Source organism: Triticum aestivum, chromosome 6A, assembly GCF_018294505.1.
Source record: "Triticum aestivum cultivar Chinese Spring chromosome 6A, IWGSC CS RefSeq v2.1, whole genome shotgun sequence".
Classification (NCBI taxonomy): Eukaryota; Viridiplantae; Streptophyta; class Magnoliopsida; order Poales; family Poaceae; genus Triticum; species Triticum aestivum.
The window spans coordinates 55,936,722-56,008,500 of NC_057809.1; the positions used below are offsets into that span (position 1 = coordinate 55,936,722).

At 45.6% G+C, this 71,779-nt stretch overlaps 4 protein-coding genes across 4 annotated transcripts; all 4 read left to right on the forward strand.

Moving 5' to 3' along the window:
* Positions 1–22,471: 22,471 nt before the first annotated feature.
* On the forward strand, positions 22,472–26,148 carry LOC123131979 (BOI-related E3 ubiquitin-protein ligase 1). The gene is made up of 4 exons (XM_044551717.1): positions 22,472–22,828; positions 22,922–23,087; positions 24,174–24,517; positions 25,300–26,148. The coding sequence occupies exons 2-4, from the start codon at positions 22,937–22,939 to the stop codon at positions 25,858–25,860; spliced, it is 1,056 nt and encodes a 351-aa protein (XP_044407652.1). The 5' UTR covers positions 22,472–22,828; positions 22,922–22,936; the 3' UTR covers positions 25,861–26,148.
* A 1,799-nt stretch (positions 26,149–27,947) lies between these two features.
* LOC123131980 (probable polygalacturonase At1g80170) lies at positions 27,948–32,744 on the forward strand. The gene is made up of 2 exons (XM_044551718.1): positions 27,948–28,607; positions 31,362–32,744. Exons 1-2 carry the CDS (start codon positions 28,182–28,184, stop codon positions 32,511–32,513), a joined length of 1,578 nt encoding a protein of 525 aa, XP_044407653.1. The 5' UTR covers positions 27,948–28,181; the 3' UTR covers positions 32,514–32,744.
* A 29,999-nt stretch (positions 32,745–62,743) lies between these two features.
* Positions 62,744–65,245, forward strand: LOC123131982 (probable pyridoxal 5'-phosphate synthase subunit PDX2). The gene is made up of 7 exons (XM_044551720.1): positions 62,744–63,022; positions 63,129–63,256; positions 63,962–64,049; positions 64,151–64,224; positions 64,359–64,550; positions 64,735–64,832; positions 64,936–65,245. Exons 1-7 carry the CDS (start codon positions 62,965–62,967, stop codon positions 65,066–65,068), a joined length of 771 nt encoding a protein of 256 aa, XP_044407655.1. The 5' UTR covers positions 62,744–62,964; the 3' UTR covers positions 65,069–65,245.
* A 903-nt stretch (positions 65,246–66,148) lies between these two features.
* On the forward strand, positions 66,149–68,638 carry LOC123131983 (upstream activation factor subunit spp27). Its single transcript, XM_044551721.1, has 2 exons — positions 66,149–66,603; positions 68,133–68,638. The coding sequence occupies exons 1-2, from the start codon at positions 66,289–66,291 to the stop codon at positions 68,256–68,258; spliced, it is 441 nt and encodes a 146-aa protein (XP_044407656.1). The 5' UTR covers positions 66,149–66,288; the 3' UTR covers positions 68,259–68,638.
* Positions 68,639–71,779: the final 3,141 nt, after the last annotated feature.

The window sequence follows — 71,779 nt, forward strand, 5'->3', positions numbered from 1 at the left end:
GCGGCGCCCCGCGTCTGACCCCGCCGCCAGCGCCTCGTCTCCGCCGCCCGCCGCCACTGCCCCGGCCGCCGCGCGCCATTGCCTCCACCTACTCCGGCGACCCGCGTCACCACCAACCGCCCGGCCACCTCGCCGTTTCGGCGGCTCCGCCGCGCCGGAGTCCGCGCCCCCGCCGGCGACCCGCGTCGCCCCGGCCAGATCCGGCGACCCCCGCCTCGCCGGCCACCACTCCTCCAACTCTGGCGAGCTCCGGCGACTTCGGCTACAAACCTTGATCCGCGTGCAGATCTCAGATCCAAATCGCCTCGGTTGACTTTTTCTCCCGAAACCCTAGTTCATATTGCCCTGTTCATCGTGTCGTAACTTTGCATCCGTAGCTCCATTTTGGGCATATAGCATATCAAAATGTTCATCTCAGAGAGCACATCATTTCATCTCATTGCATCATTTTCATTTGAATTCATCTTGATGCCCGAAATGCTATTAGAAGAGTGCTACTCGAGCTAATTGTCAGATCTGCTGCTCCATTTAGATATTTGTCATTTTGCCATGTTTATTGTGTGCATGATATGCCCATGAGCTCTACATATGTTTTGTGAAGGGTTTTGCCATCTTTCCAGAGGTGCAACCCATGCATTTTTGTGATATGTGTGGTGACTAGCACAAGCTTGCAAAGTGAGGCACTTGGTAATGCTGATTTCCGGGACTTAGCATTTCCACTAAGTCATTGACCTGTTTATCTCATATGGCCATATGTTCATATTGTTTCCTAGTAATCCGTGCCTCTTTTGAGGATGATCAGTAGGGATGTTTTGTTAATCTTGTAGTGCTCTATCCATCCATATCTTTGTTTGTAATTATGGAGCACCCTAGCTTGAGTCAATCGAGCTCTACTTTTGCTATTTCGTGAATCTGGGCAGATTGTCTACTTGTTAGCGATTTTGCCGAGGATGTTGTAGTTGATCCGTGCATGCTATGTTATTGTTCTTGCCATGTCTAGCTTGCATTTTGTGTATTCTTGATGGATGTATGCTTAGTTTTTCATGACTTACTCCATAGTGAGTGCATCGAGCTCGTAAACATGCCTACTTGATATCTGTTTCAGCATGTTCAAGTTTTCACTAAGTCTGAGAACTAATTATGTTTTTGCCATGTTCACACGCTTGCAATTGTGTTTTCTGATCCCTTTGGGCTCAAGGTCACTAAGGGACTTTTGTTAAGCTCTTTGAGTAGCTCCATGGCATGCTTTACTTTGCCATGTTCAGGTCCTGTAGCATGTAGTTTTCATGCTCCCAAGAGTGCTATCTGATCTGAAATTCTAGACAAGTGTTAATTTCACTAAGTCTGAGATCTGTTTGTCATATGCATTTTTTGCCATGCTTGTTTGAACCTGTTAATGGATGAATTGGCCGTAGCTTAGTGCTAGACTTTTGTTAAGCATCATGAATGCACCCCTGCCATGTATTTTGTTGTCATGTTTGGGTGCTGTAGCTTGTTCATCTCATTGCATTTAGATGGCCACTTGCTGTAAATCGCAGAACGTGGTCATATCTGAATCGCTTGCCATTTCCAAACCGTAACTCCGATTTCGGAGTTCTTTATATCGTTTCCAAGCGATTTCATCTCATCTTTCCAGTGGCACACTTGGATTCCCAAGTTGAGGCCAGGTTCATGCATTCCTTGTCACATCTTGCATATGCATCCCGCATCGCATCCCGCATAGCATACCATGTTTGCATCATATTGTTTGATCCTTGCACGTGGTTGATTGTGTTCCGTTTGCTTGTTTGTCTTGTTTGGGTAGAGCCGGGAGACGAGTTCTCTAACGAGGAGCCCATTGAGTTTTCTTTCGAGGATCCAGTCAACTCTGACAACTTTGCAGGCAAGATGATCATACCCTCGAAATCACTACTATCTTTGCTTTGCTAGATGCTCGCTCTTTTGCTATGCAAATGCTACGATGCCTACCACTTGCTTTCCAGCCTCCCAACTTGCCATGTCAAACCTCTAACCCACCATGTCCTAGCAAACCGTTGATTGGCTATGTTACCGCTTTGCTCAGCCCCTTTTATAGCGTTGCTAGTTGCAGGTGAAGATTGGAGGCCGTTCCTTGTTGGAACATTATTTACTTGTTGGGATATCATTATATTGCCATGTTATCTTAATGCATCTATATACTTGGTAAAGGGTGGAAGGCTCGGCCTCTCGCCTAGTGTTTTGTTCCACTCTTGCTGCCCTAGTTTCCATCATATCGGTGTTATGTTCCCGGATTTTGCGTTCCTTACGCGGTTGGGTTATAATGGGAACCCCTTGATAGTTCGCCTTGATTAAAGCTTTTCCAGCAATGCCCAACCTTGGTTTTACCATTTGCCACCTAGCCTTTTTTCCCTTGGGTTTCCGGAGCCCGAGGGTCATCTTATTTAAACCCCCCCGGGCCAGTGCTCCTCTGAGTGTTGGTCTAACCTAGAGCCCCTTGCAGCGCCACCTCGGGGAAACTCGAGGGCTGGTTTTAGTTGTATGGATTGCTTATCCGATTATGCCCTGAGAACGAGATATGTGCAGCTCCTATCGGGATTTATCGGTACATTCGGGCGGTGTTGCTGGATTTCTTTTAACCTGTCGAAGTGTCTTGAAGAACCGAGATACCGAGTCTGATCGGTACGTCTCGGGAGGAGGTCTATTCCTTCGTTGACCGTGAGAGCTTGTCATGGGCTAAGTTGGGACTCCCTGCAGGGATTTGAACTTTCGAAAGCCGTGCCCGTGGTTATGGGCAGATGGGAATTTGTTAATGTCTGGTTGTAGAGAACTTGAACCTTAACTTAACTAAAATGAATCAACTGAGTGTGTTACCGTGATGGCCTCTTCTCGGCGGAGTCCGGGAAGTGGACACGGTGTTGGAGTAATGCTTGCGCAGGTTGCTCTCTAGTTTCTCGCTCGTGCTTTGCTTCCTCTTTCTCGCTCTCTTTTGCGAACAGGATAGCCACCATATATGCTAGTCGCTTGCTGCAGCTCCACATATTTTACCTTGCCTTACCTATAAGCTTAAATAGTCTTGATCGCGAGGGTGCGAGATTGCTGAGTCCCTGTGGCTCACAGATTACTATTACACCAGATGCAGGGCCTGATGATTCCGCTCCAGGTGACGCGCTTGAGCTCAAGTGGGAGTTCGACGAGGACTCTCAACGATACTATGTTTCTTTCCCTGATGATCAGTAGTGGTGCCCTGTTGGGGGTGATCGGGACCGTGTCGCATGTTGGGTTATCTTTTATTTTGCCACCGTAGTCGGGCCATGAGTGTTTGAATGATGTAATGTTATTGATGTACTTGATTGACGTGGCGAGTGTAAGCCAAGTATGTTACCCCCCCCCCCTTTTATTATCTATATATTACATGGGATGTTGTGAAGATTGCCCAACTTGTGGCATATGCCTTCAATGCGATTATGCCTCTAAGTCGTGCCTCGACACGTGGGAGATATAGTCGCATCGAGGGTGTTACACCAACCAAGTGCCAATAATGCTTATAGAAGACCGCTGGTAGACCATCCATCCCCGGCGCCTTGAGATCACCGATATCATCAAGGGCAGATTTGACCTCCTGTGGAGTGAACTCCGCTGCCAGAAAGTCGTTCATTTGTGGCGTGACTTTAGGGAAAATGTGATCAAGGATATCATTTGCATCATCACCTACCATGGGGGTAAACAGAGAGGTAAAATAGTTAGTAACAAGGTTTTTTATGCCCTCTTCATCCTCCACAACCAATCCATCCTCCCTCCTAAGCTTAAGAATGGCATTCTTCTTCTTCCTCTCCGATGCATAAGCTTGGAAATACTTTGTGTTTCTATCTCCCTTCGTTATCCAGTTGACATGAGCACGTTGCCTCCACACACGGTCCTCCTGATCTTGAAGCCTCTCAAGCTTGAAACTGATTGTTTGTTCTTTCCTCACTTGGCTCTCTGAGATGGGCTCCCTCCTGACCCTCTCAAGTTCTCCTTTCAACTTCTTAATCCTCCTCCGAAGATCCCCAGGTACCTCTCTACTCCAAGTATTCAGCGCCCTGACCACCACCCCCAACTTTTGTCGCACTCCAGGACCCGGTGCCCCCTCCCATGCCTCCCGGACTATGCTGTCACACCCCTCCTCCAAAAGCCAACTGGCCTCAAAGCGAAGCAAGCACTCCCCCCTAGCATGGCGCTGCACGCGGGGACTCCCATCACATAACAGCACCACAGGGCGATGATCCGAATGGCATGGATCCCTGTTTACTACTTTGTATGCTGGAAACCGGGCACACCACTCAGGGGTAGCAACAACACGATCCAAACGCTCATGAATATAGCCTTGAACACGATAGTTTTTATTCCGCCAAGTGAAAACATCTCCCTCGAAACCGAGGTCAGTCAAATTACAATGGTCGAGAGCATCTTGAAAGTTTTGCATATATTTATGAGCTCGGGGCACACCTCCTTGCTTCTCATGATTAAACAGGACCTTGTTGAAGTCCCCCAAGCATACCCAAGGGAGCTGAATTTGATGATGCAGAGTACGCAATAGGCGCCAAGTTTCCACCTTCCTTTCCATGTGTGATTCTCCGTAGATGCCAGTCAACCTCCATTTAAAACCGTTCTCCTCCTCCACAATTGCATCAATATGCATCCTTCTCATCCACCTAACAGTGACATTTATTCCTCGCCTCCAAAACAGAGCCAAACCTCCACTCTTCCCTACATTATTCTTCACTTCCATATGATACAAACCTAGCTTATCTCTAAATTTATTCATTCTTCCTCCATCCAACCTTGTTTCTGACAAAAAGAAGATATCAGGGTCCTCCTCCTTCTGCAAGTTCAGAAGGCCTCGAACTGCCGGGCCATTCCCCAAACCCCGGCAGTTCCACGCCACAATCTTCATTGGGTTTCACAGGGCTATCCTGGCAGCCCCGCGTCAGCATGTGGTTTGCCATCCTCGGCCTGTCGCTGAACCTCCACGTCCATAACCTTCTGCTTCTTTGCAGCCTCAACATCCTCCATCTCTTGGGCCTCCCCCACTCTTGGTTGGCAAGAGAATCTCTCCACTTCCTCCCGACGCCGACGCATCCCCCCCCCCGATCGCCCTCTCTCTCCCCTTCAGCTTTTTGTAAGTGCCCCCTTCCTGCCATCCATCCTCCCACCACCTTTAGGTAGCTGTACTGAGGCCATAGCAGTTGCATTCGGGCTCAGGCAAACCCCTCCAGCGGTACTTTGCATGTCTTCACGTTGCATGGCCTTGGTTGGCCCGCTCACCCCATGCTATTCTTGCCATCCCTACCAGCTCCTTGCCCCGCCTCCCTTTCTCCCTCTGAAACCTTCTTCTCATCTTCTGCATATGTCAACCTTTTGGCTGCTCCTCCTCTTCCCCCTGTGTCCAACTTTTTGAGTGGGCTGGTAACCTCTTGGACCCTCTCCTCTTCTGCAATCTCCCCCCAACTCTCGTTATTTTTCCTCCAAGAGGGGGCATCACTGCCAGAGTAGGCTCTCCTCTCCCAAGCACCGCTATTCTTGATACCCAGACTCCGCCCACTCGCCCCCGCTCTGCTCTCACCCCATTTGCTTCGAGTATCACCACCAGCCTTACGTGGGAGGAAAGCCCGCAGCCAGGGCCCAAACTGCCGCTGCTCCCCCCTTTTCAGCTTTAGACCACACGATTTATCAGTGTGCCCAATGATTCCGCACACATAACAGAAGCCTGGCAGATATTCATACTCAAACGGGCACCAATTCTTCTCTTCATCTACCTCCCTTGCCGGCTCCACCACCATCGCCTTACCATTGTTATCCTTCGCTTCTTCCTCATCCGGTATAAACCCTCTCATCAAAGGAGCCTTGATATTCATCCGAACCTTTACCCTCAGGAACTTGCCAACCGCCCTGCCATCCGCCTGTGCATCCACTTCCAAGACTTCACCTATCTCTGCCCCAATTGCCTCCCCTGCCTCCCTACACATCATTCCTAGCGGAAGGCGCAAAACCCTAACCCAGATCGGGATGGAGTCAAACGCATAATCCTCCGGACGCTTACTTGCTACGAAATCCTCAAAGACGAGTAAATCATTTCCAAATTCCCAAGGTCCTCCTTCGAGCGCCATCCGTTTCCCCGACTCCTGTCCAAAGGTAAACATATAGATGTTCTCTCCAACCTCCTTGCACTCCAAACCCCTAATCGGGCACCAGATCCGGCCAGGGTTTCGGCCAACGCCTCCGCAAACACCGATTTCTCAGAGAGAAGTTTGGCCAGTGCCTGCGGCTCCACCACACCTGCCTTGCCCGATCCAGCCCAGCCAATCTTGATGCGCTTCTTCTCCTTGTCCGACAGCTTCAGATTCTGTAGCAGGCCTTCTACCTTCTCCATCGCCCCTTACACCAGGCCTACCGACGCGGAAATACCAATCTAGGGGACACAGGTGGTGTACGATCACGAGCCCTAGATCCCGTGAAAGGCTTTTGGTGGATGGGTTGGGCAAGATGAGACGAGAGGGCCACAGGCACCCAGGCGAAGGAAGAGATCTCCCCAAGGACACCCCAGAGTGGGCACCGGCAGCGAGGGAACAAACGGGAGCGGCGACCGAGGGAAAACCCTAGATCACCTTACGAGTCGCCAGACAACGGGAACCAACCGTCACCCAAGGGACGGACCCATGGCGTATATGCGTACTGGAGGGAGGGCCAATTTCTGCTCGTTTTGTTGATTGGCAAGGGTGCGCTGAACGTGGGCCGAGACTGCATGCTGGAGTAGGGAAAGGAGCTGCTGCCATCGTCTTTGGCGGCATGGCCCACATGCTAATCTCCATTCTGTTGCGAATCGCTGCAGAGGTGGAAAACCTGTTACATGCAAGCTGCCGCCGTCGGCTGTGATGGCAGGTGCCACGTGTCGGTTGCCGGACGTGCCACCACAATGTACGTGGTCTTTTTTGTCAATACGATTTGGGTGTGGTCTTTTCTGGCAATATGAATGTATAAGTGGTCTTATCTGGCAAAAAATCTTTTCCCTCATGCATACCTCCTCGCTAGGAAAGGTCTCAAGATACCATATCTCAATTCTCTCTACATCCCTACTACTACTTAACAGGACTTGGTACCGAAAGTACCTTTCTACACATGAGCTCATATGCTCTGGTGTGAACAGTAAAATAAATAAAATAGAAAAACATCTCAAAAAATTATGAAATTTTTTATGGCATACTTTAAGAAATGTCTGTTGTGCATGCACAATTTCATCACAAAATCACAAATTGATGGAAGTCGTAAAAAAACAAAATTAGAGCTCCAAAATGCGTTTGAAAGTAACATTTTCAGAGCATCAATTTTGGTTTTTTACCATGCCTCCCACCAATGTCATTTCGTGATGAAATTTTGCATGCACAACAAACATTTCTTAAAGTATGCCACAAAAAAATTCAGAACCTTTTGAAATGTTTTCTATTTTATTTATTCTACTATTCACAACAGGAGCATATGAGCTCAGGTGTAGAAACTCCACGTCCACTTGGTACATTCTTCTCATCTCATCACCTTTACTCTAAGTTGGCCTTTTCCTCTACATGCGCCCCCTCCTTGGTTTGGGATAGTATAAATTAAATTGGTACTTTCCTTTCCTTATCTTACTGGAAACCATGTTCTGCATTGACTCAATCAAATCCAACCAAAATCATGTTTTGCATTAACTCAATGAAATTAAATCAAATCTTACCAAAACACCAACTAAATCAAAACTTTACTTGCCCTCCCCAACTACCCAAATCATATCATATCATATCAACACCTCAACTAAATTAAAATTTTCCTTGCCTTCCCCTACACGTACTCAAATCAAATCTTAACAAAAATCTAGAATATAGTGGGTGTAAGGTATATGTCCGCCACGATCAGTGTTGAATCATTAGAATATGCATGCCCCCGTTGCAATGCAGGGGCAATTAACTAGTGTATTAGAAATGTTCAATGTGCATTTAAAAAAATGTTCATCGGGTATTCAAAAATATTTCGTGTGCATTTAAAAAATATTGATCAAGAATTTATAAGTATTTGTCATGTTATTCAAAAATGTATGTTGGGTGTTAAAATGTTCATCGGGCATTAAAAAATTTCATCGAGTATTTAAAAAATGTGCATTAAAAATGTCCGTTATATATTAACAAATTTTTCAGTATATATTTTAAAAATCATCATATATTAAAGATATATCCATCATGTATTTTATAAGGATTCCTTGTGTAATTGAAAAATGTTCATGTATGCCAAATGAATGTTCGTGGGTAAAAAATAGTAACCATGTATTTTTTTAAATGTTCAATATGTCAAAAGTAAAGTGAGAAAATAGGAAAAAAGAAAAAGAAAGAAACCAATAAAAAGGAGAAGGAAAATTAAAAGAGGAGAGATGAGAAAACAACGGAAAGGGGAAAATCATCCAAATGTGAAATTTTTATGAAATAACTCCCAGATCTATTATAAAGATTCACACCCTAAATATAACAAAAACTACAATGAGAAATTTGCACCATCGATGACCATTGCCACAACCTGGACAAGCAGCCGACACGCCACTGTCACCGCTCCCATACCAAAGCCAGCTTGACATTGCCGGTTACAGTCGGGAAGTCTTCTTGCACGTGCCCCTAAAGACCAGCGCCCTTGAGCCGCAATCGTTGTCATTAAACCCTTGAAACGATCTGAAGCGGGTGACATCAAATCTTGCTTGTGCGCACACACGGCGAGAATCCTAACCTCATTGTCCCAATGAGATGGCATGTATTTATGCCGGAGCTCCGTCGACTTGATCTCGATGAACAAACTCAAGGATGATCAGAGCCCGGAAGATTGGGTTGAAGATGCAGAGTCGCCATCTGCCCTGAACACCGCCTTGCGAGGAAAAACATCCCTAACCTAAACTACTAGCCGAAGGCAAGGCATCGGGACCCCCCTCCCCGCCACCGGCAGTGAGCCGCAAATAGAGGGGAGGTGGATCCACAGACTTGCCTGACGAAGTTTCAAGGGGATGAGTGCCCTAGCCGCCATAGTCGCGAGAGGGAAAGAGAAACCCTGATTTATATAATGTAACCAATACATTTACTATTTATATAATGTCCAGGGATCGTTGCTTCGTCACCTGAGCAAACAAGTGCAAGCTAACTTAGGCGTTAAAACCAAATAAAAATGAATAAAGAAACCAAAAAAAAGGATGAAAAAAGAAAAATGGAGAAAAAAAACTACAAACCAAAGAAAAGACTGATGCAGAGCCGCTCCTCAACGCGTCCCTTACTGGGACGGCCCACAAAGCAGCGCCGGGCGCAAAAGGTGAGACATATTAGGAATTATTTTGCCTTTGTCTTAAAAAATAATTGGTTTGCCTCAAAAATATATTAGTAATTGGTACGGGCAACATATAGCTCTGACGCTCCATTCTCGAATATAACCTCGGTAATGGCTTGTTCGGTTAATCCCCACCACGAGGGAGGATTGGAGAGGATTGGGAATTAAGGTGGATTTTGACTTGTTGAAGATTTAATCCCTTCCAATCCCGTTCAACCCCCTTGAATTTCCTTGGAACCGAACTAGTCCTAAAGCAGTTTGTATTTTTTTAAGAAACACCTGTAACTTTATCTGTACTCATAACAATTACAGGTACGCTGATTTAGAACTAAGATTCAAGAAAATACAAAGTAATTTCTATGACTAAGAATTACAATAAAATTTCTTGTAAACACCTTCTTCACGATGTCAACCTCTGCTCGAAGAAATACTCCAAAGACTTCGGTAAAGAAGTTGCAATTGGACTGGAACAACGGTGTTGTCACTCTTTCACCCGCACGAACGTTACCAATAAAGTTTTTTAAAAGCGCCTTGAGTCGCCATCCAAAAAGATGAGAAGCCTTGATCGATGAACGTACTTGGACCGGGGATGATCCCCAAATGTAAGCTATCAAATCATTATATCTTCACCATGTTGTTAATAAAAGATTTCACCCCCACAAAAAATCAGATCAACAAAAAAGGCTTGACGCAACAACATAAAATCATCAGATATGTGAGGACAGAAAACTCTCTAACCTCATGACACCGTCAAAAGAACGAGAGTAAATTTATTCTCACAAAACTATGATGATCAGTAGACAACAACAACAACAACAACAACAACAAAGCCTTTAGTCTCAAACAAGTTGGGATAGGCTAGAGGTGAAACTCATAAAATCTCGCAACCAACTCATGGCTCTGGCACATGGATAGCAAACTTCCACGCACCCCTGTCCATAGCTAGCTCTTTGGTGATACTCCAATCCTTCAGGTCTCTCTTAACGGACTCCTCCCATGTCAAATTCGGTCTACCCCGCCCTTTTTTGACATTCTCCGCACGCTTTAGCCGTCCACTATGCACCGGAGCTTCTGGGGGCCTGCGCTGAATATGCCCAAACCATCTCAGACGATGTTGGACAAGCTTCTCTTCAATTGGTGCTGCCCCAACTCTATCTCGTATGTCATCATTCCGGACTCGATCCTTCCTCATGTGGCCACACATCCATCTCAACATACGCATCTCCGCCACACCTAACTGTTGAACATGTCGCCTTTTAGTCGGCCAACACTCAGCGCCATACAACATTGCGGGTCGAACCGTCGTCCTGTAGAACTTGCCTTTTAGCTTTTGTGGCACTCTCTTGACATAGAGAATGCCAGAAGCTTGGCGCCACTTCATCCATCCGGCTTTGATTCGATGATTCACATCTTTATCAATACCCCCATCCTCCTGCAGCATTGACCCCAAATACCGAAAGGTGTCCTTCTGAGGTACCACCTGGCCATCAAGGCTAACCTCCTCCTCACACCTAGTAGTACCAAAACCGCACATCATGTACTCGGTTTTAGTTCTACTAAGCCTAAACCCTTTCGATTCCAAGGTTTGTCTTCATAACTCTAACTTCCTATTTACCCCCGTCCGACTATCGTCAACTAGCACCACATCATCCGCAAAGAGCACACACCATGGGATATCTCCTTGTATATCCCTTGTGACCTCATCCATCACCAATGCAAAAAGATAAGGGATCAAAGCTGACCCTTGATGCAGTCCTATCTTAATCAGGAAGTCATCAGTGTCGACATCACTTGTTCGAACACTTGTCACAATATTATCGTACATGTCCTTGATGAAGGTAATGTACTTTGCTGGGACTTTGTGTTTTTCCAAGGCCCACCACATGATCAGTAGACGATGACTTCTCTTCATCTACCTCCCTTGCCGGCTCCACCACCATCGCCTTACCATTGTTATCCTTCGCTTCTTCCTCATCCGGTATAAACCCTCTCATCAAAGGAGCCTTGATATTCATCCGAACCTTTACCCTCAGGAACTTGCCAACCGCCCTGCCATCCGCCTGTGCATCCACTTCCAAGACTTCACCTATCTCTGCCCCAATTGCCTCCCCTGCCTCCCTACACATCATTCCTAGCGGAAGGCGCAAAACCCTAACCCAGATCGGGATGGAGTCAAACGCATAATCCTCCGGACGCTTACTTGCTACGAAATCCTTAAAGACGAGTAAATCATTTCCAAATTCCCAAGGTCCTCCTTCGAGCGCCATCCGTTTCCCCGACTCCTGTCCAAAGGTAAACATATAGATGTTCTCTCCAACCTCCTTGCACTCCAAACCCCTAATCGGGCACCAGATCCGGCCAGGGTTTCGGCCAACGCCTCCGCAAACACCGATTTCTCAGAGAGAAGTTTGGCCAGTGCCTGCGGCTCCACCACACCTGCCTTGCTCGATCCAGCCCAGCCAATCTTGATGCGCTTCTTCTCCTTGTCCGACAGCTTCAGATTCTGTAGCAGGCCTTCTACCTTCTCCATCGCCCCTTACACCAGGCCTACCGACGCGGAAATACCAATCTAGGGGACACAGGTGGTGTACGATCACGAGCCCTAGATCCCGTGAAAGGCTTTTGGTGGATGGGTTGGGCAAGATGAGACGAGAGGGCCACAGGCACCCAGGCGAAGGAAGAGATCTCCCCAAGGACACCCCAGAGTGGGCACCGGCAGCGAGGGAACAAACGGGAGCGGCGACCGAGGGAAAACCCTAGATCGCCTTACGAGTCGCCAGACAACGGGAACCAACCGTCACCCAAGGGACGGACCCATGGCGTATATGCGTACTGGAGGGAGGGCCAATTTCTGCTCGTTTTGTTGATTGGCAAGGGTGCGCTGAACGTGGGCCGAGACTGCATGTTGGAGTAGGGAAAGGAGCTGCTGCCATCGTCTTTGGCGGCATGGCCCACATGCTAATCTCCATTCTGTTGCGAATCGCTGCAGAGGTGGAAAACCTGTTACATGCAAGCTGCCGCCGTCGGCTGTGATGGCAGGTGCCACGTGTCGGTTGCCGGACGTGCCACCACAATGTACGTGGTCTTTTTTGTCAATACGATTTGGGTGTGGTCTTTTCTGGCAATATGAATGTATAAGTGGTCTTATCTGGCAAAAAATCTTTTCCCTCATGCATACCTCCTCGCTAGGAAAGGTCTCAAGATACCATATCTCAATTCTCTCTACATCCCTACTACTACTTAACAGGACTTGGTACCGAAAGTACCTTTCTACACATGAGCTCATATGCTCTGGTGTGAACAGTAAAATAAATAAAATAGAAAAACATCTCAAAAAATTATGAAATTTTTTATGGCATACTTTAAGAAATGTCTGTTGTGCATGCACAATTTCATCACAAAATCACAAATTGATGGAAGTCGTAAAAAAACAAAATTAGAGCTCCAAAATGCGTTTGAAAGTAACATTTTCAGAGCATCAATTTTGGTTTTTTACCATGCCTCCCACCAATGTCATTTCGTGATGAAATTTTGCATGCACAACAAACATTTCTTAAAGTATGCCACAAAAAAATTCAGAACCTTTTGAAATGTTTTCTATTTTATTTATTCTACTATTCACAACAGGAGCATATGAGCTCAGGTGTAGAAACTCCACGTCCACTTGGTACATTCTTCTCATCTCATCACCTTTACTCTAAGTTGGCCTTTTCCTCTACATGCGCCCCCTCCTTGGTTTGGGATAGTATAAATTAAATTGGTACTTTCCTTTCCTTATCTTACTGGAAACCATGTTCTGCATTGACTCAATCAAATCCAACCAAAATCATGTTTTGCATTAACTCAATGAAATTAAATCAAATCTTACCAAAACACCAACTAAATCAAAACTTTACTTGCCCTCCCCAACTACCCAAATCATATCATATCATATCAACACCTCAACTAAATTAAAATTTTCCTTGCCTTCCCCTACACGTACTCAAATCAAATCTTAACAAAAATCTAGAATATAGTGGGTGTAAGGTATATGTCCGCCACGATCAGTGTTGAATCATTAGAATATGCATGCCCCCGTTGCAATGCAGGGGCAATTAACTAGTGTATTAGAAATGTTCAATGTGCATTTAAAAAAATGTTCATCGGGTATTCAAAAATATTTCGTGTGCATCTAAAAAATATTGATCAAGAATTTATAAGTATTTGTCATGTTATTCAAAAATGTATGTTGGGTGTTAAAATGTTCATCGGGCATTAAAAAATTTCATCGAGTATTTAAAAAATGTGCATTAAAAATGTCCGTTATATATTAACAAATTTTTCAGTATATATTTTAAAAATCATCATATATTAAAGATATATCCATCATGTATTTTATAAGGATTCCTTGTGTAATTGAAAAATGTTCATGTATGCCAAATGAATGTTCGTGGGTAAAAAATAGTAACCATGTATTTTTTTAAATGTTCAATATGTCAAAAGTAAAGTGAGAAAATAGGAAAAAAGAAAAAGAAAGAAACCAATAAAAAGGAGAAGGAAAATTAAAAGAGGAGAGATGAGAAAACAACGGAAAGGGGAAAATCATCCAAATGTGAAATTTTTATGAAATAACTCCCAGATCTATTATAAAGATTCACACCCTAAATATAACAAAAACTACAATGAGAAATTTGCACCATCGATGACCATTGCCACAACCTGGACAAGCAGCCGACACGCCACTGTCACCGCTCCCATACCAAAGCCAGCTTGACATTGCCGGTTACAGTCGGGAAGTCTTCTTGCACGTGCCCCTAAAGACCAGCGCCCTTGAGCCGCAATCGTTGTCATTAAACCCTTGAAACGATCTGAAGCGGGTGACATCAAATCTTGCTTGTGCGCACACACGGCGAGAATCCTAACCTCATTGTCCCAATGAGATGGCATGTATTTATGCCGGAGCTCCGTCGACTTGATCTCGATGAACAAACTCAAGGATGATCAGAGCCCGGAAGATTGGGTTGAAGATGCAGAGTCGCCATCTGCCCTGAACACCGCCTTGCGAGGAAAAACATCCCTAACCTAAACTACTAGCCGAAGGCAAGGCATCGGGACCCCCCTCCCCGCCACCGGCAGTGAGCCGCAAATAGAGGGGAGGTGGATCCACAGACTTGCCTGACGAAGTTTCAAGGGGATGAGTGCCCTAGCCGCCATAGTCGCGAGAGGGAAAGAGAAACCCTGATTTATATAATGTAACCAATACATTTACTATTTATATAATGTCCAGGGATCGTTGCTTCGTCACCTGAGCAAACAAGTGCAAGCTAACTTAGGCGTTAAAACCAAATAAAAATGAATAAAGAAACCAAAAAAAAGGATGAAAAAAGAAAAAATGGAGAAAAAAAACTACAAACCAAAGAAAAGACTGATGCAGAGCCGCTCCTCAACGCGTCCCTTACTGGGACGGCCCACAAAGCAGCGCCGGGCGCAAAAGGTGAGACATATTAGGAATTATTTTGCCTTTGTCTTAAAAAATAATTGGTTGCCTCAAAAATATATTAGTAATTGGTACGGGCAACATATAGCTCTGACGCTCCATTCTCGAATATAACCTCGGTAATGGCTTGTTCGGTTAATCCCCACCACGAGGGAGGATTGGAGAGGATTGGGAATTAAGGTGGATTTTGACTTGTTGAAGATTTAATCCCTTCCAATCCCGTTCAACCCCCTTGAATTTCCTTGGAACCGAACTAGTCCTAAAGCAGTTTGTATTTTTTTAAGAAACACCTGTAACTTTATTTGTACTCATAACAATTACAGGTACGCTGATTTAGAACTAAGATTCAAGAAAATACAAAGTAATTTCTATGACTAAGAATTACAATAAAATTTCTTGTAAACACCTTCTTCACGATGTCAACCTCTGCTCGAAGAAATACTCCAAAGACTTCGGTAAAGAAGTTGCAATTGGACTGGAACAACGGTGTTGTCACTCTTTCACCCGCACGAACGTTACCAATAAAGTTTTTTAAAAGCGCCTTGAGTCGCCATCCAAAAAGATGAGAAGCCTTGATCGATGAACGTACTTGGACCGGGGATGATCCCCAAATGTAAGCTATCAAATCATTATATCTTCACCATGTTGTTAATAAAAGATTTCACCCCCACAAAAAATCAGATCAACAAAAAAGGCTTGACGCAACAACATAAAATCATCAGATATGTGAGGACAGAAAACTCTCTAACCTCATGACACCGTCAAAAGAACGAGAGTAAATTTATTCTCACAAAACTATGATGATCAGTAGACAACAACAACAACAACAACAACAAAGCCTTTAGTCTCAAACAAGTTGGGATAGGCTAGAGGTGAAACTCATAAAATCTCGCAACCAACTCATGGCTCTGGCACATGGATAGCAAACTTCCACGCACCCCTGTCCATAGCTAGCTCTTTGGTGATACTCCAATCCTTCAGGTCTCTCTTAACGGACTCCTCCCATGTCAAATTCGGTCTACCCCGCCCTTTTTTGATATTCTCCGCACGCTTTAGCCGTCCACTATGCACCGGAGCTTCTGGGGGCCTGCGCTGAATATGCCCAAACCATCTCAGACGATGTTGGACAAGCTTCTCTTCAATTGGTGCTGCCCCAACTCTATCTCGTATATCATCATTCCGGACTCGATCCTTCCTCATGTGGCCACACATCCATCTCAACATACGCATCTCCGCCACACCTAACTGTTGAACATGTCGCCTTTTAGTCGGCCAACACTCAGCGCCATACAACATTGCGGGTCGAACCGTCGTCCTGTAGAACTTGCCTTTTAGCTTTTGTGGCACTCTCTTGACATAGAGAATGCCAGAAGCTTGGCGCCACTTCATCCATCCGGCTTTGATTCGATGATTCACATCTTTATCAATACCCCCATCCTCCTGCAGCATTGACCCCAAATACCGAAAGGTGTCCTTCTGAGGTACCACCTGGCCATCAAGGCTAACCTCCTCCTCACACCTAGTAGTACCAAAACCGCACATCATGTACTCGGTTTTAGTTCTACTAAGCCTAAACCCTTTCGATTCCAAGGTTTGTCTTCATAACTCTAACTTCCTATTTACCCCCGTCCGACTATCGTCAACTAGCACCACATCATCCGCAAAGAGCACACACCATGGGATATCTCCTTGTATATCCCTTGTGACCTCATCCATCACCAATGCAAAAAGATAAGGGATCAAAGCTGACCCTTGATGCAGTCCTATCTTAATCAGGAAGTCATCAGTGTCGACATCACTTGTTCGAACACTTGTCACAATATTATCGTACATGTCCTTGATGAAGGTAATGTACTTTGCTGGGACTTTGTGTTTTTCCAAGGCCCACCACATGATCAGTAGACGATGACTTCTCTTCATCTACCTCCCTTGCCGGCTCCACCACCATCGCCTTACCATTGTTATCCTTCGCTTCTTCCTCATCCGGTATAAACCCTCTCATCAAAGGAGCCTTGATATTCATCCGAACCTTTACCCTCAGGAACTTGCCAACCGCCCTGCCATCCGCCTGTGTATCCACTTCCAAGACTTCACCTATCTCTGCCCCAATTGCCTCCCCTGCCTCCCTACACATCATTCCTAGCGGAAGGCGCAAAACCCTAACCCAGATCGGGATGGAGTCAAACGCATAATCCTCCGGACGCTTACTTGCTACGAAATCCTCAAAGACGAGTAAATCATTTCCAAATTCCCAAGGTCCTCCTTCGAGCGCCATCCGTTTCCCCGACTCCTGTCCAAAGGTAAACATATAGATGTTCTCTCCAACCTCCTTGCACTCCAAACCCCTAATCGGGCACCAGATCCGGCCAGGGTTTCGGCCAACGCCTCCGCAAACACCGATTTCTCAGAGAGAAGTTTGGCCAGTGCCTGCGGCTCCACCACACCTGCCTTGCTCGATCCAGCCCAGCCAATCTTGATGCGCTTCTTCTCCTTGTCCGACAGCTTCAGATTCTGTAGCAGGCCTTCTACCTTCTCCATCGCCCCTTACACCAGGCCTACCGACGCGGAAATACCAATCTAGGGGACACAGGTGGTGTACGATCACGAGCCCTAGATCCCGTGAAAGGCTTTTGGTGGATGGGTTGGGCAAGATGAGACGAGAGGGCCACAGGCACCCAGGCGAAGGAAGAGATCTCCCCAAGGACACCCCAGAGTGGGCACCGGCAGCGAGGGAACAAACGGGAGCGGCGACCGAGGGAAAACCCTAGATCGCCTTACGAGTCGCCAGACAACGGGAACCAACCGTCACCCAAGGGACGGACCCATGGCGTATATGCGTACTGGAGGGAGGGCCAATTTCTGCTCGTTTTGTTGATTGGCAAGGGTGCGCTGAACGTGGGCCGAGACTGCATGCTGGAGTAGGGAAAGGAGCTGCTGCCATCGTCTTTGGCGGCATGGCCCACATGCTAATCTCCATTCTGTTGCGAATCGCTGCAGAGGTGGAAAACCTGTTACATGCAAGCTGCCGCCGTCGGCTGTGATGGCAGGTGCCACGTGTCGGTTGCCGGACGTGCCACCACAATGTACGTGGTCTTTTTTGTCAATACGATTTGGGTGTGGTCTTTTCTGGCAATATGAATGTATAAGTGGTCTTATCTGGCAAAAAATCTTTTCCCTCATGCATACCTCCTCGCTAGGAAAGGTCTCAAGATACCATATCTCAATTCTCTCTACATCCCTACTACTACTTAACAGGACTTGGTACCGAAAGTACCTTTCTACACATGAGCTCATATGCTCTGGTGTGAACAGTAAAATAAATAAAATAGAAAAACATCTCAAAAAATTATGAAATTTTTTATGGCATACTTTAAGAAATGTCTGTTGTGCATGCACAATTTCATCACAAAATCACAAATTGATGGAAGTCGTAAAAAAACAAAATTAGAGCTCCAAAATGCGTTTGAAAGTAACATTTTCAGAGCATCAATTTTGGTTTTTTACCATGCCTCCCACCAATGTCATTTCGTGATGAAATTTTGCATGCACAACAAACATTTCTTAAAGTATGCCACAAAAAAATTCAGAACCTTTTGAAATGTTTTCTATTTTATTTATTCTACTATTCACAACAGGAGCATATGAGCTCAGGTGTAGAAACTCCACGTCCACTTGGTACATTCTTCTCATCTCATCACCTTTACTCTAAGTTGGCCTTTTCCTCTACATGCGCCCCCTCCTTGGTTTGGGATAGTATAAATTAAATTGGTACTTTCCTTTCCTTATCTTACTGGAAACCATGTTCTGCATTGACTCAATCAAATCCAACCAAAATCATGTTTTGCATTAACTCAATGAAATTAAATCAAATCTTACCAAAACACCAACTAAATCAAAACTTTACTTGCCCTCCCCAACTACCCAAATCATATCATATCATATCAACACCTCAACTAAATTAAAATTTTCCTTGCCTTCCCCTACACGTACTCAAATCAAATCTTAACAAAAATCTAGAATATAGTGGGTGTAAGGTATATGTCCGCCACGATCAGTGTTGAATCATTAGAATATGCATGCCCCCGTTGCAATGCAGGGGCAATTAACTAGTGTATTAGAAATGTTCAATGTGCATTTAAAAAAATGTTCATCGGGTATTCAAAAATATTTCGTGTGCATCTAAAAAATATTGATCAAGAATTTATAAGTATTTGTCATGTTATTCAAAAATGTATGTTGGGTGTTAAAATGTTCATCGGGCATTAAAAAATTTCATCGAGTATTTAAAAAATGTGCATTAAAAATGTCCGTTATATATTAACAATTTTTTCAGTATATATTTTAAAAATCATCATATATTAAAGATATATCCATCATGTATTTTATAAGGATTCCTTGTGTAATTGAAAAATGTTCATGTATGCCAAATGAATGTTCGTGGGTAAAAAATAGTAACCATGTATTTTTTTAAATGTTCAATATGTCAAAAGTAAAGTGAGAAAATAGGAAAAAAGAAAAAGAAAGAAACCAATAAAAAGGAGAAGGAAAATTAAAAGAGGAGAGATGAGAAAACAACGGAAAGGGGAAAATCATCCAAATGTGAAATTTTTATGAAATAACTCCCAGATCTATTATAAAGATTCACACCCTAAATATAACAAAAACTACAATGAGAAATTTGCACCATCGATGACCATTGCCACAACCTGGACAAGCAGCCGACACGCCACTGTCACCGCTCCCATACCAAAGCCAGCTTGACATTGCCGGTTACAGTCGGGAAGTCTTCTTGCACGTGCCCCTAAAGACCAGCGCCCTTGAGCCGCAATCGTTGTCATTAAACCCTTGAAACGATCTGAAGCGGGTGACATCAAATCTTGCTTGTGCGCACACACGGCGAGAATCCTAACCTCATTGTCCCAATGAGATGGCATGTATTTATGCCGGAGCTCCGTCGACTTGATCTCGATGAACAAACTCAAGGATGATCAGAGCCCGGAAGATTGGGTTGAAGATGCAGAGTCGCCATCTGCCCTGAACACCGCCTTGCGAGGAAAAACATCCCTAACCTAAACTACTAGCCGAAGGCAAGGCATCGGGACCCCCCTCCCCGCCACCGGCAGTGAGCCGCAAATAGAGGGGAGGTGGATCCACAGACTTGCCTGACGAAGTTTCAAGGGGATGAGTGCCCTAGCCGCCATAGTCGCGAGAGGGAAAGAGAAACCCTGATTTATATAATGTAACCAATACATTTACTATTTATATAATGTCCAGGGATCGTTGCTTCGTCACCTGAGCAAACAAGTGCAAGCTAACTTAGGCGTTAAAACCAAATAAAAATGAATAAAGAAACCAAAAAAAAGGATGAAAAAAGAAAAAATGGAGAAAAAAAACTACAAACCAAAGAAAAGACTGATGCAGAGCCGCTCCTCAACGCGTCCCTTACTGGGACGGCCCACAAAGCAGCGCCGGGCGCAAAAGGTGAGACATATTAGGAATTATTTTGCCTTTGTCTTAAAAAATAATTGGTTTGCCTCAAAAATATATTAGTAATTGGTACGGGCAACATATAGCTCTGACGCTCCATTCTCGAATATAACCTCGGTAATGGCTTGTTCGGTTAATCCCCACCACGAGGGAGGATTGGAGAGGATTGGGAATTAAGGTGGATTTTGACTTGTTGAAGATTTAATCCCTTCCAATCCCGTTCAACCCCCTTGAATTTCCTTGGAACCGAACTAGTCCTAAAGCAGTTTGTATTTTTTTAAGAAACACCTGTAACTTTATTTGTACTCATAACAATTACAGGTACGCTGATTTAGAACTAAGATTCAAGAAAATACAAAGTAATTTCTATGACTAAGAATTACAATAAAATTTCTTGTAAACACCTTCTTCACGATGTCAACCTCTGCTCGAAGAAATACTCCAAAGACTTCGGTAAAGAAGTTGCAATTGGACTGGAACAACGGTGTTGTCACTCTTTCACCCGCACGAACGTTACCAATAAAGTTTTTTAAAAGCGCCTTGAGTCGCCATCCAAAAAGATGAGAAGCCTTGATCGATGAACGTACTTGGACCGGGGATGATCCCCAAATGTAAGCTATCAAATCATTATATCTTCACCATGTTGTTAATAAAAGATTTCACCCCCACAAAAAATCAGATCAACAAAAAAGGCTTGACGCAACAACATAAAATCATCAGATATGTGAGGATAGAAAACTCTCTAACCTCATGACACCGTCAAAAGAACGAGAGTAAATTTATTCTCACAAAACTATGATGATCAGTAGACAACAACAACAACAACAACAACAAAGCCTTTAGTCTCAAACAAGTTGGGATAGGCTAGAGGTGAAACTCATAAAATCTCGCAACCAACTCATGGCTCTGGCACATGGATAGCAAACTTCCACGCACCCCTGTCCATAGCTAGCTCTTTGGTGATACTCCAATCCTTCAGGTCTCTCTTAACGGACTCCTCCCATGTCAAATTCGGTCTACCCCGCCCTTTTTTGACATTCTCCGCACGCTTTAGCCGTCCACTATGCACCGGAGCTTCTGGGGGCCTGCGCTGAATATGCCCAAACCATCTCAGACGATGTTGGACAAGCTTCTCTTCAATTGGTGCTGCCCCAACTCTATCTCGTATATCATCATTCCGGACTCGATCCTTCCTCATGTGGCCACACATCCATCTCAACATACGCATCTCCGCCACACCTAACTGTTGAACATGTCGCCTTTTAGTCGGCCAACACTCAGCGCCATACAACATTGCGGGTCGAACCGTCGTCCTGTAGAACTTGCCTTTTAGCTTTTGTGGCACTCTCTTGACATAGAGAATGCCAGAAGCTTGGCGCCACTTCATCCACCCGGCTTTGATTCGATGATTCACATCTTTATCAATACCCCCATCCTCCTGCAGCATTGACCCCAAATACCGAAAGGTGTCCTTCTGAGGTACCACCTGGCCATCAAGGCTAACCTCCTCCTCACACCTAGTAGTACCAAAACCGCACATCATGTACTCGGTTTTAGTTCTACTAAGCCTAAACCCTTTCGATTCCAAGGTTTGTCTTCATAACTCTAACTTCCTATTTACCCCCGTCCGACTATCGTCAACTAGCACCACATCATCCGCAAAGAGCACACACCATGGGATATCTCCTTGTATATCCCTTGTGACCTCATCCATCACCAATGCAAAAAGATAAGGGATCAAAGCTGACCCTTGATGCAGTCCTATCTTAATCAGGAAGTCATCAGTGTCGACATCACTTGTTCGAACACTTGTCACAATATTATCGTACATGTCCTTGATGAAGGTAATGTACTTTGCTGGGACTTTGTGTTTTTCCAAGGCCCACCACATGATCAGTAGACGATGACAAAAAATATAAAGGTCTTGAAGATCCGAGATTGCTCCACGTCTCAGCGCCAAAATCACAGCCGAAGGCGAGAGTACCTAAATTTCTCAGATGGCAGCAGCAGCGGGCCGTATATTGAACTAAATATTTGACAGAAGGGCCTGCGTAATCCCACCGGGCCACGCCAGGCCCAATAACAGGCAGTGAGGTGGGCTGTCCACCACACCCCTTCTCTTCTTCTTCCTCCCCTTCCCATTTTCGCCCCTTAATAAACCGATAAAAAATAAAACAGAATCCACCAAATAAATCGCGGAGTTCCCAACGCTCTCCGCCCTCTCTCGCCCGCATTCCCCAATCCAATCCGCGGCGGCATCGGCGGCGACGCCACCACCACCGGGAAGCTCCGCCCCTTCTCCGTCTCCGCTCCCGTCCCCTCCCCTCCCCTCCACACGCGCCCGAATCGCGCCGCAGATTTCGCCGCCCCCCGCGCCTCCCCCGATTTCGGCGGAACAGCCGCTAGGGTTTCGATTCGCCTCGGGATCGGGTTCGGGCCCTGATCGGAGGCCGCCTTCGTCGTCCGGGGGTACAATCCGCCGCCCCCCCCTGCTTCCTGGCACGGCAGGAACCATTTCCGGTAATGTTTCCGTTTGAATCCCTTCTCGTTTCCGTTCCGATTTCTCGATCGTGGTGAGAACCGTATCTCTCAGACTCGCTGCGGTATTTGCAGGGGAAGGATACGGCGATGGAGGGGCACGTGTTCGGAGGCGGCAACTGGGGCTCGTCGCCCTACCCTGGCCCCAACGCCAACATCAACGCCAGCGTCAACGAGAACCAGTTCATGTTCGATGCCAAGGCCGCGCCGCAGCAGCTTCAGCTCTTCGGGAGCAACGCGGGTAATATGATGGTTCCCTTCCCCTGTTATAGAGTTCAGTGTTGAGCCATTATGCAAGAGCCATTATGCAGTTATATGCTGATGTTGGGCAGATGTTGTGTGGTGAATTTGACCCTACCCACTGGTGCTTGTTGATTGCCTCTGCTGTAATTAAGTCTTGTTTGTAGCACAACCTAGCCACCTTTTGGACAGTAATATTGCATATTATATATTAAGAACATTATCCCATGCTTCCCTGAATCCTAGTTCAATGTTCTATGTTAGCATTGAACTGGTTGTGCATTGGCCAACTCATTTTCATTGACGAAAACAAGGCGTTTCCCCCAATCAGATGGTCTTCTGACTGGGACCTTTAGGTTAGTTATAGAGGTGGTAAACCTTGTGTGCAGAACTCAATTGTGTGCTCCGAGGATGAATACGATGATGCATACATGCAAGGTTTCTTAAACCTGCTCATTAACATTCACATTTCTATGGTATTACCATCAGGCTGCACATCACATTGCAAGATTGTAGCCTCTATATGTTTATTAGTGACTTACCTAGCATATATGTATTATGAGATATTGGTCAATCGTTATTTAGTGATAATCTCCTTCCATCATTTTCTCTTGCCCTCCCATTTCGCTCTCTACTCAGTGTATTTCTATCAGCGAGTAATGTGTGTAACACAAATATTAAACTATTATTTATTGCATTTTTGGGGCTGATTCTCCTTTTGCAATGCCCTAATGCCTCGTACAATGCCTAGCAGAGCATTGTTTTCCTCTGATGAGTTTATGGTGGATTTCATTTCGAGTTTTGATAATTTTAGCAACAAAGACACACTTCTTGCTGCCATCCTTGTCGTAGATGTATTGGTTACATATCTATGTGTGCTTGATAATGCTTGCTTCGACGTTTTATGCCCTCGTAGCTCGAGTTTTTTTTTATATCCACGAATAAACCTACCGATTAACATCTCTAGCTCTAACAGGAGTAGCTCGATGCACTTTACCTTTCACCACAGCACTAAACATTTCATGTTGCTGTCTTATTCTCAAACAAATGCTTGCTGTTCATCTAATTATCAATGCATTTACTGCAGTTGGCACCAGTGGATATTATAACTACAATGGAAATGGCAACCCATATGTTATGAACCAACCAAGAAAGACAAGCAATTGTGCAGCGGATGAAAAGAAGCTCAAGCTTCAGATGTCCTTGAACAACTTTCATGCAGGAGATGCCGACCGGTTGGCATGTACTGGTAATTCAAGTGTTGTGTCTACTGGGCTGAAACTGTCCTACGAGGATAATGAGCATAATTCTTCCTTCACGTCTGGTAGTGGAAGCATGTCTTCTTTGACTTCCACGACGCCTTTTGGTCATGATATTATGACTGAAATGGAGAAAGGAAACAAAGAGATTGACTATTATTTGAGAAGCCAGGTAAATATTTATCCTAATTTAGCTATCAACCAAATTTGAGCTCTCGTTGTTGCCTAGATAGCAATGGTGATATTTGCTGTTAGGACTTGCTTGTGTTCATCATGGAAGCACTATGCAGTGCAGTAGTGTGGAATGTTGAGTTATCCAAATATGATTCTGTAGTTTCCGGTGGCATCACTATGTACCACTTCCTAACCATGGAAATGGTTGTTCTTCGCACTTCCTGATTGCCAAATATAAAGTATATTGACATATTTCAGACTTTACAGTCATCCTACTTTTGTTATATTTGTCCATATAGAAATTCAGTACTCCCTCCGTTCCATAATGTAGTGCCTGTAGATTTTTACAAAAGTCAAACATTACAAACTTTGACCATGTTTATAGAGAAAAGTAGATAAATCTAGAATACCAAATGCACATGATTGAATACATCGTGAGTTATATTTTCAGAATATACATGTTTGGTATTGTAGATGTACATAGTTTTCTCTATACACTTGGTCAAAGTTGGCAAAGTTTGACTTTCACAAAAATCTATAGGCACTACATTGTGGAATGGAGGGAGTATCTGTTAATCTTAACTGTCTAGGGTGTGATTGCAAGAATATGGAAGATAATTTGCTGGTTCCTTATTGTAATAGTATATGCAGTCCTTAGTGATCCCGGTGTCATAGGCTCTGGTAGCTAACACATCATTTGGTTCTGATTGTTGAAACTTGAAAGTAAATAAAATGAGTCAGAGATTTCTGGTGTTTATGTTGTGTGCCTCTTTCCCACAGGTGGAACAACTCAGTAGGCGTGTGAAAGAGATGAAGCAAAGGCAGATGGTTTCTCTCGTGTCTACTCTCGAAAGAGGGGTAGGAAAGAAGCTGAGGGAGAAGGAGCTCGAGGTGGAGGCCATGAACAAAAAAAGCCAGGAGCTGAATGAACAGATCCGACAGGTGGCCATCCAGGTCCAGTCATGGCAGTCAGCCGCGCTCTACAACGAATCTGTTGCCAGCACCCTGAAGACCCAGCTCATGAAAGTGGTGGCGGACCACGCCAACCTCACCAGGGAAGGTTGCGGCGACAGCGTAGTGGAGAGCGGCGCTGTGCCCGGCCAGAAGAACATCAACACTGTCCCCGGAGGCTTCTTCAAGTCGAGCCTCCTCCCTGGAGTCAAGAGCGGCGTAGCCGGCAGTGGGCTTGCAGCCTGCAAGTGGTGCGGAGCGAAGGAGGCGGCAGTGCTGGTGATGCCTTGCCGCCACCTGTGCCTGTGCGCCGACTGCGATAGGGTCACAGATGCATGCCCTGTCTGTCAGTACCCCAAGAGCGGTAGCGTTGAGATCAACATGTCCTAGCATCAATCCTGTGTGTTTCGAATTGGACAGTGGTGTTATGACTCTGGTACATATAGTCAATCCGCCCCTCTCCCTCCATGATTCTGCCTTTGGTTTGCACCTAGCAAGCTGTAGTCCTAAAGTTTTGGTGGTGGACATAGATTGTTGGTCCGGTCTGGAACGATCAAAATTTTCCTGGACCCAGCGAGAGATGAGCAGATTGTTGCGAAATTCCTTCGTTCCAAACGTACTCCAGACCATCTCGACGGAGGTAATAACCAGCCTGCCAACATTGTGGCGGCGACATCATCATGTTCCACAGGACAGTTTTGGAAGATAATGATCGTATGGCCGAATACATCTCTTCTTGATGCAGAAACAAAAGAAAGGAGCCAAATGTGAGCAGAGGCACCATGTAATCCATGATGAGGGCCGCAGTCCGTTACAGGAGAAACAAAGACATGAGCAGCAAAAGGCCAGCAGGCACGCACACGCAACGCAACGTGCTGCTGCTGCTGGGTTTGCCAACGCCCAACGCAACGGACGAGTGCGTCTCAGGGCATCTTTCCCTGATCAGGCCACCATGGCACCGCCGGTGCGTGGGCTGCAAAACCAAACGGTGCCGGTGCGGCTCATGATTGCCGCCCGGGTCTATCTTTGGGTAAAGTTTCGTCCCTGCATGTGATGGATCATCCAAATGCAGCGTCTTATAAAAGGGCCAATCGAAGAACGGTTTTACTATTTTGTCATGATTCAGGGTGAATCTTCCCCCTCTGATCGAAAATAAGATCGATGATCCAAATGCAGTGTCTTCTAAAAGGGCAAATCGAAGAACGGTTTTTCTATTTTGTCATGATTCAGGGTGAATCTCACCCCTCTGATCGAAAATAAGATTGATCATCCAAATGCAGCGTCTTATAAAAGGGCCAATCGAAGAACGGTTTTACTCCCTCCGTTCATTATTATAAGACGTTTTGGACAGCTAGCTTTGAACTGTTTTAGACACTGTCTGAATTGTCTAAAACGTCTTATAAAAGTGAACAGAGGAAGTACTATTTTGTCGTGATTCAGGGTGAGCCTCGCCCCTCTGGTCGAAAATAAGGTCGTCCGGGATCGGAATGCAAATTTGCGGATCAGGGAGCCCCCGGTGGTTTTTCATTGCCACTTGGCATCTCCTCTCGACTGATTTTTTTTTTATTGAAAGAGAAGAAGAGAAAAAGATTTGGAAAACAAAATGGGATGGATAACTGTCATCTTTGTCCGCTATTCCTTGCAATCATTTGGCCGGCTCTTGGAAGGATTGGAGTGGACTGCAAATGGGGCGGGAGACGCTACCAGGCTTGATTGCGAGAATCCAATCGTGGAGCTACATCATCAACCGCTAATCATGAAATGTTGGTGCTATGCAGCCAGGTGGCCGTGGTTAATGAGAGCCATCTGCGTAGAGTCTCTAAAATCCTACGATTATGATTTTACTATCATGCTTTTCGAATGCTACTCATAAGCGAGCCATGTGATTATTCTAATATGTACATGTGACTGTGAGGCGATGAAGATTTTCAAATCAAATTTGACAGACTTCAAAAGAGCCTATAGGAAAAAAATACACGTTGGTCGCTCTACCACAAATCGAACAACACACACACACACAATATTATTTATTTATTTTTTGCGGGGAGCACACAATAATCTTAAGAAAATTATAAACTATCAACGTTAAACTTCCAAACCTGCTATGGTATCACTTTGATACATGAGGAGTGCAAGAATGATTGATTAAGCATGTCGTAAGCTATCAACGTTAATGTAAAGACAATCCAAAAGGTCCCCTAATCCTCTCCAAAAGAGGGCCATGGATGGATCCATCTAGTAGTTCTCGCAAGAAATAGTTAGCTATGACTTGTCCTCCTCTCACGATTGGAACTACAACTTAGCTAATCAACCTTTGAGCCAATGATAACCTCTTCCTTGACGTGTGTAGCATTGTTTAATCACTTCACGGTAGGAGCATGCCCATGAAATGTACTAGTACAAGAAGGATGGATATATACATGCATAGTGGGCCACCTTTTGCAGGGGATGAGTAAAGCATAAACCACACCTCGCCCTGTCTCACACCGCTATCATTCACTTGCACTTCAAGTCCAGAGGAGAAACGACCATCGAGCACACCACGCCTCCTCCCTCTCCTCATGCTTTGCTCCTCCCACTATAAATTGTCGCAGGTACGAACCCTTGTAAGCCAAGCCAAGGCGCGCACACACGCACGCATGTGCACGATCTTTAGCTGCCCCTAGCTTGCGCCATTAGAGCGCGCGGCTCGATCGACCGTGTAGGTCGAAATGGGGCGAGGGAGAAGGAGTGGCATGAGGCCAGTGCCGTTGTTCTTGGTGCTGGTGCTGGTGCTGGTGTTGGTGTTCATGGCCATGGCGAGGGTGGCTGCGGCCGAGGGAAGCGACGTTGCCGATGGTGTCGATGCCGGCGAGGACGAGGCTTTTGAGAAGAGGTTCTTGAAGCTGTGGACGGACGGAGGCGGCGGGGACGAGGAAGACCACCTCAGATGGTACGGTGATGACGACGATGATTATGGTGATATCTACGACGACGAAAAGGTCGAAGAGATGGTGGAGGAGGAGGAGGGGGAAGATGGCATTATGCTGGGGGTGACGAGATGCCCGAATCCGAACAAGAAGAAGAAGACGAAGAGGAACGTCGTGAAGGTCGACAGCTACGGCGCGGTGGGCGACGGCTGCGCCGACGACACAGAGGTATGCATGCTCCTCTCTCTTGCGTACTTGCGCATTATTCGACCGACGTGCAGAATAATTGTTCATGCCAACGTCGTGACACGCACGCACGGTCGTTCCTAATCCCATCGTCCATGGCGTGACGATAAGAACTGCTATCCTTAGCAGCAGGTGCATGGGAATGGTGAGAAACCGCCGGCAAGAAACTGCAGAGGCGTTTCCTGACGATCGAGCTCACCTTTTCTTTTTCTAATCGAAAAGTTCAGTTAGGTTAAAATAATTTCATAATTTTATGGTGTTGGCTGTTTCACAAGAGAACGGATTAGTCAACTTGCAACCCACATCCACGTTTAATTAATCACCAACAGGCCAATTTTTTTTATAGCTAGCTAAGATGCATTGCAATCTTTGTTGGCTTACAAGTTTTCTGTAAAATATACTGTATATAGCTACCAAATCACTGTATACATCACTCGGACTCTGCTTGATGCCGCAAGAAAAGCATGCACATGCGTATGGGTATCCATGCCTTACAAATGCGGCTATGATGATTGCCACACTTTCCCTGTGTTCTTGGATTGATCGGTGAGCTGACCTGTTCAGAGTAATCATAGAAAGAGATAAAGGGATTTGATAGCGATGGCGGTTGCTTAGCTTAACTGACTCATCGATCATTCAATCACCATCCACCACATGGCGGCGTGCAGATCTCGTTGAGAGATTCAACCTTTTAAGGAACCAAAATATGATTTGCGTGCACGCGTGCCTCTGCATATTTAACTTGTACTGCTACTTAATATTTCAATTTTTATATTTTAACAAAGCCACGGCTTTGCCCATTTCATTGTTAATCGTATTTATTGGCAAAGAGGAAAAGAAATGAAACAAGCTTACTCAAAGGAACCTTCAATGCAAGGAGATGAGAACTATACATGTTATATTTCATTTTCTTTAATTTTTTGTAAAAGGCCACCAGATCCCTTAACCAAACTCCATCATTACAAATCACCCTGGAAAACAAACAAACAATAAATTATATCTAGGCCCTTGGGGAGCGGAGCACCTTCTACCTCCGAAAGGATCCGATGGCGCGCCGCTGCTGGAGCGGGTCCGACCTTGTTGCTTGCCGGCTAGGAGTCGTCGAGGCTAGCATCCAAGCAGACCAGCGCCCTGAAGGTGAAGCTGGCATTAGAGCGGTGAAGGATCCGGCCGCCAACTACCCGCCTATAGTGCTGCCCAAAATGATGCTCATCAACTCGAAAAGTTGACATTGAAGCAAGGTCCGAGCCAGAGAGCAAATACCCTAGATGTTGCCGCCACCACTGGCACGTCGCTAGCAACACCAAGGCACACCAAAACATTGTTCTCAAGGGTGCACTCGAAGACAAAGCTGACATACCCCTTGACCTCACGTCTCAATGCATCACCGAGAGCTAGAGATGGAGCTAGAACTGGGGAGTTCTTATTCAAACCACCGTCGCCTCCATCCATCGGAGGAGACACAAACCTAACCATAACTACGTAACAAGGTACTCAAAATTGTGATTTTGAATCAGATCAGAGCTCTGATGATAGGATTGCAAATCGTAGAATCTTAACTAACAGGACCCCCCCCCCCCCAAACCAACCAGAATCATTGATTAAGACTAGTATGAATAGTAATAGTGATTTTTTTGGTTGCTAAAATGGTGCTTTTTGCCAGATTGGCCCTTCCCAACAAGGTTTGACAATACCACCCCTCCCTCCTCATTTGATTTTGCTGGCTCTGCCACTGGATTATACTAACCAAAATCGTAGAATCATAGAGGTTAGAATCATAGAATCTTGTTAACTACTGAAAAACACGAGATGAGGTATACCTAGTCGAGCAGATGAGCATAAACTTGATATCAAAAGACGGGGTTGAAGTTCATTACGTTTCAAGGACTAGTGCCTATGGAATAAATACGAAATCCATTGCATCTCCATCAGGTTTAGCTCAATTGCCTTCTAAGATTTAAACGAAAACGTTCTTCTAGTACATCAATAAACTTGGTAAGTCTGATCAAGACCTGCATTACACCGATCTTTCATGTCTCGCTGGTCCCATCTCCGTCCCCTCCGAGCCACAACTCCTCTTCCTCCCCCGGGATCTTGTACCCGCAGACCGGACAGACACAGTTCACGCTGAGCAGCCTGAAGAGGCATCACTCATGGAAGGAGTGCGCGCAGGGCATGGTCCGGAGCTTGTCCCCGTCCTCGAAGTCGCCGAGGCAGACGGGGCAGTACTCAAGTGTGATTTTGGTTCTTTGGCCAAAATGAAAACTACTCCCTCCGTCCCATAATATAAGAACGTTTTTGATATTAGGGAGTAAAATCCAGTGATTTTGGTCATAGCTGGAAAATTTCCAAAACTTGAATCCAAAAATATACTCCCTGTTAGCTTCAAAAGAAAAGGCTCACTGCAACATCTTCGCTTATCTCATTGAATAACAAGCCTCTTCAGAAATGAACATGCAGGTGGAACCGTGGAAGAACTACATGTTCTACTAATACAGAAGAAACCAGATATCAAATTCGAGTTCTCAAACACCTAATCGAAGAAAATGATGATTTATGAACCCACTCCCACGCTTCATGTTTCCGGTTTTTGTTTCTCTATAGAAAATAACGCACGAGAAGTCGAGAAGTGTACGATTCATATGTTCTTACTTCCATGGTTTAATTAATTAATTCAGTAACAGAATGAAGTGAAATGTTGAGTTAGCTGATGCTTGATGAATTAAATCTCACCAGGCATTCGCAAAGGCGTGGGAGAAGGCGTGCTCGCTCAAGGACGCGGTGCTGGTGGTGCCCAAAGGCCGGCGCTACAAGATCGGCCCGAGCCGGTTCATGGGCCCGTGCAAGGAGAGGCTGGTGGTGCTGATCCACGGCACCATCGTGGCGCCGGAGGAGCCGTCGCAGTGGGACCCCAGGAGCCCGCGTCTGTGGCTCCTCTTCGGCGGGCTCGTCGGCGCGCGCATCCAAGGCGGGGGCGTCATCGACGGCTCCGGCTCCAAATGGTGGGCCAACTCCTGCAAGATCGACCGGTCCAAGCCGTGCAAGGGCGCGCCAACGGCGGTGACCATCGACTCGTGCCGGGGCGTGCGGGTGCGCGGCCTGACCGTCCAGAACGCGCAGCAGATGCACCTGACGGTGTCGCGGTCGCGCGGGGTGCGGCTGGACGGCATGGCCATCCAGGCGCCGGGGGACAGCCCCAACACCGACGGCATCCACGTGGCGGAGTCCACGGCGGTGACCATCACCGGCGCCCGCATCGGCACCGGCGACGACTGCGTGTCCATCTCCAACGCCAGCTTCGCGGTGAAGATGAAGGGCATCGTGTGCGACCCGGGCCACGGCATCAGCATCGGCAGCCTGGGGCGGGGCGGCTCCTACGCCGCCGTGGAGGGGGTGACCCTCGACGACGCCCGCATCTCCCGCGCCCAGAACGGCGTCCGGATCAAGACCTGGCAGGGCGGCGCCGGGTACGTGCGCAACGTGCGCTTCTCCAACGTGCTGGTGGAGGCCGTCGACCACCCCATCATCATCGACCAGTTCTACTGCGACGCCAGGACGGCGTGCGCCAACCAGACCAGCAACGTGGCCGTCAGCAACGTCTCGTACCGGAACATCTCCGGCACGGCCACGCGGGACGAGGCCATCAAGTTCGCCTGCAGCGACGCCGTGCCCTGCAGCGACATCGTGCTCAGCAACATCAACCTGCTCGGCGACGACGGTGCCGAGGTGCAGGCCGTGTGCAACTGCGCCATGGGGCTGGGCTACGACCCCGTCCGCCCCGCCGTCGACTGCCTCAGGAACAACGCGTGCGGCGGCGGCGGCGGAGGGCAGAAGTTGGGCGCGGAGGAGCCGTCGACGACGGACGCGCCGCTGCACGCCGAGCTGTGAAAATCATGCATGGGATTTGGCACGTACGGATGTGTTAAACCTACGTGTCGGACATGCCCTTGAATTTTCACCAAGCTGTCACGATGCTGCAATTATTAATTAACTAGGTTTTTTTGTTTGTGTGCATCTATCGTCTGATGTATCGACAAAGAAATTAAGATGCACGATGTTACATGCATGTCCATGAAGAAAGAACTGCTTATCTATTACAGACGAGTGTGTTTTGCTAAAGCACATCTAGTATTAACTTTTTGAGGATTAAGCAAAAGTGTGTATACCTCTTTTTCAAGGAACTGGCAGGAGACGCAGGAGAGGAACTGTAATGTTTGCTGCGACGCACTTGGAAGAATTCCTCACCGTAGCAATGCATGTGCATTATGACATGCTGGAGATGTCTCGGGATATTTTTTTTTCTCCATTAAAGAGATCAATTTTATTGGAGATGACATACTGGAAATTAGCTTGTCCGATAAAGGTTAACAACTTTTTTTGGTGTACGCTACGTGGAACTCTCCCATGCCGTGTTACACTTGCCAACATACACATGAAAGTTTCGCCCATTTGCCCATCACGCTCGAGTGGGCCAGAAGATACAAACATGTGTTGTTGTTTTTTGTGAGAAGGCAAAAGAGGTTTGTGATAAGTTGGGATGTACGAGATGATTAAGAAAGCTTGTGTTGTTGATCGTGCGGGAGAAGCAGTTCTTGAATTCTTACTTCTTATACCAGATCAAGAACTATCTATATTGGGCCTCCAGAATGCACGTGAATTGATCGCCCTAATCACTTGATAGACGTAAGCTGCTTCATGAGGGAAAATTTCAAGAGGCGTACCGTACTTCTATGGGGATCCGTGCTATAATGGAAAACTGTGTGAATGCCCACTCCCCTAATGCAACTAGGAGAAATGGGGATGGAGCAGATCTCCTATGAGTTTTGTTAAACTGAATATGGATGCTCCTTTGATCATGATCTACTTAAGGCATAGCTGGTGATGCATTCAGAGATGGCAAAGGAAAATTCATTGTTGGCGGAAACTGGAAAACTGATTGGTGTGCTGATGTACTGACAGTGGAAGCATTGGCTCTTAGGTTTAGCTTCTTGCTTGCAGAAAAGATGGTATGCAATCGTCTCGTTATTAACTCTGATAATATGGAAGTCATTGACACAGTGAAGAATGGAGGACATTCCGCAGGAGCGTCGGCGATAGTTTTTGATGATTGCTATTTTTATAGCATGTGATTTTCCTCTTACTCGTTTTGAGCATTGTAATAGGAAAACAAATAAGGTAGTTCATGAACTTTCTAGGTTAGCGAAATGTTCCGTGACAAGGGACTGGTTCGAGGCCTATGATTTTTTTAACGATCTAGTACATATTGGCTTTTCATTGATTTAGGACAAGGAGTTTACAAAACTGTGGCCAAGTGACCAGAGAGCTAACAAACAACTTTGAGAACAGAGGAGTGCCACCTCGTTCTCGATACCACATGACTATATCTCACGTTTGGTCCCTAAACGGGGGCACTAAACATTTCGTTCCGGTGAGGCACCATTGTTTCATGTCACTCCGGATTTCGTTGATCACCTCTTCGATACCACATGAAAAATATTGTACCTCTTCTTACAGATCATGTAACCATTGTTTCTAATTAATAAAGTTGCTGCTTTTTTTAAGGGGCGAGATCAAGTCGGTAAGTGAGATCTGTAATCCAAGCCATTGGGTCATTTCAGTTTCAGCAACTTAAATCTGGCACTGCTAGGCAAGCACGGATGGCGATTGATAACACACTCGGAATCGCTTTCCTCTCGAGTTCTGAAGGGAAATATTTCCCAGATTCTGATTTTATGCAAGCAGGAGCTCCAAAGTCGTCTTCAGCCACTTGGAAAGCCATCATTGCTGGACGAAAAGCTTTGGACACAGGCTTGATAAAAACAGGTTGGAAGTGGCGCCACGATCTCTACCTGGAATGATCAATGGATACCTTCAACACTTACGCACAAGCCTATGAGACGTCTCGGCAATGATCTGTTGGTATCTGTATCTGATCTTATTGATCAGACCTCGGGACAATGGGATGTACAGCTTGTTAGGCGAAATTTTCTGGCTCCAGATCCTACAACCATTCTTAATTAACATTCCTTTGCGAGCTGGTGGCGGAGAAGATCAATTTGTGTGGGCATTGGAAAGATCAGGCGAATACTCTGTTAAAACAGCCTATTGCTCTCTTGTGGCTCGCAACGAGCATAACTCTCTAGAGGAAGGGACGGTATCGGAGACATCATCGTCAGAGAAACAACTTTGGTCGACTCTATGGAAGCTCAAAATAATATCGAAAGTGCGGGTTTTTTGGTGGAGAGTGGTGCCGTCAATGGAGGAGGGAGGAGGAGGATGCCTGCCGCGACCAGAGGAGTGCGACGGCGTGATCAGCGAGAAGGCGTGGGCGTTGCTGGGCGAGGAAAGGCGTCGTATGGTCATCGATACCCCTGCACCGGACGGAGGCGGACAACTTGGAGAGACCGCAGAGCCAGGGACGGTTCGACGCTACCCTCCACTACCTCCTCGCCCCTGCTGCATCTGCATGCGCGTATCGAGTTCTTTGCATGGTAGTGGCATGCAGAGATCTGCACCTTCAGTAGACATAGAAAACGCACATAGTTTGTCTCCATCGCTAACTCCCCTCAATAACATAACATCAGGATAAGGCCATACGCGAACCTCGGAGCACACATCCGCTGTGGGGCGACACGGCCACCAGCCCGACGCCTCGGTGCTCCATTAGCGCCGCCGCAGAGGGGTCTTCGGATGACCAGGGTGCCGCGATCCTGCCGGCCATCTTGTTCACCTGCTCGCCATGGACGTCACCAGTTGCCCGAGGTATCCACGGCCACACAGCCCACCGTGCCGGTCCGGTTGTTTGTCATTGTTGAGTATATGCATTTAGCACGTATATTTTTGTACTCCAAGTCTTCCTTTTTGTGTATACTTGAGGAAGAAGACTATACACAAGCAATGTACTCCAATCAATACATTGAGAGTTGCATCCTATTCCTCTACAGTTATCTTTTGGAGCTTGGGCCAATCCGGGTGTAGTCAATCTAACAAGCAAGCGGGAAGGTTGCAAGAATCAACTGACTAATCTGATGGTCTTGCTGGAAAAACAGAGTGCAACGTAGAAGAGAAATAAAAACTACACCCTCTGTTCGAATTTAATAGGTCCTCTTGTATTTTGACTTTTGAATGAAAATTTAATTATACATTTCATTAGTAAAATATGATTTGTATGCAGTAAAAATAGCACTATTTCTCTCTGCAAAAAAAGCACTGTTTAGAAACTTCATGCAAATAAGAATCCAACAATATAATTTTTGTATCATATGAATTATATTTTGCTAGTTAAATCTATGGTTAAAATTCAACTCAAAATATGAGGGAGACTAATAAGTGTCAACAGAGGAAATAGGCTTGCCCCCTTCCCCTTTCTCTCTCCATCTATCTCTATCTCTCTCTCACACACATATGCTTCTCGCATGGACGTGATCCTCGCTTTTCTTCACTAATCAAACACTAAACATGAAAACAACATGCACTCGCTTGTCTGGTTTCTACTTATGTGTTGTTCAAATCTTCTAGTGGAATAACTGTTAAAGAAAACAATTTTATTTTGTTTGGATACGGATCTAAACTTTGCTCGGTTTAGACAAGCCAGAGTCTTGTTCTCATGCGAAGCCAATCAATGTGCCTGGGCAGCAAAGCAATAAACTGTGGTTCCGAAGGGGTAGGCTTTATTCTTGTGATGGTGCTAGTACACTTAATCATATGAATGTTTCAGGAGCAATAGAGTATTAGCGGATTTATCGAGGCGGGCAAGTAGCGAGCAGTCCCTTTGTAATTTCCATGGATTTGGGGAGTATTTTCCGCTTGCAAACGGTGGATGGGCATCTAGGAAAAAGAAGGAATAGAGTATCATTTAACTTAAACTACATGAGGAGTCAACGAGCAACTCTAGTTGTTCTTAATAAAAATAACAGTGGCAGGTAACATCTCATTTATTTTCTGTATTTTAGCTTAGTGTTTTATAGTTTGCGTAATAATACATGTATCCATTAAGTTATATTATATTTTTGGTTAAGTATCATATAAATATGAGTTGGCGAGGCAAGGCACGCCTCAACAAAAAGCAAATTAACTAGCTGAAATGCAACGAATTGCAAGTGGAATGGATTGTTCCAAGTACTTGATGATAGTCCACAAAATTTAGCATCTCATGGGGAATGGGGAATTTTTGTTTACTCATGTTAGGAGGAACCAAAATCATGCTAGTGCATTCATGGACGATCTTGTCTCCAACGCCCAGAGTGCATTCATCAAAAGGAAAAGTATCCATGACAACTTCATGTATGTTCGAAATTTCGCCCGACGTCTTCATAAATGCAAAACGCCCGCACTCCTCTTCAAGCTTGATATAAAGAAGGCGTTTGACTCGGTCAAGTAGGGATACATCCTGGAACTTCTCCAACGATTGGGCTTCCCTCCAAAATTCCGGGCTTGGATTGCTGCGTTATTATCATCTTCTTCATCTCGAATTATGTTAAATGGGTTGCCCGGTCCTCCGGTCAAGCACAGTCGTGGATTCCGACAGGGAGACCCCATTTCCCCCCTCCTCTTTGTTCTGGCAATTGACCCCTTGCACAAGATCCTCGACTTGGCGACGAGAAAGGGACTCCTCCACAAGATCCGTGGTCGCAGGCCCATGGTGCGTACCTCCCTGCATGCGGATGAAGCAGCGGTCTTTGTGGCTCCCATCAAGCGGGACATCGACAATCTCGCCTCTATTCTGAGAGGCTTTGGGGACGTGACGGGCCTTTGCTCCAACTTCCAGAAAAGCTCGGTTGTGCCTATTCGTTGCAACCACCTCAATCTCGAGCAAATCCTTGACAGTATGCCGGCAACACGGACCTCTTTCCCGGTAAAATACATTGGCTTACCACTTTCAGTTTGGCAGTTAAAGAAGGTGGATTTCCAATACCTTGAGGATAAGGCAACCGGGAAACTGGTGACCTGGGAGGGACAAAACATCACTACCATTGGCCGTACGACACTTGTTAGGTCGGTCATCTCCTCCCAAGCGGTGTTCTCCATCACGCCCCTCGTCGTGCCTCAAGGCTCTCTTGATAGCCTAAACAAGATTGAGAGGGCTTTCCTTTGGTCCGGTGCAGACAAGACAACGGGAGCCAAATGCAAGGTTAACTGGGAAGTGGTTTGTAGACCAAAACATTACGGCGGCCTTGGAGTGCTCAACACCGACAAATTTGCGCGTGCTTTGCGGCTGCGGTGGCTGTGGTTTGAATGGAACGATCCCCGCAAATTATGGGTTGGACTGGGAAACCCCTGCACCGAGGAGGACTACGAGTTTTTCTATGCCTCTACGACTATCACGGTGGGAGATGGCGCCAAAACGCCTTTTGGGGACTCCCCGTGGCTCCTTGGACGCAAACCCAAGGATATTGCACCTCTCATCTTTGCGGCCTCGACAAGAAAGAACTGGAAGGTTCGTGAGGCCCTCAAGGGGAACGTTTGGATCCTCAAGATCAGCCACATCGCGGTTGTCTCCGCTGCCCACATTCAGGAATTTTTCACCCTATGGATGCTCCTAAATGATTTTCACCTACGCGAGCAAACCGAAGATACCACCGTCTGGAAGCACGCGAACGACGGGATATACACAGCGGCCACCGCGTACCAGGCTCAATTCCTAGGCTTGACTTTTCCCCCTTGGATCGTATGGTTTGGAAGGCATGGGCACCTCCAAAGGTCAAATTTTTTGCATGGTTGGCATTGCAAGATAGGATTTGGACCGCTGATCGTTTAGAGAGGCGGGGTTGGCCAAACTGTGGCCTCTGCAAGCTTTGCAATAGGGAACATGAAACGGGTGCCCACCTCTTCTTCAAGTGTCGCTATACGATTCGGCTATGGAAGTCTCTTATTGAGTTGTTTGGTCTCACGCACATGGATACGTCCGAGTGGCACATGGACGAATCCGTCTTTGAATAGTGGGACAAAAGAACCGACAACCGTAACCCCAACCGGCAAGCTTTGGCCTCTCTCACCATGCTTGTCTCGTGGACCATTTGGAAGGAAAGAAACGCTCGGGTGTGTCATAAGAGTGCGCCACCGACCATCCTACTCGCCGCCATCGTCGACGAGGCCAAGCTTTGGGTGACCGCCGGTGCAAAGAAATTAGGGTGTATTTTTGCGGGCGAGTAATTGTCATGCCGTACCTATGGGTGTGTTGTAAAACTCTAAACTCTATTCTCTCCTTATTTAATAGATAAGGCAAATCTTTTGCCTCCGTTTCAAAAAAAATCATGCTAGTCATGTTTTAGCAAACTTTGGTAGAACTGAAGCTAGAACTATGTTGTGGCTTCATTCTGGCCTAGAGAGAGAGAGAGAGAGAGAGAGACAGAGAGAGAGAGATTTCACCAGTATATGTTAACATCTTGTCTATGGCATATTTTGGTGAATATCTGCTTGCTTGTCCATGGGTTTAGGATTGGAAGACATAGGGAGTTCAGGGGTGTTTTTTCCCGTATCTGCCTCGTGGGAGTGCACTGTCTCGTGTGGCTATTACCATGTCGTGACCTTTATCGAAAATTACCATGTCGTGACCTGGCTTGGGCATGAAATGTTGGGAGAACGGCGTGGCATATCTAATATTCTCTCTGTATTAAATGTTGAGAGAGAGAGAGCGAGCGAGCGAGCGAGCGAGAGAGAGAGAGAGAGAGAGAGAGAGAGAGAGAGAGAGAGAGAGAGAGAGAGAGAGAGAGAGAGAGAGAGAGAGAGAGAGAGATGTAACGAAATGCAATGCTCCTTGCAAAACTGACTAACCACCCCAAAAAATCTCTCACGAATAATGATGTATGAGAGGAGCACACATGAACGTATAGGCATAACGCAACAAAAGCAAACAAGCCCATCCATCAGGAAAAGGCTACAACCTACGGCAGCTGGGTACTGGATGTTAAATTGGTGTTGGAGAAGAGAGGAGAAACATTATGTTGATTGATGCTTGTGTCGCATATTGATCATGCAGCAAACTTGGGGCAGTGGGAGTAGATGTTGCCTACAAGACAGGCGTTGAGCGAGTGGGCCAGTGGACTATGAGTAACAAAATTTGGCTATTTTCTGTGTATGCAGTAGTCAGATTTTTTTTACTTTAAAAGTCCACTTGGGCACACAACGCAGTGCAGACATCTTTATTTTTTTGCATGAACCGGCAACTGTTCTGCCCATTTTCATTAAGTAGAAGAATGTTTACATCCATAGGGCTCAACATCAGCATACATACGCGTAAATTTTATGTGTCTCTACTCTCTACCAGCAGAGTGCCCAGCACCGAAAGCATCAGCACAAAGATGCAACAAATCTGCGAGTGACTAAACAAACGGCAGCCTATCCCTAAATGAAAAGCTGCACGGGGAAGTGCGCCGCAGCTTCTAGTTCCCAGAGACAATCCTCATCCAGGCATGCTTAAGAGAGACCAGGAACAAAAAGAAGAGCATGCACGCCAGTCTGTGCACATTGGTCGTGTAGCTTGCTTACAGCCCAGATAACTATGTCTAGTTTTGGCATTCCGTTTGCCTCCCAAGCCTATTTTAGCCTCAAAAGTATTATCACATTGTTTAGCTTTAGTCTCTGCATATAGATGCGTGAAAAAGGGAAGTCAAAGCATGAAAAGAGATCCCCGCAAAAAAAGCATGAAAAGAGATCGATCATGTAGCATTATATCGTTCATAGGGTGACATTGTGATGTGAAAATTTATTGGATCACCTGATCACATCCACCAACAAGACCACACCTAACCCATCTTGTTTTATTATGCATATCAATATCGTGACTTATGTAGAGTATGATGGACCTCCCTCTCACGGTCTCACTCATCCCCCCCCCCCCCCCCCCCCCACACACACACTTCTCTCTCTCTCTCTCTCTCTCTCTCTCTCTCTCTTCTATGAGTCCACTGAATCACCCATTTTCATTGTGTCATGCGTATCATTTGCTTGCTTGAGTTACATACATGCACAACATCTTCTCACATTACTGACTCAAACACGAAATATGAAAACAAGAGGCATTCAGTTGTCCGGTTTCCACAGATGTGCTATGCATATCTTCTAGTGAAATTACTATTAAAGAAATCTATTTTACTTGTTTGGTCTGGACAAACCATGATTTGAACATGAGAGCACAAAAGAGAGATATGTCTAGATAGCTACTACTACAAACATGTATTCCTGGGTAGACTAATCACGCCTTAATTATTGACGAGCACCTCGACAATGTTATTGATTAAGATATTGGCGAATTCCCTCTAGCAGTGTACCGAAGAAACGATTTGGAAAAGCCTCGCCTTGGATCGTGAATATCTATGTGTGGCGACATCGATTTAATTTGTGATGATAAGGTATGATCAACCGATTTAATTCTTTCTAGCTGCAGGGCCCCACATGGTAGGGTGGCGCGGGCTCCTCATAGGTGCTTGGGTGGGGCATCTTCATGTTTTTACCGGTTAAACCGCCGATTTGTTGGGTTCGACAGGTAGAAAAGAATTACATAGAGAAAAAAGTTAAACAAGATGATTTCCTTCTATTTTGCCCAGGACTTACCTGTGGCGAGTTTGGTTATTGCGGCATGTTGCCTCTCCAGTCCGGAACCATGTTACCTTGGTTAGAATCCCATCAATCTAGCATGAGCATACACACCTTAATTTCTACCAGTTAAATTGCTCAATTATGAAAACCTGATAAAACCATCCAATTTTGTTGTCAATTTTTTCAGGCCGGTGGCAGGGCTGGCCGTTGAGCTTAACAACTGGCAGGGTGGCCAATTTCTGATTTTTTTTATCCGAGAGACAGTCTGGTCCAATTTATGACTTTATCCAACAACCAATGAAATTGTGATAGATCCAAACAACCGAAAAGATATGAACAACAACAAAATCATCAACTCTACTATTTTAAAAATATGTGTCTTTTGATTGTTTTTCATGTTTCGACTCTACTAATTGCAAAAGGCCAAATTTGCACAAGCTGAAATGATCCCAAAACCTAAAATCATGAATCAGTTATACCAAGATCACATCCTTGATGGGTGGACTGTCAAACCGCTCATTCCTCATGTAACTACCATAGAAGATGAAAAAGGCGAGCCATGTGAACTAGTTACTCGACAGTCTCAGGATGAACCTAGTAAACCTTTATTTTTCATGATATCAACTACACCACCAGGCCATCGTCGTCCGAAGACACGCAAATCTAACAAAGAAGACGCTCTCTCTCTCTCTCACACACACACACACACACACACTGTTGGAAATATGCCCTAGAGGCAATAATAAAAGTGTTATTATTATATTTCTTTATTCATGATAATAGTCTTTTATTCATGCTATAACTGTATTATCCGGAAATCGTAATACACGTGTGAATACATAGACCACAATATGTCCCTAGTGAGCCTCTAGTTGACTAGCTCGTTGTGATCAACAGATAGTCATGGTTTCCTGGCTATGGACATTGGATGTCGTTGATAACGGGATCACATCATTAGGAGAATGATGTGATGGACAAGACCCAATCCTAAGCATAGCACAAAGGTCGGTTAGTTCGTTTGCTAGAGCTTTTCCAATGTCAAGTATCTCTTCCTTAGACCATGAGATCGTGTAACTCCCGGATACCGTAGGAGTGCTTTGGGTGTACCAAACGTCACAACGTAACTGGGTGACTATAAAGGTGCATTACAGGTACCTCCGAAAGTGTCTGTTGGGTTGACACGGATCAAGACTGGGATTTGTCACTCCGTGTTACGGAGAGGTATCACTGGGCCCACTCGGTAGTGCATCATCATAATGAGCTCAAGGTGGCCAAGTGTCTGGTCACGGGATCATGCATTACGGTACGAGTAAAGAGACTTGCCGGTAACGAGACTGAACGAGGTATTGGGATACCGACGATCGAGTCTCGGGCATGTAACGTACCGATTGACAAAGGGAATTGCATACGGGGTTTGATCGAATCCTCGACATCGTGGTTCATCCGATGACAACATCGAGGAGCATGTGGGAGCCAACATGGGTATCCAGATCCCGCTGTTGGTTATTGACCTGAGGTCGTCTCGGTCATGTCTGCATGTCTCCCGAACCCGTAGGGTCTACACACTTAAGGTTCGGTGATGCTAGGGTTATCATGAAGACAAGTATGTGATTACCGAATGTTGTTCGGAGTCCCGGATGAGATCCCGGACGTCACGAGGAGTTCCGGAATGGTCCGGAGGTAAAGATTTATATAAGAAAAGTGGTTAAACGGACACCGGAAAGTTTCGGTGGCATACCGGTATTGTACCGGGGCCACCGGAAGGGTTCCGGGGGTCCACCGGGTGGGGCCACCCCTCCCGGGGGGGCACATGGGCTGTGTGGGAGAGGGAGCCAGCCCCTAGTGGGCTGGGCGCGCCTCCCCACCTAGGCCCATGCGGCTAGGGCAAGGGGAGGGGAAACCCTAAAGGGGGCGCCCCCTAGCTTGGGGGGCAAGCCACCCCTCTTCCCCTCTCCCTTTTGCCGCCGCCCCCCTCTAGGGTTTCCCCTAGAGGGCCGGCCCCCTTGCCCCTCTCCTCCTATATATAGACGGGTGAGGGGAGGGCTGCGAGAACACAAGCCAAGGCGCAGCCCCTCCCCTCCCCAACACCTCTCCTCCTCCGCACGTGCTCGGCGAAGCCCTGTCGGAGTACTTCTGCACCAACTGCACCACGTCGTCGTGCTGCCATTGGAGATGTCTTCCTCATCCTCTCCTTCCTCCTTGCTGGATCAAGACGGAGGAGACGTCGTCCGTCCCGTACGTGTGTTGAACGCGGAGGTGCTGTCCGTTCAGCACTTGGTCATCGGTGATCCGAATCACGGCGAGTACGACTCCCTCATCACCATCCTCTTGAACGCTTCCGCACTCGATCTACAAGTGGTATGTAGATGCAAACTCACTCCCTTGACTCGTTGCTTAGATGAACTCATAGATGGATCTTGGTGAAACCGTAGGAAAATTTTTAATTTTCTGCAACGTTCCCCAACAGTGGCATCATGAGCTAGGTCTATGCGTAGTTCTCTTTTGCACGAGTAGAACACAATTTTGTTGTGGGCGTGGATCTTTTCAACTTGCTTGCCGCTACTAGTCTTATCTTGCTTCAGCGGTATTGTGGGATGAAGCGACCCGGACCAACCTTACACGTACGCTTACGTGAGACCGGTTCCACCGACTGACATGCACTAGTTGCATAAGGTGGCTGGCGGGTGTCTGTCTCTCCCACTTTAGTTGGAGCGGATTCAATGAAAAGGGTCCTTATGAAGGGTAAATAGAAGTTGACAAGATCACGTTGTGGTTATTCGTAGGTAAGAAAACGTTCTTGCTAGAACCCAATTGCAGCCACGTAAAAGATGCAACAACAATTAGAGGACGTCTAACTTGTTTTTGCAGCGATTGATCATGTGATGTGATATGGCCAGAAGTTGTGATGAATGATGAATGATATATTGTGATGTATGAGATCATGTTCTTGTAATAGGAATCACGACTTGCATGTCGATGAGTATGACAACCGGCAGGAGCCATAGGAGTTGTCTTTATTTTTGTATGACCAGCGTGTCATCGAAGAACGCCATGTAAACTACTTTACTTTATTGCTAAACGTGTTAGTCATAGAAGTAGAAGTAGTCGTTGGCGTGACAACTTCATGAAGACACGATGATGGAGATCATGGTGTCATGCCGGTGACAAGATGATCATGGAGCCCCGAAGATGAAGATCAAAGGAGCTATATGATATTGGCCATATCATGTCACTACTTTATATAATTGCATGTGATGTTTATTATGTTTATGCATCTTGTTTACTTAGGACGACGATAGTAAATAAGATGATCCCTTATAACAATTTCAAGAAAGTGTTCCCCCTAACTGTGCACCGTTGCTAAAGTTCGTCGTTTCGAAGCACCACGTGATGATCGGGTGTGATAGATCCTTACGTTCACATACAACGGGTGTAAGACAGTTTTACACATGCAAAAACACTTAGGGTTAACTTGACGAGCCTAGCATGTACAGACATGGCCTCGGAACACGGAGACCGAAAGGTCGAACATGAGTCGTATGGAAGATACGATCAACATGAGAATGTTCACCAACGATGACTAGTCCGTCTCACGTGATGATCGGACACGGCCTAGTCGACTCGGATCGTGTAACACTTAGATGACTAAAGGGATGTCTAATCTAAGTGGGAGTTCATTCAATAATTTGATTAGATGAACTTAATTATCATGAACTTAGTCTAAAACCTTTTGCAAATATGTCTTGTAGATCAAATGGCCAACGCTCATGTCAACTTGAACTTCAACGCGTTCCTAGAGAAAACCAAGCTGAAAGATAATGGCAGCAACTATACGGACTGGGTCCGGAACTTGAGGATCATCCTCATAGCTGCCAGGAAACAATATGTCCTAGAAGGACCGCTAGGTGACGCTCCCGTCCCAGAGAACCAAGACATTATGAATGCTTGGCAGTCTCATGCTGATGATTACTCCCTCGTTCAGTGCGGCATGCTTTACAGCTTAGAACCGGGGCTCCAAAAGCGTTTTGAGCATCACGGAGCATATGAGATGTTCGAAGAGCTGAAACTAGTTTTCCAAGCTCACGCCCGGGTCGAGAGATATGACATCTCCGACAAGTTCTATAGTTGTAAGATGGAGGAAAATAGTTCTGTCAGTGAGCACATACTCAAGATGTCTGGGTTGCACAACCGTATGACCCAGCTGAATATTAACCTCCCTGATGAGGCAGTCATTGACAGAATCCTTCAGTCGCTCCCACCAAGCTACAAGAGCTTTGTGATGAACTACAATATGCAGGGGATGGTAAAGACCATTCCTGAAGTATTTTCTATGCTGAAGTCAGCAGAGGTTGAAATCAAGAAAGAACATCAAGTGTTGATGGTCAATAAGACCACTAAGTTCAAGAAGGGCAAGGGTAAGAAGAACTTCAAGAAGGACGGCAAAGAGGTTGCCGCGCCCGGTAAGCCAGTTGCCGGGAAGAAGTCAAAGAATGGACCCAAGCCTGAGACTGAGTGCTTTTATTGCAAGGGGAAGGGTCACTGGAAGCGGAACTGCCCCAAATACTTAGCTGATAAGAAGGCCGGCAACACTAAAGGTATATTCGATATACATGTAATTGATGTGTACCTTACCAGTACTCGTAGTAACTCCTGGGTATTTGATACCGGTGCCGTTGCTCATATTTGTAACTCACAGCAGGGGCTGCGGAATAAGCGGAGACTGACGAAGGACGAGGTGACGATGCGCGTCGGGAATGGTTCCAGAGTCGATGCGATCGCCGTCGGCACGCTACCTCTACATTTACCCACGGGATTAGTTTTGAACCTTAATAATTGTTATTTAGTACCAAGTTTGAGCATGAACATTGTATCTGGATCTCGTTTAATACGAGATGGCTACTCATTTAAGTCTGAGAATAATGGTTGTTCGATTTATATGAGAGATATGTTTTATGGTCATGCTCCGATGGTCAATGGTTTATTCTTAATGAATCTCGAGCGTAATACTACACATATTCATAGCGTGAATACCAAAAGATGTAAAGTTGATAACGATAGTCCCACATACTTGTGGCACTGCCGCCTTGGTCACATTGGTGTCAAGCGCATGAAGAAGCTCCATGCTGATGGACTTTTAGAGTCTCTCGATTATGAATCATTTGACACATGTGAACCATGCCTCATGGGCAAGATGACCAAGATTCCGTTCTCCGGAACAATGGAGCGAGCAACCAACTTGTTGGAAATCATACATACCGATGTGTGCGGTCCAATGAGCATTGAGGCTCGCGGAGGATATCGTTATGTTCTCACTCTCACTGATGACTTGAGTAGATATGGGTATGTCTACTTAATGAAACACAAGTCTGAGACCTTTGAAAAGTTCAAGGAATTTCAGAATGAGGTAGAGAATCAACGTGGCCGAAAGATAAAATTCCTACGATCAGATCGTGGAGGAGAATACTTAAGTCACGAATTTGGTACACACTTAAGGAAATGTGGAATCGTTTCACAACTAGCGCCGCCTGGAACACCTCAGCGTAACGGTGTGTCCGAACGTCGTAATCGCACTCTATTAGATATGGTGCGATCTATGATGTCTCTTACCGATTTACCACTATCATTTTGGGGATACGCTTTAGAGACAGCTACATTCACTTTAAATAGGGCACCGTCTAAATCCTTTGAGACGACACCGTATGAATTATGGTTTGGGAAGAAACCTAACCTGTCATTTCTAAAAGTTTGGGGATGCGATGCTTATGTCAAGAAACTTCAACCTGAAAAGCTCGAACCCAAGTCGGAAAAATGCGTCTTCATAGGATACCCTAAGGAAACCATTGGGTATACCTTCTACTTAAGATCCGAGGGCAAGATCTTTGTTGCCAAGAACGGATCATTTCTGGAAAAAGAGTTTCTCTCGAAAGAAGTAAGTGGGAGGAAAGTAGAACTCGATGAAGTACTACCTCTTGAACCGGAAAGTAGTGCAGCCCAGGAAAATGTTCCTGTGATGCCTACACCAACTGAAGAGGAAAATAATGATGATGATCAAGGTACTTCGGATCAAGTTGCTACTGAACTTCGTAGGTCCACAAGGACACGTTCCGCACCAGAGTGGTATGGCAACCCTGTCCTGGAAATCATGTTGTTAGACAACGGTGAACCTTCGAACTATGAAGAAGCGATGGCGGGCCCAGATTCCAACAAATGGCTAGAAGCCATGAAATCCGAGATAGAATCCATGTATGAAAACAAAGTATGGACTTTGACTGACTTGCCCGATGATCGGCGAGCGATAGAAAACAAATGGATCTTTAAGAAGAAGACGGACGCGGATGGTAATGTCACCATCTATAAAGCTCGACTTGTCGCTAAGGGTTATCGGCAAGTTCAAGGGATTGACTACGATGAGACTTTCTCTCCCGTAGCGAAGCTTAAGTCCGTCCGAATCATGTTAGCAATTGCCGCATACTATGATTATGAGATATGGCAGATGGACGTCAAAACGGCATTCCTTAACGGTTATCTTAAGGAAGAACTGTATATGATGCAGCCGGAAGGTTTTGTCGATCCTAAGAACGCTAACAAAGTATGCAAGCTCCAGCGATCCATTTATGGGCTGGTGCAAGCATCTCGGAGTTGGAATATTCGCTTTGATGAGATGATCAAAGCATTTGGGTTTATGCAGACTTATGGAGAAGCCTGCGTTTACAAGAAAGTGAGTGGGAGCTCTGTAGCATTTCTCATATTATATGTAGATGACATACTTTTGATCGGAAATGATATAGAATTCTTGGACAGCATTAAGGCCTACTTGAATAAGTGTTTTTCAATGAAGGACCTTGGAGAAGCTGCTTATATATTAGGCATCAAGATCTATAGAAATAGATCGAGACGCCTCATAGGTCTTTCACAAAGCACATACCTTGATAAGATTTTGAAGAAGTTCAAAATGGATCAGTCCAAGAAAGGGTTCTTGCCTGTATTGCAAGGTGTGAGATTGAGCTCGGCTCAATGCCCGACCACGGCAAAAGATATAGAAGAGATGAGTGTCATCCCCTATGCTTCAGCCATAGGATCTATTATGTATGCCATGTTGTGTACCAGACCTGATGTAAACCTTGCCGTAAGTTTGATAGGAAGGTACCAAAGTAATCCCGACAAGGAACACTGGACAGCGGTCAAGAATATCCTGAAGTACCTGAAAAGGACAAAAGACATGTTTCTCGTTTATGGAGGTGACGAAGAGCTCGTCGTAAAGGGTTACGTCGACGCTAGCTTCGACACAGATCTGGATGACTCTAAGTCACAAACCGGATACGTGTATATGTTGAATGGTGGAGCAGTAAGCTGGTGCAGCTGCAAGCAGAGCGTGGTGGCGGGATCTACATGTGAAGCGGAGTACATGGCAGCCTCGGAGGCAGCGCATGAAGCTATTTGGGTGAAGGAGTTCATCACCGACCTAGGAGTCATACCCAATGCGTCGGGGCCGATCAAACTTTTCTGTGACAATACTGGAGCTATTGCCCTTGCGAAGGAGCCCAGATTTCACAAGAAGACCAGGCACGTCAAGCGTCGTTTCAACTCCATCCGTGAGAATGTTCAAGATGGAGACATAGAAATTTGCAAAGTACATACGGATCTGAATGTCGCAGATCCGTTGACTAAACCTCTCTCGCGAGAGAAACATGATCAACACCAGAACTCTATGGGTGTTCGATTCATCACAATGTAACCAGATTATTGACTCTAGTGCAAGTGGGAGACTGCTGGAAATATGCCCTAGAGGCAATAATAAAAGTGTTATTATTATATTTCTTTGTTCATGATAATAGTCTTTTATTCATGCTATAACTGTATTATCCGGAAATCGTAATACACGTGTGAATACATAGACCATAATATGTCCCTAGTGAGCCTCTAGTTGACTAGCTCGTTGTGATCAACAGATAGTAATGGTTTCCTGGCTATGGACATTGGATGTCGTTGATAACGGGATCACATCATTAGGAGAATGATGTGATGGACAAGACCCAATCCTAAGCATAGCACAAAGGTCGGTTAGTTCATTTGCTAGAGCTTTTCCAATGTCAAGTTTCTCTTCCTTAGACCATGAGATCGTGTAACTCTCGGATACCGTAGGAGTGCTTTGGGTGTACCAAACGTCACAACGTAACTGGGTGACTATAAAGGTGCATTACAGGTACCTCCGAAAGTGTCTGTTGGGTTGACACGGATCAAGACTGGGATTTGTCACTCCGTGTTACGGAGAGGTATCACTGGGCCCACTCGGTAGTGCATCATCATAATGAGCTCAAGGTGGCCAAGTGTCTGGTCACGGGATCATGCATTACGGTACGAGTAAAGTGACTTGCCGGTAACGAGACTGAACGAGGTATTGGGATACCGACGATCAAGTCTCGGGCATGTAGCGTACCGATTGACAAAGGGAATTGCACACGGGGTTTGATCGAATCCTCGACATCGTGGTTCATCCGATGACAACATCGAGGAGCATGTGGGAGCTAACATGGATATCCAGATCCCGCTGTTGGTTATTGACCTGAGGTCATCTCGGTCATGTCTGCATGTCTCCCGAACCCGTAGGGTCTACACACTTAAGGTTCGGTGATGCTAGGGTTATCAGGAAGACAAGTATGTGATTACCGAATGTTGTTCGGAGTCCCGGATGAGATCCCGGACGTCACGAGGAGTTCCGGAATGGTCCGGAGGTAAAGATTTATATAAGGAAAGTGGTTAAACGGACACCGGAAAGTTTCGGTGGCATACCAGTATTGTACCGGGGCCACCGGAAGGGTTCCGGGGGTCCACCGGGTGGGGCCACCCCTCCCGGGGGGGGGGCACATGGGCTGTGTGGGAGAGGGAGCCAGCCCCTAGTGGGCTGGGCGCGCCTCCCCACCTAGGCCCATGCGGCTAGGGCAAGGGGAGGGGAAACCCTAAAGGGGGCGCCCCCTAGCTTGGGGGGCAAGCCACCCCTCTTCCCCTCTCCCTTTGGCCGCCGCCCCCCTCTAGGGTTTCCCCTAGAGGGCCGGCCCCCTTGCCCCTCTCCTCCTATATATAGAGGGGTGAGGGGAGGGCTGCGAGAACACAAGCCAAGGCGCAGCCCCTCCCCTCCCCAACACCTCTCCTCCTCTGCACGTGCTCGGCGAAGCCCTGTCGGAGTACTTCTGCACCAACTGCACCACGCCGTCGTGCTGCCATTGGAGCTGTCTTCCTCATCCTCTCCTTCCTCCTTGCTGGATCAAGACGGAGGAGACGTCGTCCGTCCCGTACGTGTGTTGAACGCGGAGGTGCTGTCCGTTCAGCACTTGGTCATCGGTGATCCGAATCACGGCGAGTACGACTCCCTCATCACCATCCTCTTGAACGCTTCCGCACTCGATCTACAAGTGGTATGTAGATGCAAACTCACTCCCTTGACTCGTTGCTTAGATGAACTCATAGATGGATCTTGGTGAAACCGTAGGAAATTTTTTAATTTTCTGCAACGTTCCCCAACACACACACACTTTATGTTATGGACTAACATAATTTTTCCCTATCTCCTGACTATAAATCGACTGTTAACTGTGAGAAAACCAATCGGTTCACCGGACGACTAGCGTATAATTTTCCGCAACATGCACCATGATTGAACTAAAAGAGATACATTGTTTCTAAGGAACAATTCTTTTTTCTAAGGAACAAATTGATAACACATTTTATGGTTGGGGATAACAAGTTGATGGGTTCTTTTGTAGGATGACATTTTTAGATAAAAAGCAAACTAATTTATTTCTCTTATAGGGAAGGAAAAAAAAGTATGTGCCACTAGGCCTAGTGGGCTGACAATCTCACAGCAGCCACTCGAGCCCGGCCCCTACCCAGTAAGAATAGACGACCATGACCATCTCACCGACGATCGTATGGCCGCTGTTGCTCGACTCCCACTCCCCCAGTGGCGTCGTCCCAGTTCGTTTGTCACCTACTCACCGTGTATGGCAGCCGCCGCCGTGCGCCTCCTTCCTCCCCTCTCTCCCCATTCCCGTGATGCCACCCGTGATAAATTTGATTTAAGTGATAATGTTCTTTCTCGGTTAGATTTTGCCGTAGCAGAAAATGAATCAAGTGGGTTAGCACACTGCATTGGTAATGTCTCGTGCGATTAGCAGTGGCGGAGGTAGAGGGTGGACAGGGTGGGCCACGGCCCACCCTGGCATTTTTGGAATAGCTTTATAGCATAGGAAAAAGGGTAAAAAATATTAAGAAAAAAATATTTTTTATGAACACTTCTATTGTTGGCCCACCCTGGCCCATTGGGCTAGATCCGCTACTGGCGATTAGTATATTCATCACTAAAATTTGATCAAACAACTTGCTTGTGATAGGATGAGAAACATTGTCTTATCCTGATTGATGCACATTTCCCCCTGTTTGTGAGGAAAAACCAAAGAGATCTGAGGTTATTTTAGTGCTTCATTGCATTGATCAAAAGGAAAAGGGAATTGCATAGAAGTGAAATTCAGTTAGTCGTCTACGTGTAGTAGTGCTGACTGTCGAGTGGAGAATTGTGAAAAATGGCACTTACTCGAAATTGCATCTTCAGAAAATTTGACATTTCCCCTACATGGTCATGGCATTGTAAATTTGTAGCATGTAGCTTCAGCAGAACAACTTGTCACAAATTTACTCATTGTTACCATTGCCATTGTTTGTGCAGGAGCTGTAGACGGGCGGGCTGACTGCAAGGAAGTCGTTAAGCCAGGCGCCAACTTGATTGGCATTACCATTGTTTCCCTTTATCTGACGATTTCCCTGCTCCATGTTCTGCATGATGTGATCAAGGAGTCTGTGCACACTGGTCGTGTGGCTTGCTTAGACCCAAGCTATCCGTGTCGAATTTTGGTATTCTGATTGCCTCCTAAGCCCATTTTAGCCCTAAAACTATTGTTGCATTATTTAACTTAAGTCTACGAATATAGATGTGAAAAGTGGGAAGTCAAAGCATGAAAGGATGTCGATTATGTAGCACTATATTGTTCATATGCAATGATATTGTGATGTGGATTTATTGGATCACGTGATCACATCCATCAAAAAGACCTGGACCGCACCTAAGCCATGTTGTTTTATTCAATATGGTGACTTATATAGGGTATGGCTTAGGATAGAAATCAAAATCAGGCACCTCTCTCTCTCTCTCTCTATCTATCTCTCTCTCACACACACACATGTAGTCAGCACAGGGCCTTAGGTACGAGTTCACCGAATCAATCATTTTCGCTCTATCCGAGGGCTCAGTTTCTTGGTTAAGTGACATACGTGCACATCATCTTCTCGCATTCCTTCACTGACTCGAACCCTAAAAATGAAAATAAGAGGCGTTCATTTGTCCGGTTTCCATCTATGTGATGTGCAAATCTTCGAGTGGAATTACTGTTAAAGAGATTCGGTTTTTTTAGAAAAGGAGGATGACCCCCGGCCTCTGCATCTGTGAGATGCATAAGGCCATTTTATTGATTATTCTCGAGGACCTTACAAAGTATTACAAACAATATACCTGAATCCACCATTTTGGCAACATATGCCGCTACTCCTATCCATATAATGAAGGGATGCTAGCTGGGCCACTACCCAAACCACTCACCTAAACCTAACATCAAAAGCCGGAAGCCCCAGCCGAGCCACATATACCGGGTCAGGGGCACAATCCGGTCGGACGGACTCGTGTGTCGTCGCCGCCATCTTCCACAGGTCCGTCTTCAGATTATATTGAGGCTTCTACTTTGTCTGACCACTCTGACATCGACGTCACCATGACGCCAGACAGCTACCTCCTCCTGCGCGAGTCCATCTCCGCGCATCGGACGCCGAGCCTCCACAGCGCCATATGCCGCCGATCTCCGCCGCCATCAATGTGTGAGATGAAGTACCGCTCCACCATCCCCTAGCCACCACTTGCTCCAAAACGATGCCCCCAGGAGGAAAAGCGATAAAACGCCATCATCGTCCGACCCGGAAGACCCAGATCTAGGGTTTCCCCCGGAGCATCCCGAGCCTGAGGACGCAGACTGCAACGACGATGCCTCGACAAGGAAACGACATCTAAGACGATGTCATCGTCCGCCATGACTGTAGTCGGCGCGATTTTCATCGGCAGTTGCTCCACCAGACGTGCGCCACCGACGTCGCTGGTCCCTTCAACCGGAGTAAACTCCAAAACAATGCCCTAAAAAGGGACTACGATGCAAAAGCGCCATCATCGCTCGATCCCAAGAAGATCTAGGGTTTCCCGCGGAGATGCCCGTGCTTTCAAGGATCAGACAAGGGTAGAATCCCGGCGAATCTGCCCAGCTGCCGACGAGTCGCACCCGCCACCGTACCGACGGCAGACCAGCGATCAAGGCCCACGCTTGGGCATAGATCCGGTCGTGCCGCCGCGAGCCGATCCGGTCACGCCGCCGCCGTCCCTGGCGACCGCGACGCACCAGATCGCGAGGCCTCCTGTCGCGGGGGAGCGAAGTCGTCGAGGCACCGCCACCACCCGCCGTGGCGTCCGGCCCGCCGCCACGCTCCGGCCCCGGGGGCGCCGGCCTGCGCCAGCCCCACGCGAGCGAGAGGGCCCGAGTACCCGCCGCCGACGACGACGACCAGGCTTCGCCTGGCCGCGCCCTTGGACGGCGGCGAGGGAGGAGGAGGAGGAGTGGGGGAGGGCCGGCCGACGGGATCTGGGGGCCTCCCGGCCGCCCACGCGGGGGGTGACTCGGGAGGGGAGGGGGGAGGGGAGGGCCGCCCACGAACTAGCTAGTCACTGACAAATTGACAAACCAGCGGTCTTATTCTCCTGCACGGCCAATCACTGTGACTGGGGCAAAGGAACAACACACTGTTTTATGGATGGGGTAAACTTTATTGTTGTGATGGTCCCTCTCTATCAGTTTACAGGGCGTGCGCGTACTCTTAGGTCGTCAATTTGACCAACCTAATACAAGTCATATATTACAAAAAATATAACAATATAAATTTCAGATGTTCTATTTTCAAACAGTATAATTTTTGTGTTATATAGTTTATATTAGGGTGATAAAATTGGCAACCTAGATATATGCGCAGGACTTGTAAACTGAAACGGAGTACTTGATCATTTGTTTGGCTTAGGGAGGAACGGAAAATCCTATCAATTAAACCATGCTATCAGTCAACGAGCAAGTCTAGTTGTCAATAAAATTAACACACTGGCCGACGTACATGCATGGGAAAGATCTTAATTTTTCTTTAATTTTGTTCACTGCTTTATACTTTATATAATAGCACATATATCCTTGGATTTATATTATATTTTTCTTAATTATGTTATAAATATGAATTTGTGAAGCGTGGCGCAACCGAGTAGAAAGCAAATTAAGTAATTGGAATGCAATGGATTGCAATGCTCCTCGCAAAACTAACTTAACCACACTGAAAAATCTCTCACAAAAAATAGTTTATGAGAGAAGCACAAATTAATGCATAGACATGACGCAACGAACAAGCACACAAGTCCATCCATCAAGGAAAAGGTTATCGGCTACACAATTGGGGGCTGAATGTCAAATTGGCATTGAAGAAGAGCAAAGAACCATGTGTGTGGATTGATGGTTTTGTAGCGTATTGGTCATGTGGCAGACTCATAACACTGGGAGTATGTGTTGTTGCCTGCAACACAAACGTTGGCCGGGTGGGCTCGTGGACTTGAAGTAACAAATTTTGACTGTTTTTTATTTATTATCCATGGTCAAATTTTTACGTTAAAAGCCCACTTGAGCACACAACACTGTGTACACATCTTACTTTTTCTTTACGGGAATCAACAACTATTCTACCATTTGCATTAGCTAGATTTTTTTTACATCCATGAGGTCACCAAGACACCAACGAGGCCAGCCACGCTTGACACCAGCATATATACATGTAATTCTTTTGTGCCTCTACCCAGCAGAGTGACCAACATCGAAAGCATCAGCACAAAGACGTAGCAATTTTTTGAATGACTAAACAATGCCTAACCTAGATGAAAGGTTGTGCGCAGAAATACGGAGTCCTTTCTAGTTCCTAGAGACCATACTCATCCAGGCATGCACTTTCTAGTTTGTGCATATTGGTCGTGTAGCTTTCTTACACCCAAGGCACCTCTCTTGAGTTTTGGCATTCCGTTTGCCTTCCAAGCCCATTCTAGCACCCAAAAATTATTACTTCCTCCGTCCATAAATACTTGTCGGAGAAATGGATGTATCTAGATGTATTTTGGTTCTAGATACTTCCATTTTTATCCATTTCTTCGACAAGTATTTCCGGATGGAGGGAATACATTGTTTAGCTTTAGTTTACGCATACATACAGATGTGTGAAAAGTGTCAAGTCAAAGCATTGTTTCAATATGCATATCAATATGGTGACTTATATAGAGCACACCATAGGAGAGAAATAAAAACCATGCACTTTCTAGTTTGTGCATATTGGTCGTGTAGCTTTCTTACACCCAAGGCACCTCTCTCTCTCTCTCTCTCTCTCTCTCTCTCTCTCTCTCTCTCTCTCTCTCTCTCTCTCTCTCTCTCTCTCTCTCTCTCTCTCTCTCTCTCTCTCTCTCTCTCTCTCTCTCTCTCTCTCTCTCTCTCTCTCTCTCTCTCTCTCTCTCTCTCTCTCTCTGAGAAGTATATGAGTTCACCGAATCACTCATGTTCATTGTGTCATGGTCATCCTTTTCTTGGTTAAGTTACGTACATGCACATGATCTTCTCACTTTCTTTACTACTCATACACTAAAAGTGAAAACAAGAGGCATTAAGTTGTCTGATTTTAAGTGATGCGCAACGCAATCTTCTAATGAAATTGCTGTTAAAGAAATCCATTTTACTTTCTTGGTTTGGACAAACTCGTACAAAAGAGAGACATGGCTAGATAGCTACTACTACAAACACATAGTCCTGGTTAGACTAACGACTAATTATGCCTTATTGATGAGTAGCTCGGCAATTTTATTGATTAAGATAGGTGGTGAATTCCCTCTAGCATCGTACCATAGAAATCATTTGGAAAAGCCTCACATTGGATCTTGAATATCTATATGTGGTGACTGATCAAGTGATTTAATTCTCTCTAGCATGGTTCCACGTGGTAGGTGTCGCGGCTCCTCCTAGGTGCATGGGCGTTTTATGTTCAGGTTTTTACCGATTGAATAGTCGATTCATTGGGTTTGATACGTAGAAAAAAATACATAGAGAACAAATGGTCAAATAAGATGATTTCCTTCTGCTTAGCCCAGAACTGACTCGTGGTGAGTTTGGTTACTGCGGCATGTTAGCTCTCCAATCTGCAACCATGTTACATGCTGGAATTTAGTCTATTTTAGGCAGCCCAATAACTATTTCAGAAATTCCTAATAAATCCTAGAGGCCCACTTAGTCCATTTGTGCAAGGCAAGGGATACTACTAAAGTTTAGTCCCACATTGTTAGTTTAGTGGGAGTTGGACCTCCTTATAAGGGAGGTTATTTTCTCACTTGTACGAGCATGAGAACAAGAGGGATATCCATGCACGCTCCTCCTCCGCCGCCCGCCCGTCACGACGCGCCGCGCCGCGCCGCATTCGTTGCTTCACCTCCTGCCACAGTATCTTCGCGTCCTTCTCCTGTGCCTATATAAGAGAGGTCGCTCCTCTCCAGAGAGACACAACAGTAGGCCTCCGAAACTGCACCTTTTGAGTCCTGTACGGGAGAAGGGTGATAAGGTTTTTGGGGAGCGCTCAGCGCGACTACTGGCTGCTTCATCACGGACGATCCGGTCGCCGACGACTTCTTCCCCGACGTCCACAACCTCCTCGACTACATGGCAGGCGAGGACACTGACCCCAAGTCCAGCGCTTCTGCTGCTGCTGTCCCGTACGTGTTCTTGTCTTTCCTGTTAAAGATTCTGCCGCAGTTCCTTGTTCTAGTCCTTGTCCTACACATGATAGGTTCTACTTCATATATGCTACTTGCTATACTGTCTGCTTTAGATATGATAGGCTACGGTTCATATATGCAGAAGCTATTTACCTTCTCTCTGTCAGAACGCATGACTTGTTCTATCTCTACTATATTAGTCATGCTTTATCTAGTATTTCTGTTAATAAAATCATTTGGTAAATTGCTCATATTTCCAATAATCCAAAAACCTTATTATAGGAAATTTACCCCAAGTGGTTTTGCTGCTTCCATGAGACCTATGTTTGAGGGTATCCACTATAAGAGGTGGCGCGTGAGAGCAGTCTTATGGTTTCAAACCATGAGTTGCTGTGACGCCACTCTCGGCAAACCTGAAGGTGAGCTTGATGCTCAACAGGCACAAGCTTTTCAGAAAATAGATACTCTGTTTAAGGCTGCTCTCTTGAGTGTTTTTGATGAGAACATAGTTGATGCTTATGCGTCAATTGATAATGGAAAAGATATGTGGGATGCACTCGAGGCCAAGTTTGGGGTCTCGGATGCTGGCACTGAGTTGTACATCATGGAGCAATTCTATGATTACAGGATGACTGAAGAGCGCTCCGTGGTTGAGCAAGCTCATGAGATACAGTCATTTGCTAGAGAATTTGAGCACTTCAGTTGTATGCTACCGGACAAGTTTGTTGCCGGAGGTATCATCACTAAGCTTCCCCCTTCATGGAGGAACTTTGCCACCTTGCTGAAGCATAAGAGGCAGGAGTTTTCCGTCCTGAATCTCATTGGCACTCTTGATGTGAAAGAAAAGACGAGAGCAAAGGACACACGTGCTCGAGGTATTGAGGGAGGATCTAGTGCCAGTGTGGTACAGAAGCAGAACTTCCAGCCCCACAAGTTCAAGAACAAGGGCAAGTTTGATGGAAAAGTAAAGTTTGATGGGAAGAACAAGGCTGTGCAACACACGAACTTCAAGAAGAAGAATGGCAAGAAGAAAGGTGCTTGTCATGTGTGTGGGGATCCTGATCATTGGGCTCCTAGTTGCCCTAATCGCTATGACAAGCGTCATCCTGGGAAAGGCGGCAAGACCGCTAATGTTGTCATTGGAGACACTGACATGAAGGATGCTGGGTATGGTATATTTCCCACTATTCTTTCAGTATGTCATTCTCCTGACTGGTTGATTGACACGGGTGATAATGTGCATGTATGCGGTGATATTTCCATGTTTTCGTCTTATCAGACCGCAGGGACTTCAACCGTGCTGATGGGCAACGATTCAAGTGCTTCTGTTCGTGGTGTTGACATGGTAGATCTGAAATTTAATTCGGGGAAGATCGTGCGGCTGAAGAACGTGCATTATGTCCCCTCCGTCAATAAAAATCTTGTTAGCGGATCTCTTCTGTGTAGAGATGGCTACAAGCTTATCTTTGAGTCGAATAAATTTTTAATATCCAAGTATGGAACCTTTGTTGGTAAAGGCTATGAGTCAGGAGGCTTGTTTCGTTTATCCTTATCAGACGTTTGCAATAAAGTTGTTAATCATATTTGCAACAATAGTGAATCCAATGTGTGGCATTCACGTCTTTGTCATGTTAACTTTGGTTGCATGTCGCGACTAGCAAAGTTGAACTTAATCCCTAGTTTCACCACCGTCAAGGGATCTAAGTGTCAAGTGTGTGTGCAAGCTAAGCAACCTTGTAAGTCTCACATGACTGCGGAAATAAGAAATCTTCCATCACTAGAGCTCATACATTCAGATCTATGTGAAATGAACGGTGTGTTGACAAAAGGTGGAAAGACATATTTCATGATGTTAATTGATGACTCCACTAGATATTGTCGTGTGTATCTTCTGAAATCTAAGGATGAGGCTTTGAACTTTTTCAAGATCTATAAAGCTGAAGTGGAAAACCAACTTGATCGGAAAATCAAGAGGCTTAGGCCCGACCGTGGTGGGGATTATTTTTCCAATGAGTTTGATGCTTTTTGTGCGAAACATGGTATAATCCATGAGAGGACGCCTCCCTACTCACCTCAGTCAAATGGGGTGGCCGAAAGAAAGAACCGTACTCTAACTGATTTGGTTAACGCCATGTTAGATACATCGGGTCTCTCCAAGGCATGATGAGGGGAGGCGGTATTGACAGCATGTCATGTCCTGAACCGAGTCCCCACAAAGAACAAAGAGATAACTCCATTCAAGGAATGGGAGAAGAAAAGGTTAAAACTCTCTTATCTGCGAACATGGGGTTGTTTGGCGAAATTCAATGCTCCAATTTCAAAGAAGCGGAAGCTTGGACCAAAGACTGTGGATTGTGTTTTCCTGGGATATGATTTTCATAGCATTGGCTATAGATTATTGGTTGTAAAATCTGAGGTACCTGACATGCATGTTGGTACGATCATGGAGTCGAATGATGCAACTTTCTTTGAAGATATCTTTCCCATGAAGGATATGGCTACCTCATCTAATCAGGAGATGCCTAATTCATCGAATCGGGAACCAGTTACAATTACCGAACCTACAATTTTGATGGAACACTTTGAAAGTCCTGTGGAGGAGAACAATGAAGTTCCTATTAGGAGCAAGAGACAGAGGACTGCAAAGTCCTTTGGTGATGATTTTCTTGTGTACCTCATAGATGACACTCCCAGTTCTATTTCAGAGGCCTATGCATCTGAAGATGCTGACTACTGGAAGGAAGCGGTTCATAGCAAGATGGATTCCATCTTGGAGAATGAAACTTGGGAGATAACTGATCGTCCTTATGGGTGCAAACCTATAGGATGCAAATGGGTATTCAAGAAGAAGCTTAGGCCTGATGGTACTATTGAAAAGTACAAGGCTCGGCTCGTGGCTAAGGGTTATACCCAAAAGGAAGGTGAAGACTTCTTTGATACTTACTCACCTGTGGCTTGACTGACCACTATTCGAGTTCTACTTTCACTAGCTGCCTCGCATGGTCTTCTCATTCATCAAATGGATGTTAAGACTACTTTCCTAAATGGAGAGTTGGACGAGGAAATTTATATGGAACAACCAGATGGGTTTGTACTAGATGGTCAGGAAGGAAAAGTGTGCAAGTTGCTGAAGTCTTTGTACGAACTTAAGCAAGCACCCAAACAGTGGCATGAGAAGTTTGAAAGAACTTTAACAGCTGCAGGCTTTGTTGTCAACGAAGCTGACAAATGTGTGTACTATCGCCATGGTGGGGGCGAGGGAGTTATCCTGTGCTTGTATGTTGATGACATACTGATTTTCGGAACCAATCCGAATGTTATTAAGGAGGTCAAGGATTTCCTATCTCGTTGTTTTGAGATGAACGATTTATGAGTGGTTGATGTCATTTTGAACATCAAGTTGTTGAGAGACGATGATGGTGGGATTACATTGCTTCAATCTCACTATGTGGAAAGGATCTTGAGTCGCTTTGGCTATAGTGACTGCAAGCCCTCTCCAACACCATATGATGCTAGTGTGTTGCTTCGAAAGAATCAAAGAATTGCTAGAGACCAATTGAAGTATTCTCAGATTATTGGCTCGCTTATGTACTTAGCCAGTGCTACAAGACCTGACATCTCTTTTGCTGTTAGCAAACTGAGTCGGTTTGTTTCAAAACCAGGATATGTGCATTGGAAAGCTCTAAAAAGAGTTTTGCGTTATTTGAAAGGCACTGCACATTATGGAATTCACTACACCGGGCATCCAAAGGTGCTTGAAGGGTATAGTGACTCAAACTGGATCTCAGATGCTGATGAGATAAAGGCCACGAGCGGTTATGTATTCACTCATGGAGGTGGCGCTGTTTCTTGGAAGTCTTGCAAGCAGACCATCTTAACGAGGTCAACAATGGAAGCAGAACTCACAACACTAGATACATCTACGGTTGAAGCAGATTGGCTTCGCCGGCTCTTGAATGACTTGCCGGTTGTTGAGAAACCTGTACCGGGTGTCCTTATGAACTGCGACAATCAAACTGTGATCACGAAAGTGAGCAGCTCAAAGGATAACATGAAGTCATCAAGACACGTTCAGAGAAGGTTAAAGTCTGTCAGAAAAATGAAAAACTCCAGAGTTATTGCGTTGGATTATATCCAAACGTCTAAAAATCTGGCAGATCCTTTTATCAAGGGTCTATCACGTAATGTGATAGATAATGCATCGAGGGAGATGGGTATGAGACCCACAATATGAGTTGTTCACAGTGGTAACCCATTCTTTGTGATCGGAGATCCCGTGAATTAGATGTGGAAGACAAGCTGTTGGTCAACTGAGAGGAGAGTATCCTTACTATCCGAAACCGCACCTTTTGAGTCCTATACGGGAGAAGGGTGATAAGGTTTTTGGGGAGCGCTCAGCGCGACTACTGGCTGCTTCATCACGGATGATCCGGTCGCCGACGACTTCTTCCCCGACGTCCACGACCTCCTCGACGACATGGCAGGCGAGGACACCGACCCCAAGTCCAGCGCTTCTGCTGCTGCTGTCCCGTACGTGTTCTTGTCTTTCCTGTTAAAGATTCTGCCGCAGTTCCTTGTTCTAGTCCTTGTCCTACACATGATAGGTTCTACTTCATATATGCTACTTGCTATACTGTCTGCTTTAGATATGATAGGCTACGGTTCATATATGCAAAAGCTATTTACCTTCTCTCTGTCAGAACGCATGACTTATTTTATCTCTACTATATTAGTCATGCTTTATCTAGTATTTCTGTTAATAAAATCATTTGGTAAATTGCTCATATTTCCAATATTAGCTTGGTTCGAATGTCGTCAATCTAGCATGAGCATACACACCTTAATTTCTACCGGTTCAATGGCTCCAGTTTGTATGAAAATCTGATAAAACCATGCAATTGGTTGTCCTTTTTTTTGGGGGGGGGGGGAGCTTGTCCATTGAGCTTAACAAACCGACAAGGTCGCCAATTCTAGATTTTTATGACCGGAGAAAGGCAAAGTGGTCTGATTTATGGCTTTATCTGATAACCAATGAAATTGTGTTAGATCCAAACAACTAAAAAGAAATATGAACAACAAGTGGTAGGCTTGGCCATTGAGCTCAACAAACCGGCGGGATTACCAATTCTAGTTTTTTATGACTGGAGAGAGACAAACTTGTCCGATTTCTGGCTTTATCCAACAACCAATGAAATTGTGATAGATCCAAACGGCTAGAAAGAAATATGAACAACAACAAAATCATCAATAAAACTAAAAGTTATCAAGAACTCTTTCAAAATCACCCTCTCTTGATCTTTTTTTTTTGCAAGCTGTAATAACCCCTAAACGTGAAATCAAAATTGGTTATACCCAGATCACATCCTTGATGGGTGGGTTTTAAAACCGCTCACTTCTCATGAAATTGCCATAGAAGATAAAAAGGAGTACATCGTTTCTAAGGAACAAACTGACAGCATGTTTTTATGGTTGGGGATAACAAGTTGATGGGTTCTTTTGTAGGGTGACCACTTTTTTAGGGTTGAAAATATTTATTTCTCCTATTCATTTTTTGAGAAGGAATTTATTTCTCTTATAGGGTGCGTGCCACTAGGGCTGGTGGGCTGACGGTCTCACAGCCGTCACCCGAGCCCAGCCCCTACCCGACGATCGGACGGCCTTTGTCGCTCGACTCCCACTCCCCCAGAGGCGCCGTCTCCGTCCGTCCGTGCGTCACCCACTCACCGTGTGTGGCGGCCGCCGCCCACGGCGACGTGCGCCTCCTTCCTCCCCTCCCTCCCCACTCCCGTGACGTCACCGCCACCCTCCGCCCCATTCCCACCCACCTAACCAAAGCCGCACCACACGTCCCGAGGCAGGCGAAGGGGCAGAGAGGGAGCGGCCATGGCGGCGGTGGTCGGCGTCCTCGCGCTGCAGGGCTCCTACAACGAGCACATGGCCGGTGCGCGCGCGTTCTTTCCTCCTCGCCTTGCCTGCGCGCGTGTCGTGTTACTGATTTCGGGTTGCCTGCGCGCGTGTCGTGTTACTGATTTCGGGTCTGGGTGCAGCGCTGAGGAGGATCGGGGCCAAGGGGGTGGAGGTGCGGAAGGCGGAGCAGCTGCTTGGCATCGACTCCCTCATCATCCCCGGCGGCGAGAGCACCACCATGGCCAAGCTCGCCAACTTCCACAACCTCGTAGGCTCTTCCTTTCTCACATGCTTCATAATCGCCGTCTATGTGTGTATGTGTATGTGTATGTGTATGTGTATGTGTTGATGGAGGCTCTGCGAAATATCTCTGAATCTATGCATCAGCCATGGCACTTGATGGTTCACTGGAAGGTGGGAATTGGACTCAAATGATAAGGCTCTTTCTTTGTTAGATTCTGCCGTAGCTGAAAATGACTCAAGTGGGTACTACACCGCACTAGTAATTGGTTGCACATCAGAAAACGAATCAAGCGGGTTAGCACGCTGCACTAGTAATTGCCTGCCCAATTAGTATATTAATCACTGAAATTTGATCAAACAACTTGCTTTTGATCAGATTTGAGAAACACTGTCTTATCCTTATTGATGCACATTTCCCCCCTGTTTGTTTGGAAAACCAAAGAGAGGTTGTTTTAGTGCTTCATTGCATTGATCAAAAGGAAAAGAGAACTGCATCAAAGTCAAATTTCAGTTAGTCGTCTATGTGTAGTGGTGCTGGCTGTCGAATAGAGAATTGTGAAAAAGGGTAGTCATTCGAAATGGCAGTAATTTTCGACATTTCCTCTACATGGTCATGGCATTGTAGCCTGTAGCTTCAGCAGAACAGCTTGTGACAGATTTACTCAATTGTTACCTGTTTATTTACTTACACTGTAAAATGCTCAAACATTTCAACCCATCTTCTTTGCAGTTTCCTGCACTTCGAGAGTTTGTCGGCACAGGAAAACCCGTATGGGGAACCTGTGCTGGGCTCATCTTCCTTGCTAACAAGGCAGTAGGTATGTGGAATTCTGGACCACCGACCAGTAACTTCTTAGGACTTTATCTCTATAAGATTAATTGATGGGACATCATGACTGATAAGCAATATAACTTGCAGGGCAGAAAACAGGAGGCCAGGAGCTTGTTGGTGGACTAGATTGTACTGTCCACCGTAACTTTTTTGGTAGCCAGGTAAATTTGAGGTCCATGTTGTTTATTTGATGGCTAAATTAGTTGGTAATATCATTTGATCTTCGGAAGTTCATCAGATAAATGGGGAAGAATGTGAACACCATGTCTGATTGCCGACTACATTTCTCTTGCAGCTTCAAAGCTTCGAAACAGAACTTTCAGTGCCAATGCTTGCAGAGAAGGAAGGAGGGAGTCATACATGCCGTGGCGTATTTATACGAGCACCTGCTATCCTAGAAGTAGGCCAGGATGTTGAAGTATTAGCCGATTGCCCTGTTCCTGCTGGCAGACCCAGCATTACAATAACATCTGGCGAGGGTTTGGAGGTTTGCGTTTTTTTTTTTTTGCTCTCTTGAGTTTGATCATAATATCCATCTTCTGCTGCCAGTTATCATATTCTGCCCATATTTGAAAAGATTAGAGTTGTAGGGTCCAATGTAGATGGACTCAATAGGATTTGTCGGTCTAATCAAATAAGCACAGAACTGATGGGCAAATCAAATCTTGCAGGACCAAGTGTACTCCAAAGATCGGGTGATTGTTGCAGTTCGGCAAGGGAACATCCTTGCCACCGCATTCCACCCAGAGCTAACATCAGACTCTAGATGGTAAGCGTTCTACGTCCATGTGACTTTATGTTATTTACTTCACCACTCAGTGGCCAAGCTTTTAACACTGAAGACACATTGCTTGCGCTCTGCTCCTCGCCAGGCATCGCCTCTTCTTGGACATGGACAAAGAATCTCAAGCAAAGGCCTTGGCTGCGCTATCGCTATCTGCATCCTCAAACGATGCAGATGTTGGGTCGAAGAATAAGGCTCCTGATCTACCCATTTTCGAGTAGAGCTAGGAAACCCGAAATTTGATTATCCGGTTGGTGACAGGAAAGGATTCTGGGCATTTGTTATGCCCAGTCCAAAGAATATTTTTGGCGTCAAAGCTGTGCCAATCAAAATAATGGCCATTGTGCTCCAAACACTATGATATTGCTATGACAAGGAGGCTGACCAGTTGGATTGGATCTGTGTGTCAGTAGTACTTTTTTCGAAAAGGGGTGCTTTATTACTTAAAAGATTTAAGCATTACACCCGGCCTCTGCATAACTGAGATGCACACAACCAACGTCACTGTAGTACTACGCGTCTCGTGAATGCCTGAATGGTGATGTATGTTTGTCATGGTTTTCATGTCAGCTTGATGAAAAAATTCTTCTAGTGTGATGGTAGATAATGCCGTTTTGGTTCATATTTACTGCTGAGTATCTTTGATATTACTCCCTATGTAAAGTAATATAAGACCTTTTAGATCACGAGTACTATGCATTTGTCGCATTGGTGAAGACAACTGGAGAAAGCATTCTTCTCTTGTGTCATTATCTTGTCGGCGAAGGTTGTGATTGACATTGCGATGAATTGTAGTAATCTCTTTATCTTGCCCCGTATCTGTATAGCTATTTTCATTTGTTTGTTTCGTGCCCATGTTTCTAGAACAAATTATAAAATAAATTCAGAACCACAAAATTCGACAACGACCGAAGTAGAGCTCCAAAAAAGTGCACGATGGCTGAAAGAGAACTTTGATTTTTTTGTACATTTTTTTGTGGTGATTTTTTTACATTATAAACATACTTTTCTTACAACGATCATTATAGATATAGTACTTTTTAAAAGTTGAACATTGTAAATATAATTTTTTTTGCGGGGTAACATTTATAAATATATACTTCGAAATATGAATCAGCAGTAGGACTGGGAGGGCGAACAAACCGTCACGATTAACCCAGGAAAGAAACGCAAATTTGCCGTAAAGTGCACGAAGAGTCGAAGACACTTGGCAAAGGCGAGATATGCGGATCCATCTGTAGTTACGACAAGTCGTAAGGACCGCAACGCAAAAGGGAGAGGTCTCCTCCTTCCCCAATCCCCACGGCCAAGTCCAAGGCTCCAAATACAAAATGGGCTCCAGGCCTTCCCCCAAACCCTAAACCTCGCAAAACCCTCCGCCCTCCCCACTCCCCCCGCTCCCTCGCCGTACACCACCACCGAAGCGGAGCGCGGAGCGGCGATGTCGACGGCGGCGGCTACGGTGTTCCGCGGGTGCCGGGCCCTCATGTCCCCGGCGGCGGCGGCGGCGGCAAAGGGGGGCAAGAAGACCGCATCGGCGGCGGCGGCGGCGGCGGCGAAGGGGGGCAAGAAGCCCGCGTCGGCGGCCGCGAAGCCCAAGGCGGACAAGAAGCCGGTGGATCCGAACAATCTCCGCGGGATCATGCGGCCGGTGCCGGTCTCGGACGCCCTGCGCAAGTTCGGCGGCGCCGCTCACATCTCCCGCTCCGGCGTCCTCAAGATCGTCTGGGACTACATCAAGGCCAAGGACCTCCAGGTAGTGCCCGTGGACGGCGCCTTAGCTCTTCGTTGATCCTATTTGTGCGGCCTCAACTGTATTGCGCTGTGTTCGTCGGGCGGTGGGGATTTTTAAAGAAGCGAACATCATTTTGGTCGATTTGGTTATAGATTGTCTCGACTTACCAGCCAGTAGCGATTGTATTGCCTGGTTTGATGTTGGGATTGGGGTTTTTTTGCGGGGAGGGGGGGATTTACTGCTGTATTGTTGTCTTTTGGATATAACAGTAATTGGCACATTAAGTTTGACAAAAGTTTCATCCAAGTGAGTCTAAATATGTGTTCTGTTCGACCCTGATAATTTGTGGGTTGTGCTTAAGATAAAGCACCTTTCATTTGTTTGTGTTGCAAGATTATTGTAGGGGGAAACCTCTGTAGTTCATTCCTCATTTCCCTGTCTTAGATAGATACTCCTCCTGTTCGTAAATATAAGTCTTTTTAGATATTTCAATATGGACTATGATGTAGTCCATATTGAAATATCTAAAAAACTTATATTTAGGAACGGAGGGAGTAGTGTATTAATCTCACTGGGTAGAGTGAGCTACTAGCATTTTAATTATGTGCTGAGGTGGTTGCATAGCTCTAATACTAATGAGCAGGCCACTTTCTGTTCAAATTTTCATGTTCAGTCTTGGTTCTTTCTGGATGCGTGTTGCTTGGTGTCTATTCAGCACATCACCAACAATACTTGTAAACTGGTGTTAGGCCCTAATCTTTCTGTTCACTGTGTTCCTCTGGTGAGGCAAGAATTTCTGTGTGTTTGCAGGAATTCATGCATAATTGAGAGTTGTTTGATACTTTGATAAAATGTCTGTATTGTTGATTTTACCTTTTTATTCCCATGGTTAAACCTATATGATCTAGCTTGCTGTATCAAAATTAGTTAATACTCCCTCCGTTTCAAAATAAGTGTCTCAAGCTTAGTACAGTTTTTTATACTAAAGCTAGTACAAAGTTGAGACACTTATTTTGGGATGGAGGGAGTAGTTTCAATTGAAGTCCACTCTGCACTTGCAATTTTATAAACCATAGTGTTGTAATTTTTATTATATATGTTCTATTGACTGCTTTTAGCCAAGTTATACTGATGTTGCATAATCTATTGGCTAACTAGATACCAAATGCAATTGACCATTTTACTAGCTTGCCATCTATCTGCAGGAATTTATGTATAATTGACAGTTGTTTGATAAATGCGTGGTTTGTTGATTGCACCTTTTTAATTGCATCGTTGATCCTATATGATGTATAGTTTTCTTTATGAGAAACAGTTAGTGGTTTCCGTTTGAAATCTACTCTGCAGTCTCCACTGGCAACTTGTGAAGTCATAAAGATGAGGTTGTAATTTGTATTTTAGATATGTTATTCTGAGTGCTTTTAATAGCTAGCTCAATTATTACTGATTTTGCACAATCTATGGACTGATTAGGTAAAAATTGAATTGACTGCTTTACTAGTTTGCCATCTGTGGTCCTGTAATACAAACTCCCTCTACATGATTTGCAGAACCCACTGAACAAGAGGGAGATCATCTGTGACGAGAAGCTCAAAACCATCTTTCCTGGGAGGGACACGGTTCATATGATGGAGGTCACCAAGCTCTTGTCCCCTCATTTCGTGAAGACTATCTAAGGCTGTCGAGTGGGGGGCCAACGCTTGTGCTTTCTGCCCAGGGCTAGCGTTGGAATGGAAGGCTTCTTTTGCGATCCCTGTCCAAGTCATGGTTCTACTAGGTAGTTAAGTTAATACGGAGTTCAGACTTCAGACTTTGTTCGCCATTTAAGGGTTGGGGGTTCGGTGATGCATGTAAGAAGGATTCCCTGTGTTTTGTGGTTCGTTCGGTGTTTGGGGAATTTGAGGATTTGCCACGCCTTTAATTATACTTTGAGGATTTGCCCCCGTTTATCCTGTAACTGAGGATTTACCACACATTTGCTGTAATCTTGAGGATTTGCCCTCTGTACACGGTTTGGATCATTTGGCAGATTATAGTATAAATTATGTGACCAAAATGCCCCTGGTCCAAATCAGGATGATTAATCCCAATCGGACATGTATCTTATCTCTTCTTCCTTTTGCCTGTACTCTGTTCGTCTGGATGGCCGCCCTGCAACCTCGCCGTACGTCGTGCGACCTCGCAGCGGCTATACCGGCAAGGGCGTCCTCCCCTGAGCTGCTGCTGTGTGGTGTTGTGCCTCCTTGAGCTTGTGACGCCCTCACTGTGCGCAACCTTCCACGAGCTGCCGCTGCATGCTGATGTGCGTCCGTGAGATGCAGCGAGGTCTCGCTGTGTGGAACCTTCCCCGAGCTGCTGCTTCCTCCTGCTGACCCTCGCCGAGCTTGCTGCTGCCGCAATGGGCTCTGCCTTCCCCCAGCTGCTGCACAGGTTCGTGCTCTCCCAAATCTAAGGAACTTCAGACTTGTGGTTCTGTGTACTTTCTGAAGTTGTGAGCTTCAGATTTGTCATTCTGGGTACTTCTTAATATTCTAATTTCTGCTCCGCCAAATGATCTCAAATTCTCCCAGAAATTCACGGTTTTCCGTAATTGTTTCAATGTTTCCTGCATAATTTCAATTTTAGGCCAAATTTGACCCAAAAATAGGCTGGAAATGATCTGTTTTTAAGTTTATCTATTTCTGTTCGGCCAAGTGAGCTCAAATTTTCCCAGAATGCTCAATTTAAAACTCTTTATTTTCTGGAATTGTTTCAACCTTTTCTGGGTAGTTTGATTTTTTGGCCAAAAAATTTGTGCATCATCAGGCTACCACTTGGACAGCATTTCTTCACAAATCATGGCAAGTGCAAACATTTGGTTACAATAATAGATAGTCTGACTCTGACATCCATACATAAGAATCAACAAACATAGTTCGACACAAAAGGACACGACATAGCATGTTCAGCCCCCAAAAATGACATGGCATAGCATCTAGTTCACCACATAAGCACGTCACGATCTACGTTCTTTTTCTCTTAGGGGTCAACTTTCTCGCACGCGAGGTTGAAGGTATCTCTGTTGGCTCTGATGATTCATCATCTAAGGCCATAGCCAGCATCCTATAAAGAGTGGAATAGTAAACATGAGAGATCAACTTTGGACTGCAATGAAATAATCATTTTACTGTATATTACCTTCTTGTCACTGGCCTAGGACTATCATGGAGACTGGCAGGAATAGTAAGCATTTGCCTATTGGGTGTGCCAAGAGGAGCACCACCAATTTGCCTGTTGGGTGTGCCAATAGGAGCACCACCAATTTGAGGTCCTGGCTCATCATCTTCAGCAGGATATGTTCTTGCTCTCTGTTTTCTCTTCCTGCAACATGATACAAAATGCATATAACTGGAAACAATTCATAACATGACAAAAGTAATGCAAAATATAGTTGGTTATATAATTACCTTTTTTTGGGACCATTTAAAGGGCAACCAGCTTGTCTGTGACCTAGTTCATTGCATCTTTTGCATCTGTTTTGGCTGCCCAATTGTTTAGGTTCTTTCTTTTTTGGACCACCTTTTCCACCTTCGAGGGCACTCTTGTACCTCTGCTTTCTAGGCCTTCTAGGCGGTCTTCCTTTGTCAATCGGTGCATCCATGTCGAAACCAACATCCACATGAGGCCATTGACTCCTATCTGTCATGGGCTCAATCTCACCTGCATAAGCTGCCCTAAACTTGTCCAAGGAGAAATAATTATGAACATAGTCTACCCATTTGGGGTTTCTCCTCCCCATAAAAAATACTAGAGCATGCTCACAAGGCTTTCCGGTGTGCCGCCACTCCAAACAAGTGCATTCATGTTTGTCAACCTTCACAACATGCCTAAGACTGTTTTTGCTTGTGTCCCTGACTTCACAACTACCATTACCTGATTTTCCAACTTTTAGATGACCAAGCCCTCTAGTCCTATTGAAAATCTGTTGAATAACAGCAGGAATGATCTTTCCCCTCAATTTCTCCCCAATTCTCCTTCTTTTGTATACTAGTTTCGTTAACAATTCTCTATATGTGTCAGCAAGCTCATCAACAGGCAAGTCTTTATAATCTTTTATCCAGTTATTAAAAGACTCGGCCAGATTGTTGTTTATATAATCACACTTGATGTCTGCATTGAAACTGCATCTCATCCACTTCAAACTGTGATAGGTTGACAAATATTCATGCACACGGCTACTAGCTGCCAAGACTTTCTGCATATGATGGGAGAAAACTTCAGGCCTATATGCCCTAGCAGCAGGCCACATCCTACCAAACACATCACCTTTGAATTTTTTTGTGAAGTTTGCCATCAAGTGCCTAAAACACTCTCTCTGTTCCACATGAGGAAAAACCTTTTTGACAGCATTTTCTAAACCTTTGCATGCATCTGTACATATAGCTAAGTTAGGGACTGAACCTAAAGCTCTATTGAGTTGTGACATGAACCAAGTCCAGTTTTCCTCGGTCTCTCCATCAATGAACCCAATTGCAACAGGAAACATCCAGTTATGACCATCTGATGCTGTACAAGCTGCCAAGTGTCCTCTCCATCTACCATTCAATGCCGTAGAGTCTATGCTGAGATATGGTCTACAACCAGCTAGAAAACCATCTATGGAAGGTTTAAGAGCCATAAAGAATCTGTGAAAGTGGACTTTACCATCTACTACCTTGGTATCAACCTCTACGATGCTCCCTGGAGATCTCTTCTCAACTTCTGCTTTGAAGTTATGCAAATTCTGAAAACTCTGCTTCAAAGTGCCATAAATCTGTTTTTCGGCTCTAGATTTACCCGCCCAAACTGTATCATAACCAATGGTGATGTCATAAGTTTCTTCGAGTTTCTCTTGTAGTTCTTTACATCCTATGGTAGGATCATTCTGGAGTATACTCATTGCCTTGGCTTCAACCCAACCTTGTGTTGCCATGGTGGTTTTTACTCTGCTACTCGAAGAACACTTGTGTTTCTTACTCATCTTAGTGACCTGCATCCATACAAAACAAATGGCCTATGAGAAATAGTATTGCATTCAATAAAAGAAAATTAATCACTACCTCCGATCCATATTACTCATACTTAAGTTGCGACAAGTAATATGAATTGGAGTACTAGAAACAGAAGTTATTGTTAGCAAGAAAGTTCTTAGTACCCTTATTGTTTTCTTATCAGCCCT

Coding starts and splice junctions, on each gene's coding strand:
- LOC123131979 (XM_044551717.1), top strand. CDS start 22,937: ATGGAGGGGCACGTGTTCGGAGGCGGCAACTGGGGCTCGTCGCCCTAC. Junction 23,088..24,173: donor GCTCTTCGGGAGCAACGCGG/GTAATATGATGG, acceptor CATTTACTGCAG/TTGGCACCAGTGGATATTAT. Junction 24,518..25,299: donor ACTATTATTTGAGAAGCCAG/GTAAATATTTAT, acceptor TCTTTCCCACAG/GTGGAACAACTCAGTAGGCG.
- LOC123131980 (XM_044551718.1), top strand. CDS start 28,182: ATGGGGCGAGGGAGAAGGAGTGGCATGAGGCCAGTGCCGTTGTTCTTG. Junction 28,608..31,361: donor GCTGCGCCGACGACACAGAG/GTATGCATGCTC, acceptor AAATCTCACCAG/GCATTCGCAAAGGCGTGGGA.
- LOC123131982 (XM_044551720.1), top strand. CDS start 62,965: ATGGCGGCGGTGGTCGGCGTCCTCGCGCTGCAGGGCTCCTACAACGAG. Junction 63,257..63,961: donor TCGCCAACTTCCACAACCTC/GTAGGCTCTTCC, acceptor TCTTCTTTGCAG/TTTCCTGCACTTCGAGAGTT. Junction 64,050..64,150: donor CCTTGCTAACAAGGCAGTAG/GTATGTGGAATT, acceptor TATAACTTGCAG/GGCAGAAAACAGGAGGCCAG.
- LOC123131983 (XM_044551721.1), top strand. CDS start 66,289: ATGTCGACGGCGGCGGCTACGGTGTTCCGCGGGTGCCGGGCCCTCATG. Junction 66,604..68,132: donor TCAAGGCCAAGGACCTCCAG/GTAGTGCCCGTG, acceptor CATGATTTGCAG/AACCCACTGAACAAGAGGGA.